At 58.5% G+C, this 69,456-nt stretch overlaps 2 protein-coding genes across 3 annotated transcripts; both read left to right on the forward strand.

Annotated features, from left to right (window-relative positions):
- The first annotated feature begins 14,442 nt into the window (after positions 1–14,442).
- On the forward strand, positions 14,443–28,009 carry APOC1 (apolipoprotein C1). The gene is made up of 4 exons (XM_075915953.2): positions 14,443–14,523; positions 17,678–17,752; positions 24,919–25,069; positions 27,800–28,009. Exons 2-4 carry the CDS (start codon positions 17,698–17,700, stop codon positions 27,873–27,875), a joined length of 282 nt encoding a protein of 93 aa, XP_075772068.2. The 5' UTR covers positions 14,443–14,523; positions 17,678–17,697; the 3' UTR covers positions 27,876–28,009.
- A 25,495-nt stretch (positions 28,010–53,504) lies between these two features.
- APOC2 (apolipoprotein C2) lies at positions 53,505–58,884 on the forward strand. 2 transcript variants are annotated; one of them, XM_014570861.3, is made up of 5 exons: positions 53,505–53,609; positions 53,898–53,948; positions 55,567–55,632; positions 56,976–57,105; positions 58,665–58,884. In XM_014570861.3, exons 3-5 carry the CDS (start codon positions 55,572–55,574, stop codon positions 58,753–58,755), a joined length of 282 nt encoding a protein of 93 aa, XP_014426347.1. In that variant the 5' UTR covers positions 53,505–53,609; positions 53,898–53,948; positions 55,567–55,571; the 3' UTR covers positions 58,756–58,884. The 2 variants fall into 2 exon arrangements, with proteins under 2 accessions (XP_014426347.1, XP_006117934.1); XM_006117872.5 differs by lacking the exon at positions 53,898–53,948 and having other exon boundaries at positions 53,545–53,609.
- The last annotated feature ends 10,572 nt before the right edge of the window (positions 58,885–69,456 follow it).

The raw sequence follows: 69,456 nt of genomic DNA on the forward strand, positions 1-69,456 counted from the left end.
ATTTCATGAGACACACTCAGGCTATGTCTACTCTATGGGGTTTTTCCGGGATACCAGAAGGTAACCCAAAAATTCTCTGCTGCGTCCAGGGAACGCATCTGCTCTTCCGCTTTTTCTTGCGGAAGAGAAGACGTGCTCTTTCGGAAGCCCTGTCTTCCTCCTTCCACAAGGAAGAATGGCTCTTCCAAAAGAGGGGTTTTCCGAAATTTGGTGCTGTGTAGACAGGCCAAATTTCAGAAAAGCCTCTTCCGAAAAAACTATTAGAAAAAGCCTTGCAAATTGTGGAGCACCATTTGCATACCTTTCTCCGCTAAAGCCCCATAGTGTAGACATAGGCTGCTGTAGCTCCTTTGGAGTCAGGGATCCTGGTCACCGGCCCTGGGCCACGGGTGCAAGTGTAACCAGCACAGGTGGATTTGAACCTGGGACCTTGGGAGCTTAGTGTAGGAGCCTCTGCCACTTCATCTAAAAGCCTGCTACCGCACAGCTTATGCTGAGGAGCTCCCTTGTTCTTGTCTCTCGCTATAAGTGGTCTGAGTGCCATGGGACACACTAGGGCTACAGCTAGACTGCAGGCTTCTTGCGCAAGAAGCTTTTTTCGGAAAAGATTGTCCACAAAAGCTTCTTGCACAAAAGTGCATCCATACTGCACAGCGCATCGAAGCAATGCGCTTTTGCACAAGAGAGTGTCCAGACTGCCTGGATGCGCTCTTGCAAGTAAGTAGTAATTGCTATGGACTGAATGGCCACCAGGGTACCTGTGTTTTTTCCTCTTCCCTTTTCTTGTGCAAAACCCCTTCTTCCCCGTCCACATGCACCTTTTTTCACAAGAGCTCTTGCGCCTCGTAGAATGAGGATTACCAATTGTGCAAAACCCCTCTTCCCCGTCCACACACTCCTTTTGCACAAGAGCTCTTGCACCTCGTAAAATGAGGATTACCAATTGTGCGAAAACCCCCTCTTCCTCGTCCACACGCTCCTTTTTGCACAAGGATTACCAATTGTGCGAAAACCCCCTCTTCCTCGTCCACACACTCCTTTTTGCACAAGGATTACCAATTGTGCGAAAACCCCCTCTTCCTCGTCCACGCACTCCTTTTTGCACAAGAGCTCTTGCACCCCGTAGAATGAGGATTACCAATTGTGCAAAACTCCTCTTTCCTGTCCACACACTCCTTTTTGCACAAGGATTACCAATTGTGCGAAAACCCCCTCTTCCTCGTCCACACACTCCTTTTTGCACAAGGATTACCAATTGTGTGAAAACCCCCTCTTCCTCGTCCACACATTCCTTTTTTCACAAGAGCTCTTGCACCCCGTAGAATGAGGATTACCAATTGTGCAAAAAACCCCTCTTCCTCGTCCACACACTCCTTTTGCACAAGAGCTCTTGTGCCCTGTAGAATGAGGATTACCAATTGTGCAAAACCCCTCTTCCCTGTCCACACACTCCTTTTTGCACAAGAGCTCTTGCACCCCGTAGAATGAGGATTACCAATTGTGCAAAACCCCTCTTCCCTGTCCACACACTCCTTTTTGCACAAGAGCTCTTGCACCCCGTAGAATGAGGATTACCAATTGTGCAAAACCCCTCTTCCTCGTCCACACACTCCTTTTTGCACAAGAGCTCTTGCACCCCGTAGAATGAGGATTACCAATTGTGCAAAACCCCTCTTCCTCGTCCACACACTCCTTTTTGCACAAGAGCTCTTGCACCCCGTAGAATGAGGATTACCAATTGTGCAAAACCCCTCTTCCTCGTCCACACACTCCTTTTTGCACAAGAGCTCTTGCACCTCGTAGAATGAGGATTACCAATTGTGCAAAACCCCCTCTGATCTTTTGATTTACCTGCACAAAAATGTGCTTGAGCTGTGGATGCGCTCGAGTTTTTCCGAAAAGCCCTGTAGTGTAGACGACCCTGGTGTGAGGGTTCCACAAGCAGCCCCCACTGCTCTCCCATCCTGCACTGCTCTGGGCAGATCTGCCCCTTTCTGCCCCCCTCTCTGGGCAGCACACGGGCCCCCTGCTGGCGCCCCGGGGCAGTGAGCTGGCGAGGGGCAGAGAAGGGTTAACCCTGCCGTGTAGCGCTAGAGCACCGCGCTCACGCCAACTGGCGTAACAGGGCCCGGGAGCCCGGTCTGCAGGGACATGGAACCTCTCGCCCCACGGGCGGGCAGCTGGTGCTGGGTCTGGTCACGCTGGGGGGTTGCTGCTGACAGAACTAACCCTCTGGAGCTGCAGGTGGAGGGGCACCCCCCTGGCCTGCGCTTTGCACGGTCCGGTCACCAGCCAGGCCTATGAGTCTGCAGGAAACACGGTCTCAGTTCAAGTCCTGCACAGGGCACCACCGATACTGGTGCTGAGCAGGGCCTGCCAAGCCCCTGCACCCGCTCCCCCGAAGCCCCCGCCACAGCCCTCAGCGTGGGGCCCTTGCCCCAGATGCTTCTCTTCCAGCACCGCCGGGGGAACCGCCTGGGCAGCCCCGCCCCAGCACCCCGCCAGGGCTGTTGGATACGGGCCCTTGCCCCAGACGCTTCTCTTCCAGCACCGCCGGGGGAACCGCCTGGGCAGCCCCGCCCCAGCACCCCGCCAGGGCTGTTGGATACGGGCCCTTGCCCCAGATGCTTCTCTTCCAGCGCTGCCGGGGGAACCGCCTGGGCAGCCCCGCCCCAGCACCCCGCCAGGGCTGTTGGATACGGGCCCTTGCCCCAGATGCTTCTCTTCCAGCACCGCTGGGGGAACCGCCTGGGCAGCCCCGCCCCAGCACCCCGCCAGGGCTGTTGGATACGGGCCCTTGCCCCAGACGCTTCTCTTCCAGCACCGCCGGGGGAACCGCCTGGGCAGCCCCGCCCCAGCAACCCGCCAGGGCTGTTGGATACGGGCCCTTGCCCCAGATGCTTCTCTTCCAGCACCGCCGGGGGAACCGCCTGGGCAGCCCCGCCCCAGCACCCCGCCAGGGCTGTTGGATACGGGCCCTTGCCCCAGATGCTTCTCTTCCAGCACCGCCGGGGGAACCGCCTGGGCAGCCCCGCCCCAGCACCCCGCCAGGGCTGTTGGATACGGGCCCTTGCCCCAGATGCTTCTCTTCCAGCACCACCGGGGGAACCGCCTGGGCAGCCCCGCCCCAGCACCCCGCCAGGGCTGTTGGATACGGGCCCTTGCCCCAGATGCTTCTCTTCCAGCACCGCTGGGGGAACCGCCTGGGCAGCCCCGCCCCAGCACCCCGCCAGGGCTGTTGGATACGGGCCCTTGCCCCAGATGCTTCTCTTCCAGCACCGCCGGGGGAACCGCCTGGGCAGCCCCGCCCCAGCACCCCGCCAGGGCTGTTGGATACGGGCCCTTGCCCCAGATGCTTCTCTTCCAGCACCGCCGGGGGAACCGCCTGGGCAGCCCCGTCCCAGCACCCCGCCAGGGCTGTTGGATACGGGCCCTTGCCCCAGATGCTTCTCTTCCAGCACCGCCCGGGGGAACCGCCTGGGCAGCCCCGCCCCAGCACCCCGCCAGGGCTGTTGGATACGGGCCCTTGCCCCAGATGCTTCTCTTCCAGCACCGCCGGGGGAACCGCCTGGGCAGCCCCGCCCCAGCACCCCGCCAGGGCTGTTGGATACGGGCCCTTGCCCCAGATGCTTCTCTTCCAGCACCGCCGGGGGAACTGCCTGGGCAGCCCCGCCCCAGCACCCCGCCAGGGCTGTTGGATACGGGCCCTTGCCCCAGACGCTTCTCTTCCAGCACCGCCGGGGGAACCGCCTGGGCAGCCCCGCCCCAGCACCCCGCCAGGGCTGTTGGATACGGGCCCTTGCCCCAGATGCTTCTCTTCCAGCACCGCCGGGGGAACCGCCTGGGCAGCCCCGTCCCAGCACCCCGCCAGGGCTGTTGGATACGGGCCCTTGCTCTTGGCCCCAGGGCAGTTACATCAGCAGGAAATTTGGCCTGTTGCATTTCAAACCCCGTCCCCAGGTTGCTCCAGCTCTCGGAGAACACCTGGCGAGCGCCCTGTCCGCTGGGCCACGCTGGACCCCCCACTGCACCGTCAGGGTGCCCCTCACACCGCGCAGAGAGTGAGGCTGCTGCCTGGGTGGTTTCTTTGGGCCCTGAGGCAGCCGGAAAAGGGCTCCCCCCCTTGCTGTAGCCACAAACAAACGGGCTGATTTTGTGAAGCCAGAGAGGCCCAGGGAAGGGGCACGTGCGGGTCACACACACCCAGGAGCAGGGACCTCAGCCCGAGCTGAGTGTGTCACACACATTTCTACTGGCTTCGCAGTAGGGGAGCGTTCTGCCCCCACCCCGGCTGCCAGCTCCCCGCTCCAGGCCAGCTTTTCTCCTTGTTATTCCTGCTCCACTCCTCTTGCTTGGGCAGGCATGCTGGGCTGGGGCGGGGGGTGCAGAGTGCCTTTGGCAGCTGGTCCCACGCAGCAATTCCCTTCCGCCGCCACATTCAGCTGGGTTTCAGTGCAACTTTTCCCAAGAGCTGGTGTTCTAGCCCGTTCAACAGCCCGCGGCAGCTGCAGCGCAGGGCAAGGAGAGCCTGGATAGACCCTGCCCCCGCCCCTCACCAGAGACAGCTGCATAGAACACTAGGGCTGTGTCTACACTGGCATGAATTTCCGGAACTGCTTAAAACGGAATACTATTCCCTTTTCAGTTTTTCCGGAAAAGGAGCATCTACATTGGCAGGCTGCTTTTCCGGAAAAGCCCTTTTTCCGGAAAAGCGTCTGTGGCCAATGTAGACGCGCTTTTCCGGAAAAGAGCCCTGATCACCATTTTTGCGATTGGGGCTTTTTTCTGGAAAAGATGACTGGGCTGTCTACACTGGCCCTTTTCCGCAACAGTGTTCCAGAATAAGGACTTATGCCTGAGCAGGAGCAGAATAGTTTTTCCGGAATAGCGGCTGATTTTGTACAGTAGAGCATCGTTGCTTTCCGGAAATTCAAGGGCCAGTGTAGACAGCTCGCAGCTTATTCTGGAAAAGCGGCTGATTTTCCGGAATAAGTGGCCCAGTGTAGACACAGACTAGGACTGGCAGGGACCTCGAGAGCCAGCGAGTCCAGTCCCCTGCTCCCATTGCAGGACCCAGCACTGACTAGACCAGCCCTGATAGACATTTATCCAACCTGCTCCTGAACATCCCCAGAGACGGGGATTCCACAGCCTCCCTGGGCAATTTATTCCAGTGTTTGGCTACCCTGACAGTTAGGGTATGTCTACACTAGCTCAGTAATTCGAGATAGGTAGGCAAATGAGGGCAACCGGAGTTCCAAATAAAGCCCGGGATTTAAATATCGCAGCCTTCATTTGCAACTCCGGTTGCCCTCATTTGCCTACCTAGCTTGAACTACCGAGCTAGTACAGACATACCCTTAGGAACTTTTTCCTAATGTCCAACTTAAACCTCCCTTGCTGCAGTTTAAGCCCATTGCTTCTTGTTCTAGCCCCAGAGGCCAAGGTGAACAAGTTTTCTCCCTCCTCCTTATGACACCCTTTTAGATACCTGAAAACGGCTCATGTCCCCCCTCAATCTTCTCTTTTCTAAACTAAACAAGCCCAATTCCTTCAGCCTTCCCTCATAGGTCATGTTCTCCAGACCTTTAATCATTCTCATTGCTCTTCTCTGGACCCTCTACAATTTCTCCACGTCTTTCTTGAAATGCGGTGCCCAGAACAGGACACAACACTCCAACTGAGGCGTAACCAGCACAGAGTAGAGCGGACGAATGACTTCTCGTGTCTTGCTCACAACACACCTGTTCATGCAGCCCAGAATCATGTTTGCTTTCTTTGCAACGGCATCACACTGCTGACTCATTCAACTTGTGGTCCACTCTAAGCCCTAGATCCCTTTCTGCCGTACTCCTTCCTAGACAGTCGCTTCCCATTCTGTGTGTGTGAAACTGATTGTTCCTTCCTAAGTGGAGCACTTCGCCTTTGTCTTTATTAAACTTCATCCTCTTTACCTCAGACCATTTCTCCAGTTTGTCCAGGTCATTTTGAATTCTGACCCATCCTCCAGACCAGTCGCAACCCCTCCCAGCTTGGTATCATCTGCAAACTTAATAAACGTACTTTCTATGCCAATATCTAAATCGTTGATGCAGATATTGAACAGAGCCGGTCCCATAACAGACCCCTGCGGAACCCCACTAGTTATACCTTTCCAGCAGGACTGTGAACCATTAATAACTACTCTGAGTACAGTTACCCAGCCAGTTATGCACCCACCTTATAGTAGCCCCATCTACGTTGTATTTGCCTAGTTTATTAATAAGAATAAACTGCATCTGAAGTGGCAGAAGAGGAGAGCCTGGCTAACCCCCCCCCCTCCCATGCCCTCAGGGCTGCCCCCTCACTGCTGGGCTCCACACAGGAGTTGTACTGAGATGACTGCTGGCTCTCGCCTGACCGCCCCCTCCCACCCTAGGCTGTACCAGGCAGCAGTGGCTCCATGCAGACTGCTCAGTGGAGCAGGGTACAATCCTGCCCATGCCTTTCCTGCCACCCCATGCTCCCCGGCTGGGCTTTGCACTCCCTGCTCTGCCACAGGCGCCTGGGCCTGGGCTAGTGCGGCAGCATTGGTGAGAAGTAGTCGCCTTTCCTTTCTCTGGTGAGAGCAAGCAGCCAGTAGGGCTGGGGGCCGAGCGCAGGCCTTCCTTACCGTGCCCTGTTCTCAGCAGCTGCAAAGCTACTTCTCACCCATCTACTCACAGGGGTTATTGCTGAAGCAGAGGCATTCCTGGGGCTGCTGTCACACACAGACAGACAGACACACACACGGACACACAGCCCAGTTCTTAGGGCGAGAGCAAGTTTTGATGCTTTGGGAGATATGCCATGTGGCTCTTAGTCTGGGACCATGCAAAGTTCTGCATACAGGCAGCTTGGGCACCTGGAGAAGGGCTTTCCCCGTTTGTTGTGTGCTCACCACTGTTCCAAGGCTAGGTGCTGGAAGGTAAATCAAGCCCTAGTTCGAACTACCTGTGAAACCTCATTCCAGGAGGAATAACAGGGAGTTGAACGAGGGCTTTAGTTTGAACTACCGGGTCCCTGCCGTGTGTAGACACGGGCCGTTAGTCCGGACTTGTACATTTCAAAATGGCGCCCGGCCGGGAAGATGCAAATCAAGCGCGGGATATTTAAATCCTGGGCTTGATTTGCAACTTCGAATGCCGACATTAGCCTCCCTAGTTCGAACTATCTAGCCCGTGCCGCATGTAGCCGCGCGGCACGGGGTTCGCACTAGCCGGCTTTTAAAAATGGCAGCGCCAGCTTTATGCTAATGAAGCCCAGGAAATTCAAATCCCGGGCTTCATTACAAGTGCGGTATGCATACATTACCCCGCTAGTTCGAACTAGGGGGCTAGTGTAGACAGACCCTATCAGATTTATTGGAGCACAAGCTTTTGTGGACAAAGACCCACTTTGTCAAATAATAAAGCGCCGTGAAACTAAACCAAACATTCAGTTTTCTCCAAATGTCAGCTGTGTTGACGTGCCCCCCAGACTTCCCTCGAGAACCCCTCAGGGGCCTCGTCCCCCTGGTTGAGAAACACTGGCCTGCGCGCTAGCCAGGGTCCATGCTCGCTCCACTCTGACACACGGGGCCTGGGACTCCCGTGCCCATTGCCTGGCAGTGATGGAAGACCGGGGGGGGGGGGGGGGGGGAGTGGAAGCAGGTGGCCTGTACTAGACTGGAGGTCCCATAGATGACTGAGGGGCCTAAGCCATCTGGGCTTAAACTTGGGCTTCTGCCGCGGCCCAGGGCTGTGGGTTTTCTTAGGAACACGGGGCTCAGGGCCCTGTGAAGCACTTCCCAGCGTCCGGAAAGTGCTGGGGCCAGGATTTTGCAACCAGCACTGGGGCTTGGCTTGTGGACGATTCAGCCCTGGCCCCGGGTTTCACAATGCGAGACCTGGCACGGCACGGCGCTGCGCTGCAGAGAGAAAGCAGCAGGGAGGGGCGAGCGGAGCTGGGTTTCTCAGCAACAACAAAGCATTGCTCAGTGTGGGCTGAAGGGAAGGAGCTGGCGGACACAGGGGTTACTCGCGGGCAGAGCCCAAGCCTCTGGGGCAGGGGACGAATGGAGCTTCAGGACAGTGAACTCACGTAACCCCCGGCCCAAGTGGGGCGCCATAGGGACTCCTTTGTGCTGCTGCCCGGCTGGACAATGGAGCCGGCACCTCCCAGGGCAGGGAACTGGCTGACTCCGCTGCAGAGGAGACGATGCCTTAGCCAAGGGCTGGGTGCTCAGGTGGGAGGAGCTGTGGGGTGGGTGGCCTGAGGGTCGCTACATCAGCTTGGACAAATCCCTGCCAATTTCCTCCAACACTGGAAAAAGGAATCCAGGGGCATCTTGGAGACTTACATATGCAGGGTCATGAGCTTCGGGGGTAAAACCCACTTCCGCAGATGTGTGGGTGGGTGACCCTGATCCCAGTGGTATTTGTTAGTCTCAGAGGGTCTGGCTACACTACAAAGTGAATTCCAACTCACAGCCGCTAGTTCAATGAACTTTCCTAGGCGCCACACAGGCAACCGCTAGATCAAACTGAATTGGAACGAGCGGAGCGCTTAATTGGAACGAGCAGAGCGCTTAATTGGAACGAGCGGAGCGCTTAATTGGAACCAGGGAAACCTCATCCCACGAGGACTAAGCCAAGTTCCAATTAACTAGTTCGAATTAAGGGGTGTATAGCCCCTTAATTCGAACTAGTGGGAGGCTAGCCCTCCCCAGCTTGCCCTGGTGGCCACTCTGGGCACCACCAGGGAAATTCTTCTGCCCCCTCCCGTCCCCGGAGCCCTTAAAGGGGCACGGGCTGGCTACGGTGCCCGTGCCAGGTGCAAGCCTGCCAGCACCCAGCCAGCAGACCCTGCACCTGGCACGGCACGAGCCAGCCACCCACTACCACCCAGCCCTCTGCCTCTTCCCGGGACCAGGCTGGCAGCTCCCAGGAGCCTGCCCGGGGCCGCAAGAGGCGGGCGCCCGCCTGGTCAGTGCAGAGATCGTGGACCTCGTCCAGGTTTGGGGGGAGGCCTCCAATGTCCACAACCTCCGCACTAGGCACAGGAAGACGGCCATCTAGGGCAGGAGAGCTGCCAGCCTGGCCACCAAAGGCCACATGCGAACCCAGGAGCAGGTTTGCATGAAAATCAAGGTGGTCCACTGAGACCCCCGACCCTGAGCTTAGAACATAAGAGCATAAGAACGGCCATACTGGGTCAGACCAAAGGTCCATCTAGCCCAGTAGCCTGTCTGCCGACAGCGGGCAACACCAGGTACCCCTGAGGGGATGGACCGAAGACAATGACCAAGCCATTTGTCTCGTGCCATCCATCTCCAGCCTTCCACAAACAGAGCCAGGGACACCATTTCTACCCCCTGGCTAATACCACTCCTTGGACCCAACCTCCATGAATTTATCTAACTTCTCTTTAAACTCTGTTATAGTTCTAGCCTTCACAGCCTCCTGCGGCAAGGAGTTCCACAGGTTGACTCTTTGCTTTGTGAAGAAGAACTTTCTTTTATTAGTTTGAAGCCTGCTACCCATTCATTTCATTTGGTGTCCTCTAGTCCTTATATTATGGGAACTAATGAAGAACTTTTCTTTATGCACCCTCTCCACACCACTCATGATTTTATAGACCTCTATCAAAACCCCCTCAGTCTCGTCTTTTCTAAGCTGAAAAGTCCCAGTCTCTTTAGCCTCTCTTCATATGGGACCTGTTCCAAACCCCTAATCATTGTAGTTGCCCTTTTCGGAACCCTTTCCAAGGCCAAAACCTCTTTTCTGGGGTGAGGAGATCACAGCTGTACACAGTACTGAAGATATGGCATACCATAGTTTTATACTTCCCCTCCTCCTTCTTCCCCTGGCTTCCCCCTTCCAGCTCCCTCCTCCCAGGTTTCCCACTTCTCTCTTCCACCCTCTCTCTTCCCATCTCCCACCTCCTTTTCCCAGTCTCCCCAGAGGTTAATCCCCCCCCCCCGAGTTTTGTTAGCTAAAGAGAGTTTCTAGTTTTGACCACACGTGTCCTTTTTTTTATACATCAGGAAGGGGGGCTAGGGAGGGGTAAGTGGAAGGAGGTGAGGGAGGAATGGGGTACGAGCCCCTGATGGGGAGGACTGGGGTGGCTCTGCGGGCTCCTCAGGGTGGAAGCTCTCCTGCAGCCCCCCAATTAACCCCCCCGGATGGCAGCCTGCGGCAAGTGCAGCCGGGCTGATGGGCGAGTGCTGTGATGTGCCGAGTGTGGGCACTCAGGGCACTCCAAGTCAGAACTGCTTTGCTGTCCCTCATTGAGGTAGACAACAAGCGGGGAACCCTAAGAACTGTCTGTCCGGGGTGGGGGTTGGGTCCCTTTAAGCACAGCCCTTGGCTAGCCTGAGACAGCAGCTCCACGCTCTAAGTCCTAACCTGATGCCCTGCCGGCACTGCTTCCGGCCAGCCTTAACCTCGGTTCAGGGTCCACTCGATGTGGACATGCTAGTTCGAATTAGCAAAACGCTAATTTGAACTAGTTTTTAGGTCTAGATGCACTAGTTCCAATTAGCTTAGTTCCAATTAACTAATTCGAATTAAGTTAGTTCGAATTAGTGCTGTAGTGTAGACAGACCCAAAGGTGTGTCTGGACTACAGGGTTTTGTCAACAAAAGGGGACTTTTGTTGACAAAACTAGACCTGTGTCTACACTGCCGCTGCGTTCCGTCGACATAACGTGAACAGAACTCAGCAGTTTTGTCGATGGCGGTAACCCTCATTCTGCAAGGAGTAACGCCTTTTGTCGACAGAGCTCTGGCGCCCACCGGCGTTACTGCGTCTGCTCTGTCCTTTGCGTCCACACTCTCATGTCCACAAAGCGGCTGGCTTTGGCGACAGAACTGGATGTCGTCTAGACGCTCTTTGTCCACAGTATCTGTCCACAAAGCCTGTCGTCTAGACGCTCTTTGTCCACAGTATCTGTCCACAAAGCCTGTCGTCTAGACGCTCTTTGTCCACAGTATCTGTCGACAAAGCCTGCCGTCTAGACGCTCTTTGTCCACAGTATCTGTCCACAAAGCCTGTCGTCTAGACGCTCTTTGTCCACAGTATCTGTCCACAAAGCCTGTCGTCTAGACGCTCTTTGTCCACAGTATCTGTCCACAAAGCCTGCCGTCTAGACGCTCTTTGTCCACAGTATCTGTCCACAAAGCCTGTCGTCTAGACGCACCCGGAGGTGCCACTGGACTCTTCGTTGTTTGCTAGTGACATGACTCCCCCAGAGACTTTTAAGATTAAACTGCAGTTGCTGGAGCCTCCAGTCCAGTTCCTGGAGGGTTGGCAATGCTAACGGCTCCCCTGGGAAGAGGGGGGCAGGGAGAGAAAAAACCTCCCCTCCCCCGGTCTGTGAGCACAGGAGTCACCAGCCTGGGGGACGCGGATGGAGCTTTGCTGTTTCCCAGCTTGTGGAAAAGTGCGGGGCTCCTGCCGATGGACTTTTCCAGCAGCCGCATCCTCCCCTAAGCCAGGCTGCCCAGAGCTGGCACAGGTGGAGCCAGCAGGAGCCTGGCTCAGTTCCCAGCAGGCACCCGATGGAGCTCTGTCAAATGTGGGGGGGGGGGAAGTGGGGCGCAGCCAACTGGGTCCCTGTGTCCCTGGAGGCGGGGGGAGAAGATGAGGGGGTTGACTGTCATAAGAGCCCCCCTCCAGGCATGCATTTCGGGAAGAACAGCCCATCCCAACCCCTCCTCTGGAGCCCCTGTCCCTGTCCCAACTCCGCGTGGCTGCTTGCTCACGGAAACGAGTCCTGGAGTCTAGAACTCGCCCCTCTGGAGTGCTTTCTTACCTCCCCGGCCCTTGGCTGGGCATCCTTGGCTTAACTGGCTCCAATCCGGCACATTTCTGGCCTTGGAGAGAAACGGGAACGTGCTGCCGCACCTCGTTCAGACATCACAAGGCAAAGCAGGGGCAAGGCTGAGGGGCGGTCTGGGGGCTTATGGCCACCCCAAAGTCACTTGACATCTCCCCCCACTGCAGCCATCTCCAGCCCCCCAGTTCTGGAGACACAGCAGCCAAGGCAGCGGCTGCTGGCGGGGGGCCAGTTGTAGCACCCATGGAGAGGTAAGCGGGGGGTGGGGAGAGCCTGCGCCCATCCCCCGGCCTGTGTCCCCACTTGCAGCTTGCACCGCCTTGAGTGACCTGCCCCCCTCCGGGGCTCCGCCTGGCTCCAGGGCAGCTCCTAGTCGTGTCCCAGGCTGCAGGCGCCAGCTTCCGGCTTCCAAACTGGCCAGGGTGTGGTGGTGAGGAGGGCACAGCCCCCGGTTTTGGGTCTGGCCCCCTCAGCACTTGCCCCAGGATGCGGCTGGTGCAGCCCACGGGGCAGGAGCCCAGGGTAGCATGGCCCCCACCGAGCGCCCTCACAGCACAGAGCAGAGCCCAGCACGCGCCAGTTTTCCAGCTGCCCCATTTCCGTGTGGGGCAAGGGGGATGGGCATCAGTGTAGCACCCCAAGCTAAATGGGCACAGACACTGGGTGTGGCCCCCCACCCTGCTGCACCTGGGGGGCAGCTGGGGCCCGCAACCCAAAGCAGGCACGGGAGGGGCCAGCGGCCTTTGCTTGCCCCATGTCCATTGTCTGTGTGGGCCCCTGTAACTTCATCATCCCACCCTGCGCCTGCCCCTCCCGAGCCCAGCCAGAGCCGGACCAGCACCAGCGCCTGTGGCCAGGGCACGGGTCAGGGGCTGCTGTGCCCCGCGGTGTGTGCAGCACCCGGCCCCATGGGGCCCTGCTCTGGGGTCTCAGGCATGGCCCTGCCCTGCTGGGAGCTCCTGGCCCCAGGCACAGGGCCGGGAAGGCGGGTGGGAGGGCAGTCTCCAGGCAGTGGGCTGCTGTGCCCCGCGGTGTGTGCAGCACCCGGCCCCATGGGGCCCTGGTCTGGGGTCTCAGGCATGGCCCTGCCCTGCTGGGAGCTCCTGGCCCCAGGCACAGGGCCGGGAAGGCGGGTGGGAGGGCAGTCTCCAGGCAGGGGGCTGCTGTGCCCCGCGGTGTGTGCAGCACCCGGCCCCATGGGGCCCTGGTCTGGGGTCTCAGGCATGGCCCTGCCCTGCTGGGAGCTCCTGGCCCCAGGCACAGGGCCGGGAAGGCGGGTGGGAGGGCAGTCTCCAGGCAGGGGGCTGCTGTGCCCCGCGGTGTGTGCAGCACCCGGCCCCATGGGGCCCTGGTCTGGGGTCTCAGGCATGGCCATGCCCTGCTGGGAGCTCCTGGCCCCAGGCACAGGGCCGGGAAGGCGGGTGGGAGGGCAGTCTCCAGGCAGGGGGCTGCTGTGCCCCGCGGTGTGTGCAGCACCCGGCCCCATGGGGCCCTGCTCTGGGGTCTCAGGCATGGCCCTGCCCTGCTGGGAGCTCCTGGCCCCAGGCACAGGGCCGGGAAGGCGGGTGGGAGGGCAGTCTCCAGGCAGGGGGCTGCTGTGCCCCGCGGTGTGTGCAGCACCCGGCCCCATGGGGCCCTGCTCTGGGGTCTCAGGCATGGCCCTGCCCTGCTGGGAGCTCCTGGCCCCAGGCACAGGGCCGGGAAGGCGGGTGGGAGGGCAGTCTCCAGGCAGGGGGCTGCTGTGCCCCGCGGTGTGTGCAGCACCCGGCCCCATGGGGCCCTGGTCTGGGGTCTCAGGCATGGCCCTGCCCTGCTGGGAGCTCCTGGCCCCAGGCACAGGGCCGGGAAGGCGGGTGGGAGGGCAGTCTCCAGGCAGGGGGCTGCTGTGCCCCGCGGTGTGTGCAGCACCCGGCCCCATGGGGCCCTGGTCTGGGGTCTCAGGCATGGCCCTGCCCTGCTGGGAGCTCCTGGCCCCAGGCACAGGGCCGGGAAGGCGGGTGGGAGGGCAGTCTCCAGGCAGGGGGCTGCTGTGCCCCGCGGTGTGTGCAGCACCCGGCCCCATGGGGCCCTGCTCTGGGGTCTCAGGCATGGCCCTGCCCTGCTGGGAGCTCCTGGCCCCAGGCACAGGGCCGGGAAGGCGGGTGGGAGGGCAGTCTCCAGGCAGGGGGCTGCTGTGCCCCGCGGTGTGTGCAGCACCCGGCCCCATGGGGCCCTGGTCTGGGGTCTCAGGCATGGCCCTGCCCTGCTGGGAGCTCCTGGCCCCAGGCACAGGGCCGGGAAGGCGGGTGGGAGGGCAGTCTCCAGGCAGGGGGCTGCTGTGCCCCGCGGTGTGTGCAGCACCCGGCCCCATGGGGCCCTGGTCTGGGGTCTCAGGCATGGCCCTGCCCTGCTGGGAGCTCCTGGCCCCAGGCACAGGGCCGGGAAGGCGGGTGGGAGGGCAGTCTCCAGGCAGGGGGCTGCTGTGCCCCGCGGTGTGTGCAGCACCCGGCCCCATGGGGCCCTGCTCTGGGGTCTCAGGCATGGCCCTGCCCTGCTGGGAGCTCCTGGCCCCAGGCACAGGGCCGGGAAGGCGGGTGGGAGGGCAGTCTCCAGGCAGGGGGCGGATGACGAGGCAGGATGCTTTATAGGCAGGAGCTGGCAGGGACCTTGCAGTCCCAGCTGTGCTCAGGGCTTGCTCCAGTTGCAGTGAGTGGCGCTACCCAGCGGGGGCTGGGGGGCTGGGACTGTAGATGTGGGCAAGGAGGCGACTGGGGCTCCAGGGGAGGGGGAGGGAACTGGGGGCTGCATTGGAGCAGATTCCAGGCTTGGGTCTGTAACTCCCTGAGTGGGGGGCACCCGCTAACGGGCCCCCAGCCAGAGGCGTGCGGCAGACGGGCCCTGTGCAGCTTATGAGAAAGTCTGGGGGGGAGGGAGGGACGTGGGGAGAGAGCCAGAGCGTGTCTGTGGGGAAAAGCATGCACTGTGCAGGGAGGCCCAAGGGGGCAGGAGAGGGGGTTTGTGGGGGGGGATATGTTGAGGGAATGAAGTGGGGGTGACAGTAGAGTCCATGTAGGGGTTTTGGGGTGTGTATGAGGAGGGATGGGGGCCAGTGCAGAATCAGGGCAGACAGTGAAGCCTTGGGGGGGAAGTAGGGTCCATCTGGGGATGCCCGTGGGGGGGGGAGGAGAGAGGCAGATTGGGGGGCAGTGGGAGGGGGGTCAGTGTGGTCCATGTGGGATTTCCATACTGGGATGCACTGCAGGATGGGGAGGCAGTGGGGTACATGTGGGGTGGGGGTGTCCATGCTGGCGGGGGGGCAGCGGGTACATGTGGGGTGGGGGTGTCCATGCTGGCGGGGGGGCAGTGGGTACATGTGGGGTGGGGGTGTCCACGCTGGGGGGAGAGGCAGTGGGTACATGTGGGGAGGGGGTGTCCACGCTGGAGGGAGAGGCAGTGGGTACATGAGGGGTGGGGGTGTCCACGCTGGGGGGAGGGGCAGTGGGTACGTGTGGGGTGGGGGTGTCCATGCTGGGGGGAGAGGCAGTGGGGTACATGTGGGGTGGGGGTGTCCACGCTGGGGGGAGGGGCAGTGGGTACATGTGGGGTTGGGGTGTCCACGCTGGGGGAGGCACTGCGGGATGGGGAGGCAGTGGGAGGGAGAGGCACTGGGGTACATGTGGGGTGGGGGTGTCCACGCTGGGGGGAGAGGCAGTGGGTACATGTGAGGTGGGGGTGTCCACGCTGGAGGGAGAGGCAGTGGGTACATGTGGGGTTGGGGTGTCCACGCTGGGGGGAGAGGCAGTGGGTACATGTGGGGTTGGGGTGTCCACGCTGGGGGGAGAGGCAGTGGGTACATGTGGGGTTGGGGTGTCCACGCTGGGGGGAGAGGCAGTGGGTACATGTGGGGTGGGGGTGTCCACGCTGGGGGGAGAGGCAGTGGGTACATGTGGGGTGGGGGTGTCCACGCTGGAGGGAGAGGCAGTGGGTACATGTGGGGTTGGAGTGTCCACGCTGGAGGGAGAGGCAGTGGGGTACATGTGGGGTTGGGGTGTCCATGCTGGAGGGAGAGGCAGTGGGATACATGTGGGGTGGGGGTGTCCACGCTGGGGGGAGGGGCAGTGGGTACGTGTGGGGTGGGGGTGTCCACGCTGGGGGGAGGGGCAGTGGGTACATGTGGGGTGGGGGTGTCCACGCTGGAGGGAGAGGCAGTGGGTATGTGTGGGGAGGGGGTGTCCACGCTGGGGGGAGGGGCAGTGGGTACGTGTGGGGTGGGGGTGTCCACGCTGGAGGGAGAGGCAGTGGGTACGTGTGGGGTGGGGGTATCCACGCTGGGGGGAGGGGCAGTGGGTACGTGTGGGGTGGGGGTGTCCACGCTGGGGGGAGGGGCGGTGGGTACGTGTGGGGTAGGGGTATCCACGCTGGGGGGAGGGGCAGTGGGTACGTGTGGGGTGGGGGTGTCCACGCTGGGGGGAGGGGCAGTGGGTACGTGTGGGGTGGGGGTGTCCACGCTGGAGGGAGAGGCAGTGGGTACGTGTGGGGTGGGGGTATCCACGCTGGGGGGAGGGGCAGTGGGTACGTGTGGGGTGGGGGTATCCACGCTGGGGGGAGGGGCAGTGGGTACGTGTGGGGTGGGGGTGTCCACGCTGGGGGGAGGGGCGGTGGGTACGTGTGGGGTGGGGGTATCCACGCTGGGGGGAGGGGCAGTGGGTACGTGTGGGGTGGGGGTGCCCACGCTGGGGGGAGGGGCAGTGGGTACGTGTGGGGTAGGGGTATCCACGCTGGGGGGAGGGGCGGTGGGTACGTGTGGGGTGGGGGTGTCCACGCTGGGGGGAGGGGCAGTGGGTACGTGTGGGGTGGGGGTGTCCACGCTGGGGGGAGGGGCGGTGGGTACGTGTGGGGTGGGGGTATCCACGCTGGGGGGAGGGGCGGTGGGTACGTGTGGGGTGGGGGTATCCACGCTGGGGGGAGGGGCAGTGGGTACGTGTGGGGTAGGGATATCCACGCTGGGGGGAGGGGCGGTGGGTACGTGTGGGGTGGGGGTGTCCACGCTGGGGGGAGGGGCGGTGGGTACGTGTGGGGTGGGGGTGTCCACGCTGGGGGGAGGGGCGGTGGGTACGTGTGGGGTGGGGGTATCCACGCTGGGGGGAGGGGCGGTGGGTACGTGTGGGGTGGGGGTATCCACGCTGGGGGGAGGGGCAGTGGGTACGTGTGGGGTAGGGGTGTCCACGCTGGGGGGAGGGGCGGTGGGTACGTGTGGGGTGGGGGTATCCACGCTGGGGGGAGGGGCAGTGGGTACGTGTGGGGTGGGGGTGCCCACGCTGGGGGGAGGGGCAGTGGGTACGTGTGGGGTGGGGGTATCCACGCTGGGGGGAGGGGCAGTGGGTACGTGTGGGGTGGGGGTATCCACGCTGGGGGGAGGGGCGGTGGGTACGTGTGGGGTAGGGGTGTCCACGCTGGGGGGAGGGGCGGTGGGTACGTGTGGGGTGGGGGTGCCCACGCTGGGGGGAGGGGCAGTGGGTACGTGTGGGGTGGGGGTGCCCACGCTGGGGGGAGGGGCAGTGGGTACGTGTGGGGTGGGGGTGCCCACGCTGGGGGGAGGGGCAGTGGGTACATGTGGGGTGGGGGTGCCCACGCTGGGGGGAGGGGCAGTGGGTACGTGTGGGGTGGGGGTGCCCACGCTGGGGGGAGGGGCAGTGGGTACATGTGGGGTGGGGGTGCCCACGCTGGGGGGAGGGGCGGTGGGGTGTCTTGGCAAGGGCTGTGTAACCCCACCAGAGGCAGGGGCAGGAGCCCTCCCCGGGGAGGTGGGTGCAGATGGGACCCGTCTCCAAGTCACCCCCCCCCCCCCCCCCGTGCACAGGGACGTGCCAAGCAAGGACCATGTGGCCCGCGGTGCCCATCGCGCTCATCCTGGGGGCTCTGGCTGTGCTGCCAGGTAAGAGCTACAGCGCCTCAGGGACACAGGGGGGGCTGGCAGGGCACGGGGGGGGGGGAGGCTGGGCTGGGCATGGGGGGGGCTGGGCTGGGCGCGGGAGGGGGGGCTGGGCTGGGCGCGGGGGGCTGGGCTGGGCGTGGGGGGGGGGCTGGGCTGGGCGCGGGAGGGGGGGGCTGGGCAGGGCAGGGCGCGGGAGGGGGGGGCTGGGCTGGGCTGGGCGCGGGGGGGCTGGGCTGGGCGTGGGGGGGGCTGGGCCGGGCGCGGGAGGGAGGGGGCTGGGCTGGGCGGGGGGGGGGGGGGCTGGGCAGGCCAGGGCGTGGGGGGGGGCCGGGCTGGGTGCGGGGGGGCTGGGCCGGGCGCGGAGGGGGAGGGCGGCGGCAGGGGATGCGGGTGAGAGGGGAGCAGGGAGCAGTCACACTAGTCTGCGCTGTCTCTGTCTCTGCCTCTGCGGGCTGCAGACTGGCCCTGGCTGGGAGCGTTCTGCACCCAGCACCCGGGGACAAACCCACATGTGGCTCAGAGGGTCTGTCTACACTACCCCGCTAGTTCAAACTAGGAGGGTAATGTATGCATACCGCACTTGCTAATGAAGCCCGGGATTTGAATTTCCCGGGCTTCATTAGCATAAGCGGGGAGCCGCCATTTTTAAATCCCCGCTGCTTCGAACCCCGTGTAGCGCGGCTACACGGGGCTCGAACTAGGTACACCTCGAACTAGGTACTACCGGTACAGCTCGAACTAGGTACACCTCGAACTAGGTACTACCGGTACACCTCGAACTAGGTACACCTCGAACTAGGTACTACCGGTACACCTCGAACTAGGTACACCTCGAACTAGGTACTACCGGTACACCTCGAACTAGGTACACCTCGAACTAGGTACTACCGGTACACCTCGAACTAGGTACACCTCGAACTAGGTACTACCGGTACACCTCGTTCCACGTTTCACGAGATACCTGGCTCTTGTCAGCAACAGCTGGGCTTGTAGACAGCAGGGCCATGCATTTTGCCCCCGCTGTGTATTCATGCAGCATGCCAGGGTGTGTGTGTGGGGGGGGGGGGAGGGACGTGGGGACAGAGCCAGAGCGTGTCTGTGGGGAAAAGCATGCACTGTGCAGAGAGGCCCAAGGGGGCAGGAGAGGGGGTTTGTGGGGGGGATATGTTGAGGGAATGAAGTGGGGGTGACAGTAGGGTCCATGTAGGGGTTTTGGGGTGTGTATGAGGAGGGATGGGGGCCAGTGCAGAATCAGGGCAGACAGTGGAGCCTTGGGGGGGAAGTAGGGTCCATCTGGGGATGCCCATGTGGGGGGGGGGGAGGAGAGAGGCAGATTGGGGGGCAGTGGGAGGGGGGTCAGTGTGGTCCATGTGGGATGTCCATACTGTGTGTTCTGTGTGTGTGCATGCATGTATGCCGTGTGCTGTGTGTGCATGCATGTGTGCAAAATGCCATGTGTGTGCGTGTGCAATGTGTTGTGTGTACAATATGCCGTGTGTGTGTGCATGTGTGCAAAATGCCGTGTGTGTGCCTGTGTGCAATGTGTTGTTTGTGCATTCATTCATGTGTACAATGTGCTGTGTGCGTGTGCATGCATGTGTGCAATGTGCCATGTGTGTCTGTATGCATGTATGCAATGTGCAATTTTGTATCTGTATACACGTGTACAACGTGCTGTGTGCGTGCATGCAGTAGCCCAGGGTGTGTGTGGATGTTCAGAGTGTGAATGCATGTGCATTCATGTGTGCAATGTGCTGTGTGTGTGCGCGTGCAATGTGCCATGAGTCTACATGCATGTGTGCAATGTGCCATGTGCATACATGTTTGCAAGGTGCCATTTGTGTTTATGCACGTGTGCAATGTGGCGTATACATAAATGTGTGCAATGTGCTGTGTATGCATGTGTGCAATGTGTTGTGTGTGTGCATGTGTGTAATGTGCCATGAGTCAACATGCACGTGTGCAATGTGCCGGGTGCATACATATGTGAAATGTGCCGTGTGCATGCATGTGTGCAATGTGCTCTTTGTTTCTGCATGCACGTGTGCAATGCGCTGTGTGCATGCATGTGCAATGTGCCATTTGTGTCTGTATGCATGAGTGCAATGTGCTATTTGTTTCTGCATGCACGTGTGCAATGCGCTGTGTGCATGCATGTGCAATGTGCCATTTGTGTCTGTATGCATGTGTGCAATGTGCTGTTTGTTTCTGAATGCCCATGTGCAATGTGTCATGTGCATACATATGTGCAATATGCTGTGTGCATGCATGTGTGCAATGTGCTGTTTGTTTCTGCATGCACATGTGCAATGCGCTGTGTGCATGCATGTGCAATGTGCTGTTTGTGTCTGTATGCATGTGTGCAATGTGCTGTTTGTGTCTGTATGCATGTATGCTGTGTGTGTGTAAAACCACAGCTCGGAGAAGCTCCACATCTGAAGCAGATTATATCGCTGAGCTGTCACAGCAGACACTAGCCCTGAGACCTCTGGGAGCATACCCGCCTGTAGGGGCTCTGGAGGGTGGTTCAGCATCGAAACGGGGTGGAGGGTGATCGAGCCCATGTGACACAACCTCCCGCAGCAGCTCCAGAGGCGGGCCCTGCAGCAGAGACGGTCACTGTGACAAGGGCCAAGCCTTCGTCCCTGTGGGTGGCAAACGTGTTTCAGAGACTGTGGAACCATCTGCAGGCCCAAGTGCTGGGCACTGCGCTGACATAGACACTCCCTGCCCCGCAGGGCAGAGCGTGTGCATGCAGGCCCCCGCCACCCAGCACAGTACCCATGCATGTGCCCATCCTCCGCGCATTGTACATGCAGGCACACAAACACTCCCACCCCACCCCACCCCAGCACATGCACACTCCAGCATAACGCACATGTGCACACACACAGAGCACAGTGCATGTGCTCACACACTAACCCCCCTGGGACATTGCACACGTGCACATACAAACAGCACAGTGATTTGCTTAAACAATAACCCCTCGGTACACTGCACATGTGCACACACACACACACACACACATACACACACAGAGCACAGTGCATGTGCTCACACACTAACCCCCTGGTACATTGCACACGTGCACACACACACTCAGAGCACAGTGCATGTGCTCACACACTAACCCCCTGGCACATTGCACACGTGCACACACACAGAGCACAGTGCATGTGCTCACACACTAACCCCCTGGTACATTGCACACGTGCGCACACACAGAGCACAGTGCATGTGCTCACACACTAACCCCCTGGTACATTGCACACGTGCACACACACACTCAGAGCACAGTGCATGTGCTCACACACTAACCCCCTGACACATTGCACACGTGCACACACACAGAGCACAGTGCATGTGCTCACACACTAACCCCCTGGTACATTGCACACGTGCACACACACACACTCAGAGCACAGTCCATGTGCTCACACACTAACCCCCTGACACATTGCACACGTGCACACACACAGAGCACAGTGCATGTGCTCACACACTAACCCCCTGACACATTGCACACGTGCACACACTCAGAGCACAGTGCATGTGCTCACACACTAACCCCCTGACACATTGCACACGTGCACACACACAGAGTACAGTGCATGTGCTCACACACTAACCCCCTGGTACATTGCACACGTGCACACACACAGAGTACAGTGCATGTGCTCACACACTAACCCTCTGGTACATTGCACACGTGCACACACACACTCAGAGCACAGTGCATGTGCTCACACACTAGTTAGTTCGAACTAGCGCTGTAGTGTAGACGTACCCTCAGAGCACAGTGCATGTGCTCACACACTAACCCCCTGGTACATTGCACACGTGCACACACACACACACTCAGAGCACAGTGCATGTGCTCACACACTAACCCCCTGACACATTGCACACGTGCACACACACAGAGCACAGTGCATGTGCTCGTACACTAACCTTCTGACACATTGCACACGTGCACACACTCAGAGCACAGTGCATGTGCTCACACACTAACCCCCTGACACATTGCACACGTGCACACACACAGAGCACAGTGCATGTGCTCACACACTAACCCCCTGGTACACTGCACACGTGCACACACACAGAGTACAGTGCATGTGCTCACACACTAACCCCCTGGTACATTGCACACGTGCACACACACAGAGCACAGTGCATGTGCTCACACACTAACCCCCTGACACATTGCACACGTGCACACACACAGAGCACAGTGCATGTGCTCACACACTAACCCCCTGGTACATTGCACACGTGCACACACACAGAGTACAGTGCATGTGCTCACACACTAACCCCCTGACACATTGCACACGTGCACACACACAGAGCACAGTGCATGTGCTCACACACTAACCCCCGGTACATTGCACACGTGCACACACACAGAGCACAGTGCATGTGCTCACACACTAACCCCCTGGCACATTGCACACGTGCACACACACAGAGCACAGTGCATGTGCTCGTACACTAACCCTCTGACACATTGCACACGTGCACACACACAGAGCACAGTGCATGTGCTCACACACTAACCCCTTGGTACATTGCACACGTGCACACACACAGAGCACAGTGCATGTGCTCACACACTAACCCCCTGACACATTGCACACGTGCACACACACAGAGCACAGTGCATGTGCTCACACACTAACCCCCTGGTACATTGCACACGTGCACACACACAGAGCACAGTGCATGTGCTCACACACTAACCCCCTGGTACATTGCACACGTGCACACACACAGAGTACAGTGCATGTGCTCACACACTAACCCCCTGGTACATTGCACACGTGCACACACACAGAGCACAGTGCATGTGCTCACACACTAACCCCCTGGTACATTGCACACGTGCACACACACAGAGCACAGTGCATGTGCTCACACACTAACCCCCTGGTACATTGCACACGTGCACACACACAGAGCACAGTGCATGTGCTCACACACTAACCCCCTGACACATTGCACACGTGCACACACACAGAGCACAGTGCATGTGCTCACACACTAACCCCCGGTACATTGCACACGTGCACACACATAGAGCACAGTGCATGTGCTCACACACTAACCCCCTGGCACATTGCACACGTGCACACACACAGAGCACAGTGCATGTGCTCACACACTAACCCCCTGGTACATTGCCCACGTGCACACACACAGAGTACAGTGCATGTGCTCACACACTAACCCCCTGGTACATTGCACACGTGCACACACACAGAGCACAGTGCATGTGCTCACACACTAACCCCCTGGCACATTGCACACGTGCACACACACAGAGTACAGTGCATGTGCTCACACACTAACCCCCTGGCACATTGCACACGTGCACACACACAGAGCACAGTGCATGTGCTCACACACTAACCCCCTGACACATTGCACACGTGCACACACACAGAGCACAGTGCATGTGCTCACACACTAACCCCCTGACACATTGCACACGTGCACACACACAGAGCACAGTGCATGTGCTCACACACTAACCCCCTGGTACATTGCACACGTGCACACACACAGAGTACAGTGCATGTGCTCACACACTAACCCCCTGACACATTGCACACGTGCACACACACAGAGCACAGTGCATGTGCTCACACACTAACCCCCTGGTACATTGCACACGTGCACACACACACACTCAGAGCACAGTCCATGTGCTCACACACTAACCCCCTGACACATTGCATACGTGCACACACACAGAGCACAGTGCATGTGCTCACACACTAACCCCCTGACACATTGCACACGTGCACACACTCAGAGCACAGTGCATGTGCTCACACACTAACCCCCTGACACATTGCACACGTGCACACACACAGAGTACAGTGCATGTGCTCACACACTAACCCCCTGGTACATTGCACACGTGCACACACACAGAGTACAGTGCATGTGCTCACACACTAACCCCCTGGTACATTGCACACGTGCACACACTCAGAGCACAGTGCATGTGCTCACACACTAACCCCCTGACACATTGCACACGTGCACACACACAGAGTACAGTGCATGTGCTCACACACTAACCCCCTGGTACATTGCACACGTGCACACACACAGAGTACAGTGCATGTGCTCACACACTAACCCCCTGGTACATTGCACACATGCACACACTCAGAGCACAGTCCATGTGCTCACACACTAACCCCCTGACACATTGCACACGTGCACACACACAGAGTACAGTGCATGTGCTCACACACTAACCCCCTGGCACATTGCACACGTGCACACACACAGAGCACAGTGCATGTGCTCACACACTAACCCCCTGACACATTGCACACGTGCACACACACAGAGTACAGTGCATGTGCTCACACACTAACCCCCTGGCACATTGCACACGTGCACACACACACACTCAGAGCACAGTGCATGTGCTCACACACTAACCCCCTGGCACATTGCACACGTGCACACACACACACAGAGCACAGTGCACGTGCTCACACACTAACCCCCTGGCACATTGCACACGTGCACACACACAGAGCACAGTGCATGTGCTCACACACTAACCCCCTGGTACATTGCACACGTGCACACACACAGAGCACAGTGCATGTGCTCACACACTAACCCCCTGACACATTGCACACGTGCACACACACAGAGTACAGTGCATGTGCTCACACACTAACCCCCTGGCACATTGCACACGTGCACACACACAGAGCACAGTGCATGTGCTCACACACTAACCCCCTGACACATTGCACACGTGCACACACACAGAGTACAGTGCATGTGCTCACACACTAACCCCCTGGCACATTGCACACGTGCACACACACACACTCAGAGCACAGTGCATGTGCTCACACACTAACCCCCTGGCACATTGCACACGTGCACACACACACACAGAGCACAGTGCACGTGCTCACACACTAACCCCCTGGCACATTGCACACGTGCACACACACAGAGCACAGTGCATGTGCTCACACACTAACCCCCTGGTACATTGCACACGTGCACACACACAGAGCACAGTGCATGTGCTCACACACTAGCACCCGCAGAGCCCAGCACATTGCATTAGTGCGATGAGTCAAGTCTAGACGGGCGTCATCCGTTCGCCATCTCACTTCCAGACTCTGCTCAGGCTGAAGTGACCGAGCCAACCCTGACCCGAAAGTTTGAGACGTTCCAGAACAAGCTGCAGGCCTTTGCTGACCGCGTGGCGGATAAAACCAAAGCCGCCTTCCACGACCTGCACCACAGCGAGTTCAACGTGAAGACCCGGTGAGTCGCAAGGCGAGACTGGGACGGCCCTGGGAGCTAAGCGGAGGAGGGCTCTGTTCCCGGCTGGGGCCCACCGGGGGAGGGGGGGCTGCCGGAGATGCCCTTGGCAGTCCCCCGCCACGTTGTGCAGGGTTACCGCCCCCTCTGGCAGGGCAGGTGCCGTTCATGGGACTGACATTAACGAGCTCTGGCGTGAACTCTGCAGAAAGATGCTGTATTGCTCGTGCTTGGGAGCGGAGGCGGGGCGGGGCGGGGGGTTCTCTGGCGTGAACTCTGCAGAAAGATGCTGTATTGCTCGTGCTTGGGAGCGGAGGCGGGGCGGGGCGGGGGGTTCTCTGGTGTGAACTCTGCAGAAAGATGCTGTATTGCTCGTGCTTGGGAGCGGAGGGGGGGGCGGGGCGGGGGGTTCTCTGGCGTGAACTCTGCAGAAAGATGCTGTATTGCTCGTGCTTGGGAGCGGAGGCGGGGCGGGGCGGGGGGTTCTCTGGTGTGAACTCTGCAGAAAGATGCTGTATTGCTCGTGCTTGGGAGCGGAGGCGGGGCGGGGCGGGGGGTTCTCTGGCGTGAACTCTGCAGAAAGATGCTGTATTGCTCGTGCTTGGGAGCGGAGGCGGGGCGGGGGGGGTTCTCTGGCGTGAACTCTGCAGAAAGATGCTGTATTGCTCGTGCTTGGGAGCGGAGGGGGGGCGGGGCGGGGGGTTCTCTGGCATGAACTCTGCAGAAAGATGCTGTATTGCTCGTGCTTGGGAGCGGAGGCGGGGCGGGGCGGGGGGTTCTCTGGCATGAACTCTGCAGAAAGATGCTGTATTGCTCGTGCTTGGGAGCGGAGGCGGGGCGGGGCGGGGGGTTCTCTGGTGTGAACTCTGCAGAAAGATGCTGTATTGCTCGTGCTTGGGAGCGGAGGGGGGGCGGGGCGGGGGGTTCTCTGGCATGAACTCTGCAGAAAGATGCTGTATTGCTCGTGCTTGGGAGCGGAGGCGGGGCGGGGCTGGGGGGTTCTCTGGTGTGAACTCTGCAGAAAGATGCTGTATTGCTCGTGCTTGGGAGCGGAGGCGGGGCGGGGCGGGGGGTTCTCTGGTGTGAACTCTGCAGAAAGATGCTGTATTGCTCGTGCTTGGGAGCGGAGGCGGGGCGGGGCGGGGGGTTCTCTGGCGTGAACTCTGCAGAAAGATGCTGTATTGCTCGTGCTTGGGAGCGGAGGCGGGGCGGGGCGGGGGGTTCTCTGGCGTGAACTCTGCAGAAAGATGCTGTATTGCTCGTGCTTGGGAGCGGAGGCGGGGCGGGGCGGGGGGTTCTCTGGTGTGAACTCTGCAGAAAGATGCTGTATTGCTCGTGCTTGGGAGCGGAGGCGGGGCGGGGCTGGGGGGTTCTCTGGTGTGAACTCTGCAGAAAGATGCTGTATTGCTCGTGCTTGGGAGCGGAGGCGGGGCGGGGCGGGGGGTTCTCTGGCGTGAACTCTGCAGAAAGATGCTGTATTGCTCGTGCTTGGGAGCGGAGGCGGGGCGGGGCGGGGGGTTCTCTGGTGTGAACTCTGCAGAAAGATGCTGTATTGCTCGTGCTTGGGAGCGGAGGGGGGGCGGGGCGGGGGGTTCTCTGGTGTGAACTCTGCAGAAAGATGCTGTATTGCTCGTGCTTGGGAGCGGAGGCGGGGCGGGGCTGGGGGGTTCTCTGGTGTGAACTCTGCAGAAAGATGCTGTATTGCTCGTGCTTGGGAGCGGAGGCGGGGCGGGGCGGGGGGTTCTCTGGTGTGAACTCTGCAGAAAGATGCTGTATTGCTCGTGCTTGGGAGCGGAGGGGGGGCGGGGCGGGGGGTTCTCTGGTGTGAACTCTGCAGAAAGATGCTGTATTGCTCGTGCTTGGGAGCGGAGGCGGGGCGGGGCGGGGGGTTCTCTGGCGTGAACTCTGCAGAAAGATGCTGTATTGCTCGTGCTTGGGAGCGGAGGCGGGGCGGGGCGGGGGGTTCTCTGGTGTGAACTCTGCAGAAAGATGCTGTATTGCTCGTGCTTGGGAGCGGAGGCGGGGCGGGGCGGGGGGTTCTCTGGCGTGAACTCTGCAGAAAGATGCTGTATTGCTCGTGCTTGGGAGCGGGGGGGGGGCGGGGCGGGGGGTTCTCTGGCGTGAACTCTGCAGAAAGATGCTGTATTGCTCGTGCTTGGGAGCGGAGGCGGGGCGGGGCGGGGGGTTCTCTGGCGTGAACTCTGCAGAAAGATGCTGTATTGCTCGTGCTTGGGAGCGGAGGCGGGGCGGGGCGGGGGTTCTCTGGTGTGAACTCTGCAGAAAGATGCTGTATTGCTCGTGCTTGGGAGCGGGGGCGGGGCGGGGCGGGGGGTTCTCTGGGCGTGCAGTCCCCAGCACAGCAGAGCACCTGATCTCAGCGGGGCCCGACCTTTGTCAGGGTCTGTGCAGCGCATGGTAGTGCGAGGGCCCTGGGCTCCGTCCCCGCCGGGCTGTGAAGTGCCATTGCCAGCGGGAAGGCGCAGCAGATAGACCGGTGTGATGTAACTCGCAGCTGGGGCCGAGCCTGCCTCATCACGCTCAGCGTGCCCAGGGAGCGGCTGCATCCCTTCCTTGGCCATGCATGAGCCCGGAGGGGTACTGCTCCTTAGCCCCCTCGACCGGGGTGTTTGCACTGGTCACAAAGGCCCACCCGCGGCCTTTACAAAGCCCACAGGGGTGAGGACGTGCTGCCCTGACACTCACTGATGCTGAGGCTGCGTCCCCATCTTACAGGAGCTGGATCTCGGAGCAATTCCAGAGGCTGAAGGAGAAGTTCAATGAGAAGCTTTCCAGGGACCAGTCTGACTGAGCAGAGATGCTTTTCTGCAGAGCGATTCCTGGGGTACTGGTCCGGTGGAGAGGGGAGCCCAGGGGTGACCCTCAGTTTCCTGTTTTCTATTGCTTTGTTGTAGCCATGAATAAATGCTCGTTGCTTTAGTTGTATCCAGGGGCTGCTCGGGCAGAACCAGCTCCCCCAAGTCACAGAATCAGAGAATCAAAGAAGCTGAGGGTGGAAGAGACCCCAGGACTGGAGGCATCGAGTCCAACCCCCTGCTCAGCGCAGGACCAACCCCAAATAAACCACCCTTGCCAGGGCGTTATCAAGCCAGGATATAACAACCTCTGGGGGTGGAGATTCCCCCCTCCCTAGGGAACCCAGCCCCGTGCTTCCCCACCCTCCTAGGGAAATCGGTTTTCCTAATCTCCAACCTAGACCTGGCCCACTGAGAACAGCCTCTCTGGAACCCCCTGTGCAGGTAGAATCTAGAATCCCAGGGTTGGAAGAGCTCTCTGGAGTCACTGAGTCCAACCCCCCTTCAGGGAGTCGCAGGCCGCTCTCAAATCCCCCCTCACGCTGCTCTGCTGCAGACTGAACAAGCCCAAACCCCTCAGCCTCTCCTCACAGGCCATGTGCTCCAGCCCTGAATCATTTCTGTTGCCCTCCGCTGGACCCTCTCTAATGCGTCCACTTCCTTCTCGGGGGGAGGAGGGAGAGGGCATAACTGGAGCAGTGCGTGGGATTCTTCCAGCCCGAGTGCAGGGCTGGGAACGTCCTTGTTCAACCTCATCACATTTCTTTGGCCCAACCCTCAGGACAGGAGGCATCACGTCCAATGATTCCTTAATTACTTGCTCCATTATCTTCCCTGGCACAGCAGTTAAACTGACTGGTCTGTAGTTTCCTGGGTTGTTCTTATTTCCCTTTTTATAGATGGGCACTAGATTTGCCCTTTTCCAGTCCTCTGGAATCTCTCCCATCTCCCATGATTTTCCAAAGGTGATAGCTAGAGGCTCAGATACCTCCTCTATCAGCTCCTTGAGTATTCTAGGTGCATTTCACCAGGCCCTAGTGACTTGCAGGCATCTAACTTTTCTAAGTAATTTTTAATTTGTTCTTTTTTTATTTTATCTTCCAAACCTTCCCCCTTCCCACTAGCATTCACTGTGCTAGGCATTCCTACAGACTTCTCGGTGAAGACCGAAACAAAAAAGAAATCATCTGCAAACACTTGGAAGTGTAAAGAACAAATCACGTCAAACCAATCTGATAGCTTTCTTTGATAGGATAGCGAGTCTTGTGGATATGTTGGATGTGGTTACCTAGACTTTAGTAAGGCGTTTGATACGGTGTCGCATGATATTCTTATCAATAAACTAGGTAAATACAACTCAGATAGGGCTAAGATGGGTGCATAACTGGCTGGGTAACCGTACGCAGAGAGTAGTTATTAATGGTTCACAATCCTGCTGGAAAGGTATAACAAGTGGGGTTCCGCAGGGATCTGTTGTGGGACCGGCTCTGTTCAATATCTGCATCAACCATTTAGATATTGGCATAGAAAGTTCGCTTATTAAGTTTGCAGATGATACCAAGCTGGGAGGGGTTGCGACTGCTCTGGAGGATGGGTCAGAATTCAAAATGACCTGGACAAACTGGAGAAATGGTCAGAGGTAAACAGGATGAGGTTTAATAAAGACAAATGCAAAGTGCTCCACTTAGGAAGGAACCATCAGTTCACGCATACAGAATGGGAAGGGGCTGTCTAGGAAGGAGTACGGCAGAAAGGGATCTAGGGCTTAGAGTGGACCACAAGCTACATATGAGTCAGCAGTGTGACGCTGTTGCAAAGAAAGCAAACATGATTCTGGGCTGCATGAACAGGTGTGTTGTGAGCAAGACACGAGGAGTCATTCGTCCGCTCTGCTCTGTGCTGGTTAGGCCTCAGGTGGAGTGTTGTGTCCAGTTGTGGGCACCGCATTTCAAGAAAGATGTGGAGAAATTGGAGAGGGTCCAGAGAAGAGCAAGAAGAATGATGAAAGGTCTAGAGAACATGAGCTATGTGGGAAGGCTGAAAGAATTGGGCTTGTTTAGGTTAGAAAAGAGAAGATTGAGGGGGGACGTGTGGCGGCGCGTCGGGCCTCCTGCACCCCGAAATGGCACGAACAGACTCCGCCAGCCAGTGGAACAGAGGGAGTTTATTGCTTCTCCAAGATACAGCCCAGCACAGATGTAATCCGGTTCCAGGCCAGGCCTAAGATGCCTCAGCCCCCCTTGAGATGGGGGAGCCTGGGCCCCTAAACCCCAGCCCATTGCTTAGGCTGCTTCCTCCATGATACCAGACAGAAACTGCCCAACTTCCAGCCCTGCCCCCAGCCAGGGCTGCCCTCTGCCTTCCTCCCATTGTTCCTCTCTCTGGGTGGTACCCGGTTGAACAGGTCACCTCCCTGTCCCATCAGCTACTCTGCTGGGCCGTGGTACAGACAGCAGCCAGTGGGGTCACCCACTGTGACGTAGTGGGGGTACCTGGCTGGTTTCTATGCTGCTGGCTCTGGGGGAACCCCCACTGGCTGCCGTGGGTACCACGACCCAGCAAAACAGGATGAGTCACTATGCAAACCAGTGGCCAGACACCCCCCATGGAGAGGAACAAAGGAAGGTGGAATGCTGCCTTGGCTGGGGGGCAGGGCTGGAAGTGAGGGAGTTGGTTGCTGGCTGTCGGAGGGCATGGATGAGACAGCCTAGGGAGAGGAGCTGGAGTTTAGGGGCCCAGTCTCCCCCATCTCAAGGGGGCCTGAGGCATCCTAGCCCAGTTCCTGTGACCAGATTACATCTGTGCTGCGCTGTGCTGGAGGAGCAATAAACCACCCTCAATTCCACTGGCTGGTGCAGTCTGTTTGTGCCATTTCGGGGTGCAGGAGACGGGGAACCCCCAACGTGCCGTCACACTGGTGTCAGGAGTGGGATGCACTGCACCCCGTGGATGAAGCTCCCAGCGGCAAGCGACAAGGCGCAGTAGAAGCAAGAGCCCTGGAGCCAGGCGTGCTGGAGACAGAGCGAAGCGGTTCCTGGGAATCGGGCGCTGCAGCACTAGACTGGTGAGTCTGCACCGAGGGGCCCAGCGGGCAGATGGCCTACGCCCGACTCTTGAAGGCAGAGCTGGTGGGGCTGTGCAGAGAGAGGGGCTTGCCTGTGCGGAAAGCAACCAAGGCCCAGCTGATTACCCAGCTGGAAGAGAATGACCAGCCACAGGGCCAGGATCTTGTCCCCAGGGGAAGCAGCCAGACCCCCCCTGAGAGTGTGTCAGGCTCAGAGAGGGGGAGGAGCGCTGGAACCCAACGGAGAGATGAGACAGCGTCTCCCGGGAGGCCTGCAAGCCGTAGCCCATCTAGGGCAGGGGCCAGCCCAGCGGAGCTGCGGCGGCTGGAGATCCAGCTGCGGATCAGGGAATTGGAAGTAGAGGACCGAGAGAAGGAGCGCCAAGATCGAGAGAGGCAGCGACAGCATGAGCTGGCCATGGCAGAGCGGAGAACCGGCGGGGCACCGGCTGCGCCAAGTGCGGATGGGCCCCAAGGTCCCAGGGCTGCCAGCCACTTGGAGAGGCTCGTGGTGGCCCAATTGAAGGACATGGGTGACATAGACGGGTTCCTCAGTGCCTTTGAGAGGGCCTGTGGACTGCAACGGGTTCCCCCAGCTGACTGGCTGCAGGAGCTCATCCCCGCACTGAGCCAGGAGGCGGCCGGAGTGCTCAGTCAGCTGGAGGACCTACAGCCAGGGGATTACAACCGAGTCAAGGAGGCCCTGCTGCACAAGTTCGGGCTGACCCCCGAGATATACAGGAAGAAGTTCCGGGGGGTACAGAAAGGGCCACGGGAGACCTATGTGGACCTGGCCTCCCGCCTGGCGCAATACTGCCGCAAGTGGGTGTCTGGAGTTGGAGCCCAGACCGCAGAGGAGCTGCTCAAGCTGGTCATGATGGAGCAGTTCTATGAAGCGTGCCCACCCAAACTGAGGCTGTGGCTCAAGGACCGGAGACCAGAGAACCCCCAGGAGGCCGGGAGACTGGCGGATGAGTTCACGGAGAGCCGGTCTGGGTGTGAACGGGAGTCCCGGAGAGAAAGGGAACCGCGCAGAGACCGGATCTCGGCTGAGCGACGGAGGGAGTCAACTACGGGGCGAGACCAAGGAACAGGTCGTCTGCGCCCCAGAGAACCAGCCAGGGCCTGGACAGAGACAGCCCAAAGCCTAACTTGCCATCGCTGTGGGCAAAAAGGCCACAAGAGGGCTCAGTGCACCAGGTCCCAGGACCTGGGACTGTCCAGGGTTAACTGGCTGGGGCGGGAGGAAGGGCAGGCTGCCCCAGAGGCAGGGGCTGGCAGGCAAACCTCAGCTCAGAGAGAGGGGAAGGATGCTCAGTGCACCTCCCCTGGGAGGTCTGATTCTCAGGAGGCGGATTCCTCCGTGTACCGGGTGGGGGCAGGACGGCCCCTGCGGAGCGAGTGCCTCATACCCCTGGAGGTGGATGGTAGGAAGGTGACGGGCTTCTGGGACACGGGGGCGGAGGTGACTCTGGCCCGATCTGACATAGTGGCCCAGGAGCGGATACTACCCCACGCGCAGCTGACCCTGAAGGGCATAGACGGGTCCCCGTTTAAGGTGCCTGTAGCCAGGGTGCATCTGAAATGGGGGGCGAAGGAAGGCCTCAAGGAAGTGGGGGTGCACCCGCACTTGCCCACCGAGGTGCTGATGGGGAACGACCTAGAGGAGTGGCCCCATGAATCCCAGCGGGCTCTAGTCACTACCCGGAGCCAGAGCCAGCGGGGGGCTGACAACGTGGGTCCAGGGAAGGACTCCTGGCAGCGTCCTCAGGGTCCCATCCCAGTGGACACGGGGTCCAGCCAGGCTGGGACTCCGGACCTAGGCAGAGGTGGGGGACAGGTCCCGATCCCTGCCTCAGCAGCTGAATTCCAGGCTGAGGTGCAGGCAGACCCCTCCTTGCAGAGGCTGAGGGACCAGGCTGGCCTCCATGCAGCTCGGCCCCGGGGGAGAGGTGGCCAGGAGAGATTCCTGCGGGAGCGTGGGCTCCTGTTCCGTGAGTGGCTCCCCCCCAGGAAGGCGAGGGCATGGGGTGTCCAGCGGCAGCTGGTCGTCCCCCGAAAGTATCGCCTCAAGCTGCTGTATTTGGCCCACGATGTCCCCGTTGGGGGCCACCGGGGGATCCGGAGCACCCGGCTGAGGCTGCTCCAGCACTTCTATTGGCCGGGAATCTTTACAGCCGTGCAGCGGTACTGCCGGTCCTGTGACTCCTGCCAGAGGGGCGGGAAGGCCCAAGACAGTAGGAAAGCGGCTTGGGGGTCTCTACCCCAGATAGAGGACCCTCTGGGCTTGCTGAGAGAGCTATGGGAGGGGAAGTCCTCCCTGGATGGAGCATCGGGGGTGGAAGCCGCCCTGGCTGTCCAGAGAAGGCTCACTGGGCTCATGGCCCCAGCCCGAGAGACCCTGGCCAGAGATCAAGGCCAGCGGAAGGGTGGGTGTGACCCCCGAGGACAGGCCTGGGCCAGTCACCCTGGAGCGGGGCGGCGAGTGGACAGAGGGAAGCCAATTCATGTGGGGCCTCGCCACGGCCGGCCCGAGTCAAGGGGAGCACCCATGTCCCCAGGGCGGGTTCCCACGCAGAGGACCCGAACTTCCCTAGGTCACGAGCGGAGTGACCCTGCTCAGTTCGCTCTCGGAGGGGGGAGAACTGTGACGTAGTGGGGGTACCTGGCTGGTTTCTATGCTGCTGGCTCTGGGGGAACCCCCACTGGCTGCCGTGGGTACCACGACCCAGCAAAACAGGATGAGTCACTATGCAAACCAGTGGCCAGACACCCCCCATGGAGAGGAACAAAGGAAGGTGGAATGCTGCCTTGGCTGGGGGGCAGGGCTGGAAGTGAGGGAGTTGGTTGCTGGCTGTCGGAGGGCATGGATGAGACAGCCTAGGGAGAGGAGCTGGAGTTTAGGGGCCCAGTCTCCCCCATCTCAAGGGGGCCTGAGGCATCCTAGCCCAGTTCCTGTGACCAGATTACATCTGTGCTGCGCTGTGCTGGAGGAGCAATAAACCACCCTCAATTCCACTGGCTGGTGCAGTCTGTTTGTGCCATTTCGGGGTGCAGGAGACGGGGAACCCCCAACGTGCCGTCACACCCACAGCCCCAGCCCAGCACCCAGCAAGGTACCCGCACGACATCACAACGTGATAGCAGTTTTCAGGTATCTAAAAGGGTGTGTGACCAGGCCCTGAGGGGGCGTTCACTGTCAGCCTCAACCAGTGCGCTAGCCGGTCCGTCGCCCTGGCCACTTCTGTCCCTTTTCTAAAGTCTTTGTAGCGACTTCCCCCCGTAGATTCGCTTTATCTCCAATTGCCGTTGGGAATGTCAGTCCCAAATTCCCAGTCGCCAGTATCGGTAGTTTCTGGCGATGGGGAGAAGGGGTCCGGGCCCGCTCTCACTCACAGGCCCCAGCCCAGGGCCCTAAGGACAGAGAGGGTCTGTCTACACTACAAAGTTAATTCGAACTAACAGACGTTAGTTCGAATTAACTTTGCTAGGCGCTACGCATACAAACTGCTAGTTCGAACTTAATTCAAACTAGCGGAGCGCTTAATTCGAACTAGGGAAACCTCATTCCACGAGGACTAAGCCTAGTTCCAATTAACTAGTTCGAATTAAGGGCTGCGTAGCCCTCCCCAGCTTGCCCTGGTGGCCACTCTTCCGGAAGGGGCATGGTAATTTTTGAAATTGCAATAGGGAAATCCGCGGGGGATTTAAATATCCCCCGCAGCATTTAAATAAAAATGTCCGCCGTTTTTTTCCGGCTTTTAGAAAAGCCGGAAAAGAGCGTCTACACTGGGCCCGATCCTCCGGAAAAAGCACCCTTTTCCGGAGGATCTTATTCCTACTTTGAAGTAGGGCCTCATCCTCCCTGATTGGATCCACCTCGTCATCTCCAGCCTGATCCTGGCCTGCATATTTATACCTGCCCCTGGAAATTTCCACTACATGCATCTGACGAAGTGGGTCTTTGCCCACGAAAGCTTCTGCTCCAACACTTCAGTTAGTCTATAAGGTGCCACAGGATCCTCGCCGCTTTTGCAGATTCAGACTAACACGGCTCCCCCTCTGATACTTGACATCATTAGTGAAGATGTTGAACTAAACTAGCCCCAGGATCAACCTCCGGGGCACTCCGCTTGGTACCAGCCTCCAGCCAGACACTGAGCTGTTGAGCACAACTCGTTGAGTCTGACAATCTAGCCAGCTTTTTCTCCTCCTTACAGTCCACGTAGCCAATCCAGACGTCCTTAACTTACTGGCAAGAGCACCGTGGGAGAACGTATTAAAGCTTTGCGAAAGTCGAGGGAAAGTCGCCTACCACTTTCGCCACGTCCACTGGCCCAGTTATCTCGTCACAGAAGGCAATCAGGTTGGTCAGGCAGGACTTGCCCTGGGTGACTCTGTTGACTGTTCTTGATCACTTTCCTCTCCTGCAAGTGTTTCAAAATGGACTTCTTGAGGACCTGCTCCGTGATTTTCCGGGGACTGAGGTGAGGCCGACTGGTCTGTAGTTCCCTGGATCGTCCTTCTTCCCTTTTGTAAGGGAGGGGGTGGCCTCAAAAGTCTGTCTCCGACCTACTTTGCTTCACCCTGTTATTCTCAGTACCTCTTCCACTGTCCCATGGAGCACCTGAAGCCTCCCTGGGATGCCTGGTGTTCAGGTAGTTCACATGGCCTCTCCATCAGCTCCCCTGCCCCTGAGCTGTTCCCGATCTACGTGGAGCAGGTTTTGCCTTCTCAGTGTCTCCTGACAGCCCAGCCCCGATGGTTCCTCTGCCACTGCTCCCTCAGTTGTCACCTCGCTGGGCCTGAGGCAGGAGGGTTTGGGACATTTCTTGCACACCTCTCTCAGCGCTACCATCCTGCACCGCTGCAGTTCTGGTCTGGAGAGCATAGGTCCATGCACATCTGTGGTCACTGCTCAGCACTGGTAGCCACATGTTACAAAGGGGGAAGAAAACTATAGAGGGGCAGAAACTAGCTGCAGAAATTATCCCCGAACACAGAACTGTCCCTGGAAAACAGGGCTGGCGACAGACTTGGCCAGGCCTTGGGCGAGGTGGGTGATGTCTTGGTTCCGGGGTACCCGGAAGGGACACAGCCTCACAGGGAAGGGGTGGGGCTCGGGACTAGCCTCCCCGACCCAGCCCTCAGCACGACTCGGACCACACGATTTAAAGCACTCAGGCCAGCTGCCGCCTTTGCCCCTCACGTCAACAGCCCAGCTAGAAAGAAATGCCGCACAGGGAGCCACTGATGGGACCCGCTCCCCTGTCTAAAGGGACTGGACTGAATATCAAAGCCTGTTCAGAGAGGCTGAAAAACTGGCCGGCACTAAAGGGCCCTTTTCTCTGCAGAAAGGCAAACCAACAGGCAGCAGCTGTAAGCTACAGGAAGACACATGCAGATTGCAAGCCGGGCGGATGTGAACAGTGGCGAGGGCTACTCTTTGGCACAAAGGGTGGGTTCTCCGTTCCTGCAAGAGGCTTTCGTCCAGCCTGAGGTCTGGGGCTCAGCGCAGGAGTAGCTGGGGGCTGGCTTCTCAGGAAGTCGGACTAGATCGAATAGTCCCTCTGGGCTCAGTACTGGCTCCTGCAGCCAGAGGGTTAATTGTTACTGACTGGCATTTCAGTAGAAGGAGTGAGGGTTGGGATGTGTCAGGCTGACAGGGAGATACAGGTGGCACCAATCAAATCCGGGATTCTCTGGTCCAGCAACATCCGTGGTCTGGCATGACCTTGGCTATTCCAGTACCAGAGAGTCCCAATGCGATACAGGGCAGCGGGGGCTCAGGAGCTGGCCGGCGGCTCAGCTGGGGTACAAAGGGGGGGACAGTGAGCAGGACCATGGGGCTCATCTGGGGTGCAAAGGGGGAACAGTGAGCAGGCGCAGGGCTCATCTGGGATGCAAAGGGGGAACAGTGAGCAGGCGTGTGGGGCCCAGCTGGGGTGCAAAGGGGGGAACAGTGAGCAGGCGTGTGGGGCTCAGCTGGGGTGCAAAGGGGGAACAGTGAGCAGGCGCAGGGCTCATCTGGGATGCAAAGGGGGAACAGTGAGCAGGCGCAAGGCTCAGCTGGGGTGCAAAGGGGGAACAGTGAGCAGGCGCAAGGCTCAGCTGGGGTGCAAAGGGGGGAACAGTGAGCAGGCGTGTGGGGCCCAGCTGGGGTGCAAAGGGGGGAACAGTGAGCAGGCGTGTGGGGCCCAGCTGGGGTGCAAAGGGGGGAATAGTGAGCAGGCGTGTGGGGCCCAGCTGGGGTGCAAAGGGGGGAACAGTGAGCAGGCGCAGGGCTCATCTGGGGTGCAAAGGGGGGAACAGTGAGCAGGCGCAAGGCTCAGCTGGGGTGCAAAGGGGGAACAGTGAGCAGGCGCAAGGCTCAGCTGGGATGCAAAGGGGGAACAGTGAGCAGGCGCAGGGCTCATCTGGGATGCAAAGGGGGGAACAGTGAGCAGGCGCAAGGCTCAGCTGGGGTGCAAAGGGGGGAATAGTGAGCAGGCGTGTGGGGCCCAGCTGGGGTGCAAAGGGGGGAACAGTGAGCAGGCATGTGGGGCCCAGCTGGGCTGCAAAGGGGGGAACAGTGAGCAGGCATGTGGGGCCCAGCTGGGGTGCAAAGGGGGAACAGTGAGCAGGCATGTGGGGCCCAGCTGGGCTGCAAAGGGGGAACAGTGAGCAGGCGCAAGGCTCAGCTGGGGTGCAAAGGGGGAACAGTGAGCAGGTGCAAGGCTCAGCTGGGGTGCAAAGGGGGAACAGTGAGCAGGCGCAAGGCTCAGCTGGGGTGCAAAGGGGGAACAGTGAGCAGGCGCAGGGCTCATCTGGGATGCAAAGGGGGGAACAGTGAGCAGGCGCAAGGCTCAGCTGGGGTGCAAAGGGGGAACAGTGAGCAGGCGCAGGGCTCAGCTGGGGTGCAAAGGGGGAACAGTGAGCAGGCGCAAGGCTCAGCTGGGGTGCAAAGGGGGAACAGTGAGCAGGCGCAAGGCTCAGCTGGGGTGCAAAGGGGGAACAGTGAGCAGGCGCAGGGCTCATCTGGGATGCAAAGGGGGGAACAGTGAGCAGGCGCAAGGCTCAGCTGGGGTGCAAAGGGGGAACAGTGAGCAGGCATGTGGGGCCCAGCTGGGGTGCAAAGGGGGGAATAGTGAGCAGGCGTGTGGGGCCCAGCTGGGGTGCAAAGGGGGGAACAGTGAGCAGGCATGTGGGGCCCAGCTGGGCTGCAAAGGGGGGAACAGTGAGCAGGCATGTGGGGCCCAGCTGGGGTGCAAAGGGGGAACAGTGAGCAGGCATGTGGGGCCCAGCTGGGCTGCAAAGGGGGAACAGTGAGCAGGCGCAAGGCTCAGCTGGGGTGCAAAGGGGGAACAGTGAGCAGGCGCAAGGCTCAGCTGGGCTGCAAAGGGGGAACAGTGAGCAGGCGCAGGGCTCATCTGGGATGCAAAGGGGGAACAGTGAGCAGGCGCAAGGCTCAGCTGGGGTGCAAAGGGGGAACAGTGAGCAGGCGCAAGGCTCAGCTGGGGTGCAAAGGGGGGAACAGTGAGCAGGCATGTGGGGCCCAGCTGGGGTGCAAAGGGGGAACAGTGAGCAGGCATGTGGGGCCCAGCTGGGGTGCAAAGGGGGAACAGTGAGCAGGCATGTGGGGCCCAGCTGGGCTGCAAAGGGGGAACAGTGAGCAGGCATGTGGGGCCCTGCTGGGGTTCAAAGGGGGGAATAGTGAGCAGGCGTGTGGGGCCCAGCTGGGGTGCAAAGGGGGAACAGTGAGCAAGCATGTGGGGCCCAGCTGGGGTGCAAAGGGGGAACAGTGAGCAGGCGCATGGGGCTCAGCTGGGGTGCAAAGGGGGAACAGTGAGCAGGCGTGTGGGGCCCAGCTGGGTTGCAAAGGGGGGAACAGTGAGCAGGCATGTGGGGCCCAGCTGGGGTGCAAAGGGGGAACAGTGAGCAGGCATGTGGGGCCCAGCTGGGCTGCAAAGGGGGGAACAGTGAGCAGGCGTGTGGGGCCCAGCTGGGGTGCAAAGGGGGGAACAGTGAGCAGGCGTGTGGGGCCCAGCTGGGGTGCAAAGGGGGGAACAGTGAGCAGGCGTGTGGGGCCCAGCTGGGGTGCAAAGGGGGGGAATAGTGAGCAGGCGTGTGGGGCCCAGCTGGGGTGCAAAGGGGGGGAATAGTGAGCCGGTGTGTGGGGCCCAGCTGGGGTGCAAAGGGGGGAACAGTGAGCAGGCGTGTGGGGCCCAGCTGGGGTGCAAAGGGGGGGAATAGTGAGCAGGCGTGTGGGGCCCAGCTGGGGTGCAAAGGGGGGAACAGTGAGCAGGCGTGTGGGGCCCAGCTGGGATGCAAAGGGGGGAATAGTGAGCAGGCATGTGGGGCCCAGCTGGGGTGCAAAGGGGGGAACAGTGAGCAGGCGCATGGGGCTCAGCTGGGCTGCAAAGGGGGGGAATAGTGAGCAGGCGTGTGGGGCTCAGCTGGGGTGCAAAGGGGGGAATAGTGAGCAGGCGTGTGGGGCTCAGCTGGGGTGCAAAGGGGGGAACAGTGAGCAGGCGTGTGGGGCCCAGCTGGGGTGCAAAGGGGGAACAGTGAGCAGGCATGTGGGGCCCAGCTGGGGTGCAAAGGGGGGAACAGTGAGCAGGCGTGTGGGGCCCAGCTGGGATGCAAAGGGGGGAATAGTGAGCAGGCGTGTGGGGCCCAGCTGGGGTGCAAAGGGGGGGAATAGTGAGCCGGTGTGTGGGGCCCAGCTGGGGTGCAAAGGGGGGAACAGTGAGCAGGCGTGTGGGGCCCAGCTGGGATGCAAAGGGGGGAATAGTGAGCAGGCGTGTGGGGCCCAGCTGGGGTGCAAAGGGGGGGAATAGTGAGCAGGCGTGTGGGGCCCAGCTGGGGTGCAAAGGGGGGGAATAGTGAGCCGGTGTGTGGGGCCCAGCTGGGGTGCAAAGGGGGGGAATAGTGAGCAGGCGTGTGGGGCCCAGCTGGGGTGCAAAGGGGGGGAATAGTGAGCAGGCGTGTGGGGCCCAGCTGGGGTGCAAAGGGGGGAATAGTGAGCCGGTGTGTGGGGCCCAGCTGGGGTGCAAAGGGGGGGAATAGTGAGCCGGTGTGTGGGGCCCAGCTGGGGTGCAAAAGGGGGGAATAGTGAGCCGGTGTGTGGGGCCCAGCTGGGGTGCAAAAGGGGGGAATAGTGAGCCGGTGTGTGGGGCCCAGCTGGGGTGCAAAAGGGGGGAATAGTGAGCCGGTGTGTGGGGCCCAGCTGGGGTGCAAAAGGGGAGAACAGTGAACAGGCGTGTGTCTCAGCTGGCTTCCAGAAGATGGTGTGCAGCTCAGCTGGCTGCAGGGGAGCACCAGGAGCCAGGTAGCTGGGCTGCGGTGAGGGGCGTCGCGAGGGGGGCAGTTGCCCCCGGACTCCACGTTCGGGCGAGCTCAGGGAGAACGGTGTAGGCGGCTCTGACATGGCCGCTGTGCTGCGGTGGGGCTTGGCATTCCCAGATCCGCTCCGGCTGTTCTCCCTGCGCTCACCCTAGCGTGGCACCCAGGGGCATCTGTCCCTCCACCCCACCCCACCCTCCCTTGCTACTGCCCTGGCTGTGGGAGGGAGCCAGGAAGCGAGGAGAGGAGTGACGGGGGGCCCTGAAAAGACCTCCCTGGTCCAGAAAAATCCCTCATCCGGGAGCAGTCAGTTCCCGAGGATGTTGGACCAGGGAGGTCCCACCTGTAGTTCCCGTAGCTGGCCCAATGGATATTGACGCAAAGGGCGAGCGCAGGGCCGCCAGGGGGCCCTCTAACCTCACCGCTGGCGGCAGGGAATTCAAGTGACACCAATTCCCGGAGGGGGGTTTGCAGCCCAGCCAGGGGTCACCTGTAATCCAGACAGTGGCAGGGGAGAGTCTCTCTTAGCCAGCCCTGCCAGGATTAGCCAGGGGTCACCTGCAATCCAGACAGTGGCAGGGGAGAGTCTCTCTTAGCCAGCCCTGCCAGGATTAGCCAGGGGTCACCTGCAATCCAGACAGTGGCAGGGGAGAGTCTCTCTTAGCCAGCCCTGCCAGGATTAGCCAGGGGTCACCTGCAATCCAGACAGTGGCAGGGGAGAGTCTCTCTTAGCCAGCCCTGCCAGGATTAGCCAGGGGTCACCTGCAATCCAGACAGTGGCAGGGGAGAGTCTCTCTTAGCCAGCCCTGCCAGGATTAGCCAGGGGTCACCTGCAATCCAGGCAGTGGCAGGGGAGAGTCTCTCTTAGCCAGCCCTGCCGGGATTAGCCAGGGGTCACCTGCAATCCAGACAGTGGCAGGGGAGAGTCTCTCTTAGCCAGCCCTGCCGGGATTAGCCAGGGGTCACCTGCAATCCAGACAGTGGCAGGGGAGAGTCTCTCTTAGCCAGCCCTGCCGGGATTAGCCAGGGGTCACCTGCAATCCAGACAGTGGCAGGGGAGAGTCTCTCTTAGCCAGCCCTGCCAGGATTAGCCAGGGGTCACCTGCAATCCAGACAGTGGCAGGGGAGAGTCTCTCTTAGCCAGCCCTGCCGGGATTAGCCAGGGGTCACCTGCAATCCAGACAGTGGCAGGGGAGAGTCTCTCTTAGCCAGCCCTGCCAGGATTAGCCAGGGGTCACCTGCAATCCAGACAGTGGCAGGGGAGAGTCTCTCTTAGCCAGCCCTGCCAGGATTAGCCAGGGGTCACCTGCAATCCAGGCAGTGGCAGGGGAGAGTCTCTCTTAGCCAGCCCTGCCGGGATTAGCCAGGGGTCACCTGCAATCCAGACAGTGGCAGGGGAGAGTCTCTCTTAGCCAGCCCTGCCGGGATTAGCCAGGGGTCACCTGCAATCCAGACAGTGGCAGGGGAGAGTCTCTCTTAGCCAGCCCTGCCGGGATTAGCCAGGGGTCACCTGCAATCCAGACAGTGGCAGGGGAGAGTCTCTCTTAGCCAGCCCTGCCAGGATTAGCCAGGGGTCACCTGCAATCCAGACAGTGGCAGGGGAGAGTCTCTCTTAGCCAGCCCTGCCGGGATTAGCCAGGGGTCACCTGCAATCCAGACAGTGGCAGGGGAGAGTCTCTCTTAGCCAGCCCTGCCGGGATTAGCCAGGGGTCACCTGCAATCCAGACAGTGACGCGGGAGAGTCTCTCTTAGCCAGCCCTGCCGGGATTAGCCAGGGGTCACCTGCAATCCAGACAGTGGCAGGGGAGAGTCTCTCTTAGCCAGCCCTGCCAGGATTAGCCAGGGGTCACCTGCAATCCAGACAGTGGCAGGGGAGAGTCTCTCTTAGCCAGCCCTGCCGGGATTAGCCAGGGGTCACCTGCAATCCAGACAGTGGCAGGGGAGAGTCTCTCTTAGCCAGCCCTGCCAGGATTAGCCAGGGGTCACCTGCAATCCAGACAGTGGCAGGGGAGAGTCTCTCTTAGCCAGCCCTGCCGGGATTAGCCAGGGGTCACCTGCAATCCAGACAGTGGCAGGGGAGAGTCTCTCTTAGCCAGCCCTGCCGGGATTAGCCAGGGGTCACCTGCAATCCAGACAGTGGCAGGGGAGAGTCTCTCTTAGCCAGCCCTGCCGGGATTAGCCAGGGGTCACCTGCAATCCAGACAGTGACACGGGAGAGTCTCTCTTAGCCAGCCCTGCCAGGATTAGCCAGGGGTCACCTGCAATCCAGACAGTGGCAGGGGAGAGTCTCTCTTAGCCAGCCCTGCCAGGATTAGCCAGGGGTCACCTGCAATCCAGACAGTGGCAGGGGAGAGTCTCTCTTAGCCATCCCTGCCGGGATTAGCCAGGGGTCACCTGCAATCCAGACAGTGACGCGGGAGAGTCTCTCTTAGCCAGCCCTGCCGGGATTAGCCAGGGGTCACCTGCAATCCAGACAGTGACGCGGGAGAGTCTCTCTTAGCCAGCCCTGCCAGGATTAGCCAGGGGTCACCTGCAATCCAGACAGTGACGCGGGAGAGTCTCTCTTAGCCAGCCCTGCCAGGATTAGCCAGGGGTCACCTGCAATCCAGACAGTGGCAGGGGAGAGTCTCTCTTAGCCAGCCCTGCCACGATTAGCCAGGGGTCACCTGCAGTCCAGACAGTGGCGCGGGAGAGTCTCTCTTAGCCAGCCCTGGACTACACGTGGAGGAGCCGTGTCACCCCGTCACCGTGGCCCCACTCCCAGGCTAGATGCTGTGTGGAGGGAAGCGCTTCTGCCTTCCTGGGTGGCAGACACGTGCTGCCAGGACCAGCCCTTAGGGACCCACCACGGGACGGTCTCGTGGCCCTGCTGCATGCAGGAACTGCAGGGTGGTGAGGCTGGGTTTGCGGCAGCCAATGCTCCTGCATTGCAAGGGACGTCCCTTCGTCTTCATGTCTGTCCAGGAGATGCTGGGTGCGGTGAGGCCCCTGGCAAGTGGAGGCGAGTGCTGCTCGTGATGATTGTTAATGAGGGTGATGCGATCCCAAGGAGCAGGGGAGGGGCTAGGAAAACAGTGTCAGTCCCTAACCACAAGTGACTGGAGAGGCCTGGCGCTAAGCAGGCTGGGGCATGGTCACGCAGCTTCTCCACTGCTATAAATCACTGAGCATCTGTGAAGTCCTTGGCCCTCCTGCATTGGCCCAGCAGTGACCCGCACTCCTGTTTTAAACGGCTTTAAAGCTGGTTAATAAATGACCAGGAGCAAATATTGCAAAAGTCCCGATCACAGTGACCTTGGGGGCAGGAGTTTGGCTCCCAGCAACTTGCCTGTTCATCCCTTTGCTACTTAAATCAATAGCCCTTTGGACCCCCGTGGTGGGCAGCCTACAGGGACTGCCCAGGAAGCTTTAATTCCATGAGAAAGGCCTTGTCTTCACCCGCAAGCTCTGCCTGTTTCATTAAAGCCCTGATGCCGTGTGTCCACACTGTGCTCCTTGTGATAGTGGAGCATGTGACGGCGCCTTGGGGAGCCCCCGACCCTGCACCCCGTCCGCAGCCAGAGGGGACCCTCAGCCGGCCAGTCGAGTGGAAGGTTTGATTGGTTCTCAGGGACACGGCGCAGCACAGGAGCGATGTCAGCACAGGCACTGAGAGAAGACAGGCTTACTCCTCTGGGGGGTTCCCAGGCCCTGCACCCTGCTTCCTGCTCCCAGTCTCCTCTCATCCGTGCCAATGTAGACGCGCTTTTCCGCAAAAAAGCCCCGGTCGTCATTTTCGCGATTGGGGCTTTTTTGCGGAAAAGAAATCTGGGCTGTCGACACTGGCCCTTTTCCGGAACAGGACTTTTGCCCGAATGAAAGCAGCATAGTTTTTCCGGAAAAGCACTGATGATTTTACATGAGATGGTCAGTGCTTTTCCGGAAATTCAAGGGCCAGTGTAGACAGCTGGCAAGTTATTCCGGAAAAGCGGCTGATTTTCCGGAATAAGTGGCCAGTGTAGACACAGCCTGTCTCTCTCTGGGGACAGGGCTGTCTCAGGCTGGCCCTCAGGTGTCTGCAGCCAACACACCTGGGTGAGTCATCGGGGATCCCACATCACATCACACAGCCAGGCAGAAACACAAGGTACAAAGCAGACAGCTCCCCTATACCACAGAGCACGTCCACATTAGCAGCTCTTGCAACGGCACAGAGAGCAGTGCATTGTGGGTAGCTATCCCACTGGGCAACTGGCTGCTGGGGACTTTGGGCCAGGCAGCACCACGGTCCAGGTTCCCACGGTCCATCGTATTGCATTGACAGCGGCTTTGCGGGGGTGGGACTGTGTGCTTCGGGGAGCGTCCGCATGCGCTGTCTTGTACATTCAGACAGCAGCAGGAAACAACCCGCCTCGAGGGTGGGGAAGGAGACACCCCGACATCAGCCCTTCCTGCCCAGCACATTCTCTCCCTGGCGGGTTTGCCTGCGCAGCCTGAAGAGAGCTCCGGAAGGGGACAGGCACATGCCTGCAGGGAGCCAGTCTTGCTTTAAAGAAGGACGAAGCCGCCACTTGAGCGATTATGGGCATTTGGAAAGCCGCTTACCAGGCAGAGAGCAATGGAAGGGTTGGCACTGGCAGGGAGGGGGCTGACAGAATTGCGGGTCCCCAGCTCTATGCGTCTCGAAAGAGCGGGGCCTTGGGTGCAAGGGGCAGGGTCTGGCCTTCCCCCACCAGCCCTTTAGCGCCACTCAGGGAGCTCCAGCAGCAATTTAAAGGGTCTGCAGCTCTGGACAGGAATTGCCAGGCCCTGGGGCAGCTGCCAGCCTGACACTGGCACCCTAGCCTTGCCCCCTCCCGACGCAAGAAGCCTGTATCCTGGAAGGGGGAGGGGGATTAAACTCGGCGGGGCAGCCTGAGGGACGCCTCTCCTCCCCCCCCAGCAGGAAGCCAGAGCTAGTGCTCCAGCGTGTAGCTGCGTGGCTAAGGCTGGAGCGGCAGCTGCGAGGGAGGCTGAGCTCCTGCCCTGCATGCCACCGGAAATTGGCTCGTGGCCACTTGTGGCACGCGTGCTGGGGGTTGCCGACGTGTGTTCTAAAGGAATATACACGGGCAGTGCCTCCACTGGGCTGGCCCTGTACACACTCAATGGTGCGCCCTGGGAGCCTCCAGGAATAAACTGCTTCCAGTAATAATCTGGCTCTAACTCCAAACCAACAATTATGCATAAGATGCATCTAATTGATTAAACGAGGATTAACACACCTTTACTTAAGCACTTAAAGAAACAGGGTTTAACAGACTAACACTGCACGAAACCCGTTAGCAAAGTGCACAGAAATAAATGACACGTGTCTAACGGGCATTTACCCCGAGTGTGCATTCCTCTGGCGCCAGAGTCCTGGACGCCTGCTTGCCGGGCTGCAGCTGGAGTGGAGACAGTGCCTGGCAGGTTGTGTGTGTCAGTCCCAGCAGGCAGCCAGCAGCACAATCCCTCTGGCACTGGAGCAGGGCCCCACCAAATGCCAGCAGCTCTGGTGCCCTGGGCTGGTCACTCGGCCTGTCAGTCTGTTTGCTGGGCTCTGTCCCAGGCAGCACTCCCCCAAACAGCCAGTTACTCACAGTACCTTCTATGCAGAGTTCTGCAGGCCCTTCCTGGCCACTGGCACTGCCTTCCAGGGACAATCACCAGCACCCCCTGGAGCAGCCTGCTAGAGCCAAGCCTCAGCAGGCTCTAGGTTCCAGCAGCAGCTCCTGGCCTGGAAAAGGCTCCACATCAGGAATCTGGCTCCTCTAACCAACCTAGAGCCCTCCTCCCCCTACTCTCCCTCCACTGCTTGGAAGAGAGCAACAGTTCCCTCCTTTTTCCCAAGGCATCCTGGGAGATGTAGTCTCTAGGGTTAGATTGCAGCATGCAGGAACCTCCCAGTAAAAGTCAGAGGCTCCATTAGTAAAGGGAGCCTAATGAGCGTTGCCTTTTGGATACAGGTGGGAGCTCTAGGGAAAGGGTGTGTGAATGGGGATGGTGTTTGCACGAGGTGTGCAGCACAGGACACGTGTGTCTGCTGAGCAAGAGCCCCAGGCATGCTGAAGAGCTGTGCAGGGGACACCTCCCTGCTGGGTGTTGCTTTCACCAGTAAATTCCTCCATGCATGTGCAGGAGCTCAGTAGGATTGTCCCCCCGCATCTGCTGGGGCCAAGCCGATGGCGGCGGCGATGGAGCAGTGCCCACTGACACAATGGCCCTGCGCTGCTGGAGAAGAGGCACAAACAGGCAGGCACTGGAGGGTCCCAGCAATGTGCCTGGGACCCAGCAGGGAGATGTAGCTCTGCCTGTCACCCTCCCTAGGACTCCACTGCGCTGCAGCTTTGCATGTGGCCAGCCGAGCAGGGCGCAGCAAAAGGAAGAAGAATTACACAGGTGCACAGCAGCTCCTCGGGACACCCGCCAGTCTGAAAAGGGAGAAGAATTACACAGGTGCACAGCAGCTCCTCGGGACACCTGCCAGTCTCAAAAGGGAGAAGAATTACACAGGTGCACAGCAGCCCCTCGGGACACCCGCCAGTCTCAAAAGGGAGAAGAATTACACAGGTGCACAGCAGCTCCTCGGGACACCTGCCAGTCTCAAAAGGGAGAAGAATTACACAGGTGCACAGCAGCTCCTCGGGACACCTGCCAGTCTCAAAAGGGAGAAGAATTACACAGGTGCACAGCAGCTCCTCGGGGCACCTGCCAGTCTCAAAAGGGAGAAGAATTACACAGGTGCACAGCAGCTCCTTGGGACACCTGCCAGTCTCAAAAGGGAGAATTACACAGGTGCACAGCAGCTCCTCGGGACACCCGCCAGTCTCAAAAGGGAGAAGAATTACACAGGTGCACAGCAGCTCCTCGGGGCACCTGCCAGTCTCAAAAGGGGGAAGAATTACACAGGTGCACAGCAGCTCCTCGGGACACCCGCCAGTCTCAAAAGGGAGAAGAATTACACAGGTGCACAGCAGCTCCTCGGGACACCCGCCAGTCTCAAAAGGGAGAAGAATTACACAGGTGCACAGCAGCTCCTCGGGACACCCGCCAGTCTCAAAAGGGAGAAGAATTACACAGGTGCACAGCAGCTCCTCGGGACACCCGCCAGTCTCAAAAGGGAGAAGAATTACACAGGTGCACAGCAGCTCCTCGGGACACACGCCAGTCTCAAAAGGGAGAAGAATTACACAGGTGCACAGCAGCTCCTCGGGACACCCGCCAGTCTCAAAAGGGAGAAGAATTACACAGGTGCACAGCAGCTCCTCGGGACACACGCCAGTCTCAAAAGGGAGAAGAATTACACAGGTGCACAGCAGCTCTTTGGGACACACGCCAGTCTCAAAAGGGAGAAGAATTACACAGGTGCACAGCAGCTCCTCGGGACACCCGCCAGTCTCAAAAGGGAGAAGAATTACACAGGTGCACAGCAGCTCCTTGGGACACCTGCCAGTCTCAAAAGGGAGAAGAATTACACAGGTGCACAGCAGCTCCTCGGGACACCTGCCAGTCTCAAAAGGGAGAAGAATTACACAGGTGCACAGCAGCTCCTCGGGACACCCGCCAGTCTCAAAAGGGAGAAGAATTACACAGGTGCACAGCAGCTCCTCGGGACACCCGCCAGTCTCAAAAGGGAGAAGAATTACACAGGTGCACAGCAGCTCTTCGGGACACCTGCCAGTCTCAAAAGGGAGAAGAATTACACAGGTGCACAGCAGCTCCTCGGGACACCTGCCAGTCTCAAAAGGGAGAAGAATTACACAGGTGCACAGCAGCTCCTCGGGACACACGCCAGTCTCAAAAGGGAGAAGAATTACACAGGTGCACAGCAGCTCCTCGGGACACCCGCCAGTCTCAAAAGGGCGGGCAGACTCAATGGGGGGACAAAGCCCCTTCCCTGGGCAGGTAGCTGATAGTGTGGTGCAGGGCGCTAGTGAGAAGGATGGATAGTTGGTGAGTGCGTATGGAGATGGGTGGAGGGGAAGTGGGGAGATGTGCGAGTGGACGGATCAGTCCCTTTAACCTGCACCCTTCCATCACTGAGCCGTGCCCCGCCTCCCCCAGCTGGTGTTGGCCGCTGTCGGCAGACAGGCCACTGGGCTAGATCAGTGGTCCCCAACGTGGTGCCCGCGGGTGCCATGGCACCCGCCGGGGCATTTGTGCGTGCCCACCGACAACCTGAACCGGCCCCGCCCCCAGCGCGTGGCGCACGGGAGACGCTGGCCCCAGGTGCATGACATGCACCGGCGCCGGGTGCGCGGCGCTCACCAGCCCCAGCCCCGGGGCACATGCGGGCACTCAGCGCTCGAGCAGCGCGGTGCCGGCCCCAGGCACGTGGCTCGGGCGGCGGCCCCGGGCCCACGGCACAAGGCGCTCAGGTGGCCTCAGCCCCGGCCCTGGGGCACATGCCAGCACCGGCGCCGGATGCAAGGGCATCCCCGTCCCCTGGCATGCCCCCGGACGCGCGGCCCCACCCCCCGGGCGCCCGGGAGCCTCTAAAGGTTGGGGACCACTTGGCTAGATGGACCTTTAGTCTGACCCAGTGCTGCCGTTCTTATGTTCTTATGTTCTAAGCTCAGGGCTCAGGGTCGGGGTCTCACTGGACCACCTTGATTTTCCTGCAAACCTGCTCCTGGGTTCGCATGTGGCCTTTGGTGGCCAGGCTGGCAGCTCTCCTGCCCTAGACGGCCGCTTTCCTGTGCCTAGTGTGGAGGTCGTGGATGTTGGAGGCCTCCCCCAAACCTTGATGAGGTCCACGATCTCCGCACTAGACCAGGCGGGCGCCCGCCTCTTGCAGCCCCGGGCAGGCTCCTGGGAGCCGCCAGCCTGGTCCCGGGAAGAGGGGGAGGGCTGGGTGGCAGCGGGTGGCTGGCTCGTGCCGTGCCAGGTGCAGGGTCTGCTGGCTGGGTGCTGGCAGGCTTGCACCTGGCACGGGCACCGTAGCCAGCCCGTGCCCCTTTAAGGGCTCCGGGGCCGGGAGGGGGGCAGAAGAGGGCTAGCTGGGAAGCTGGGGAGGGCTAGCCTCCCACTAGTTCGAATTACGTGGCTACACAGCCCTTAATTCAAACTAGTTAATTGGAACTAGGCGTTAGTCCTCGTAGAATGAGGTTTCCCTGGTTCGAATTAAGCGCTCCGCTCGTAGGAATGAAGTTGGAAGTAGCGGGTTGCCTGTGTCGCGCCTAGGAAAGTTAATTTGAACTAACGGCTGTTAGTTCGAATTCACTTTGTAGTGTAGACGTCCCCCCCGAGACAAGAGAAGCTGGAATGACTCACCCAGCTGCTCTGGCCATACTGGTCCAGGGAAGGGGCTTTTATTGGCCCCTCATCTCTTGGGCTACGTCCACACTGCAAGGTTTTTGCATAAAACCCCTTGGAGCGTCCACACCTCAAATGCACTTTTATGCAAGGAAATCAGGGGTGTGTCTAGACGACACGGCTCCGTCGACGGAGCCATGTGGATGAGTTTACTAGACATAGCAAAATGAAGCGGCGATTTACATAGGGTCTGTCTACACTACAGCGCTAATTCGAACTAACGCATCCAGACTAAAAAACTAGTTTGAATTAGCGTTTTGCTAATTCGAACTAGCAAGTCCACACAGAGTGGACCCTGAACCGGGGTTAAGGCTGGCCGGAAGCAGTGCCAGCAGGGCATCAGAGGAGGACTTAGAGCATGGAGCTGCTGTCTCAGGCTAGCCGAGGGCTGTGCTTAAAGGGACCCGACCCCCACCCCGGACAGACAGTTCTCAGGGGTGCCCCGCTTGCAAAGCAGTCCTGGCTTGGATTGCCTGGAGTACCCACACTGGGCACATCACACCACTCGGCCATCAGACCGGCTGCACTTGCCGCAGGCTGCCATCTGAGGAGAGGGGGCAATTGGGGGGCTGCAGGAGAGGTTCCACCCCCAGAAGCCGACAGAGCCAGCCTAGTCCTCCCCATCGGGGGCTCGTACCCCATTCCTCCCTCACCTCCTTCCACTTACCCCTCCCTAGCCCCCCTTCCTGATGTACAAAATAAAGGACAATTGTGTTCAAAAACAGAATCTCTCTTTATTGAAAAAACTGGGGGAGACTGGGAAAAGGAGGTGGGAGAGGGGAAGAGAGAGGGTGGGAGAGGGGAGGGCAACTACAATGATGAGGGGTTTGGAACAGGTCCCATATGAAGACAGGCTAAAGAGACTGGGACTTTTCAGCTTAGAAAAGAGGAGATGGAGGGGGGATATGATAAGGGTCTATAAAAGCATGAGTGGGGTGGAGCGGGTGCATACAGAAAAGTTCTTCATTAGTTCCCATAATAGAAGGACTAGAGGACACCAAAGGAAAGGAATGGGTAGCAGGCTTCAAACTAATAAGAGAAAGTTCTTCTTCACAAAGCAAATAGTCAACCTGTGGAACTCCTTGCTGCAGGAGGCTGTGAAGGCTACAACTAGAACAGAGTTTAAAGAGAAGTGAGATAAAGTGATGGAGGTTGGGTCCATGGAGTGGTATTAGCCAGGGGGTAGGAGTGGTGTCCCTGCCCGAAGTTTGTGGAAGGCTGGAGATGGATGGCACGAGACAAATGGCTTGGTCACTGTCTTCGGTCCATCCCCTCCAGGGTCCCTAGGGTTGGCCGCTGTCGGCAGACAGGCTACTGGGCTAGATGGACCTTTGGTCTGACCCAGTACGGCCATTCTAAGCTCAGGGCTCAGGGTCGGGGGTCTCAGTGGACCACCTTGATTTTCATGCAAACCTGCTCCTGTGTGGCCAGGCTGGCAGCTCTCCTGCCCTGGACGGCCGCTTTCCTGTGCCTAGTACGGAGGTTGTGGACGAGGTCCACGATGTCTGCACTGGACCAGGCGGGTGCCCGCCTCTTGCGGTCCTGGGCAAGCTCCCGAGAGCTGCCAGCCTGGTCCTGGGAAGAGGGGGAGGGCTGGGGGGCATCAGGTGGGTGGCTCGATCCGTGCCAGGTGCAGGGTCTGCTGGCTGGGTGCTGGCAGGCTTGCACCTGGCACGGGCACCATAGCCAGCCCGTGCCCCTTTAAGGGGTCCGGGGCCGGGAGGGGGGCAGACGAGTTTCCCTGGTGTTGGACAGAGTGGCCACCAGGGAAAGCTGGGGAGGGCTAGCCTCCCACTAGTTCGAATTAAGGGGCTACACACCCCTTAATTCGAACTAGTAAGTTCGAACTAGGCTTAGTCCTTGTACAATGAGGTTTACCTAGTTCAAACTAAGCGCTCCGCTAGTTCGAATTAAGTTTGAACTAGCGGTTTGCTAGTGTAGCGCCTATCAAAGTTAATTTGAACTAACGTCTGTTAGTTCAAATTAACTTTGTAGTGTAGACAGACCCATAATCGCCGCTTCATTTACATCAAATGGCCGCCGCGCTGTGTCATTCAGCTGATTGTCGGCACAGCGCAGTCATCTAGACGGGGATCAGCTGACCCCAGAACCCTTTGTTGTCAGGCCCTGTAAGCCTCGTTTCATGAGGCGTAACTCCCTTCGGTGCAAGAGTTCTTGTGCGGAAGGCAAGTGTGGAGAAAGCACAGGTGGTCGGGTGGCCGGTCTGTGAATGGCCATCAGTGCGTGTGCGAGAGCACCCATGCAGCGTGGACGCTCCAGAGGACAAAGCACAGGTGGTCGGGTGGCCGGTCTGTGAATGGCCATCAGTGCGTGTGCAAGAGCACCCATGCAGCGTGGACGCTCCAGAGGACAAAGCACAGGTGGTCGGGTGGCCGGTCTGTGAATGGCCATCAGTGCGTGTGCAAGAGCACCCATGCAGTGTGGACGCTCCAGAGGAGAAAGCACAGGTGGTCGGGTGGCCGGTCTGTGAATGGCCATCAGTGCGTGTGCAAGAGCACCCATGCAGCGTGGACGCTCCAGAGGAGAAAGCACAGGTGGTCGGGTGGCCGGTCTGTGAATGGCCATCAGTGCGTGTGCAAGAGCACCCATGCAGCGTGGACGCTCCAGAGGAGAAAGCACAGGTGGTCGGGTGGCCGGTCTGTGAATGGCCATCAGTGCGTGTGCAAGAGCACCCATGCAGTGTGGACGCTTGCTAGCGCAGAAGCACATCGCTGTTGCCAAGTGCTTTGAGGTGTGGACGTGCTCCTGCGCAGAAGGCATGTAGTGTAGCCGTAGCCTTTTTGCGCTTGCACAGACCTCTGGGCGGGTGTGTACAAGTTAGCACTAAGGCGTCCTGGCCCATGACCCAGCCACCCGTCTCTCTGGTTACACAGGGGGCCAGCAGCACAGCTGGAAAAGGAAGCCAGGGTTTCCCCCCAACCCCCAGCCCCTACTGCCCTCCCGGAGCTGGGAGAGAAGCCAGGAGTCCTGGCCCCTGCTCCTGCTCTAACCACCAGTCCCTACTGCCCTCCCAGAGCTGGGAGAGAAGCCAGGAGTCCTGGCCCCTGCTCCTGCTCTAACCACCAGCCCCTACTGCCCTCCCGGAGCTGGGAGAGAAGCCAGGAGTCCTGGCCCCTGCTCCTGCTCTAACCACCAGCCCCTACTGCCCTCCCAGAGCTGGGAGAGAAGCCAGGAGTCCTGGCCCCTGCTCCTGCTCTAACCACCAGCCCCTACTGCCCTCCCGGAGCTGGGAGAGAACCCAGGAGTCCTGGCTCCCTTCCTATGCCTTGAAGAGAGATGCCTTGCTAATAAAAGTCACCAAGAGCAGTGTGCCTGTTCGGCCTGACCCATCCACACACCTCACCTCCCATCAAGGGGCATCGGCAGTCATGAGGGCCTTGCCAGGGAAATCCCCTCCTAGGGGCACGGTGGGGCAGCCAATAGCCTCAGACCACTCAGCTAGAGGGGATGGGGCTATGCCCCAGGGCAGAGGCCCAGCACATGGGCTGAAGTGGGATGTGGCCTAGGCTGCCCTGGCACCATGGGTCATCCTTGGGCCGCGCTCCCTGAGCTGAGCCGAGCTGGCAGTGGGACCGGATCTGGACCACACCCGGGGCAGTGCTGAGGGGCCAGGGAGAAGCAGCTGAGGTGAACAGGACTGGGGGGCTCTTTTGCTCTGCTGAGAGGTGGGGGAGTGGCCTGGGGGGAAGGACAGGCTCGGGGGTGAGGGATTAAGGGGATGATTTTGCGGGGGAGGAGCCGGTCCCACAGGGTCTGAAGGGCTCGGTGGTGGGGTTCTGAAGGGCTCGGTCCCACCCGGCGGCAGTGGGAGGGGGTTGTGTGGAGCTGGTCGATCAGTCGCCAGGCCAGAGTGGCTGTGTTTGCCTGGACTTTGAGCTGGGACGGTGAGGTTGTGTCATTGATGGAGCTGCTTTTGGGAAAGGAGGGCTCAGCGCTTCAACAAGCACGCTATAAATTAGCTGGCCCCCGCCCTGGAGCCAGAGCGAGCAGCAACCTCCAGCCAAGGGTGAGTACCTCTCCCACGGGCCACATGGTCCACCTGCCTCTCCTCCTGGGCTGCCATGCCTGGGCTTGGAGAGGGACCAGGCGCTGGGCTGGCAGGCTGACCCCTCTGGATTGATGCTCCCTGGCCTGGAAAAGCCACAAGGGAAGCAGCTGCCTCGCAGGGCGGGTCCCAGCAGGGGTTTGGCTAGGAACATGCCCCCCACCCCTCGGGTTTGCTGGGGTTCCCTGGCCTGCAAACGCCAGGTTCTGTGTCTCCGTTACCAGCTGGGCATGTTTCATTGGCTTGTAGGTTTCCCTGCCTGGCTTGAGTCTCAGGAAGGAGCCACGCTCTGTAGAACAGGTATGGTCCCTTGTGGCCCCGGGCCTGGCTCCCAGGCAGCTCCATGGAAAGGAAGCTAGGGTATGTCTACACTACCCCCTAGTTCGAACTAGGGGGTAATGTATGCATTCCCCTAGATACTTCCAGGCCAGCTTCCATCCCTAGTTAGCGGGGTTCCCAGCCAGTGCAAGTGGCAGCAGACACTCAGCTCTCAGGAAGATGCTGGCACCTTGGTGTCTGCTGGTCGCTGCCGAGAAGACTGGAATGCGCTGCTGTAACAGCCCCGGGGCTCAGCAGAGGAGTGCCTGGGTTGCACTGGCTGGCCTGGGGTGCAGAGAAGGTCAGACTGGATTCTCTAGTGGTTTCTTCTGGCCTTAAACTCCATGGCTGCATCTAGACTGGCAGCTGCTTTTGCAGAAAAACTTGCCAGCTGTCTACACTGGCCACTTGATTTTCTGCAAGAACCCTGACGATCTCATGTAAGAAATCAGTGCTTCTTGCGGAAATACTATGCTCAAGAGGGCCAGCGTAGACAGCTCAGATTTGTTTTGCACAAAAAAGCCCCAATGGTGAAAATGGTGATTGGGGCTTTTTTTGCACAAAAGCGCGTCTAGATTGGCATGGACGCTTTTCCACAAAAAGTGCTTTTGCAGAAAAGTGTCCGTGCCAATCTAGATGCTTTTTTCTGCAAATGCTTTTAACGGAAAACTTTTCCATTAAAAGCATTTGCGGAAAATCATGCCAGTCTAGACACAGCCCAGGAGACTGGGAAATAGCAGGTGCCCGATTGGCCTGTGGAACCCCCTGACACAAGAGGGCGCTGAGGACAAGCACTCGGCAGGAATCTGGAAGGAAGGGATGCGCCTAAGCAGAATGTGGCTACCCAGAGCTGTCAGAAGGGTTTAAACCTGGGAAGCTTGGTACTGTTGCTATGGGCATGAGGCATCCCCTCTCAGACTCGGGGGGTGATGCCCACGGAGTGTGGCAGGGGGCCAGGCTGGAGGGGCGTGACATGGGTGGGGAATCCCAACTCTGCTGGGCCAGCTTTGTGCAACTGGTGTGTGCGCTAGAGGGGAGCAGCCACACTCCCCCCCCCCCCCCCCCCCCCGATACTAGGGATGTGAACGTGTTCCAAGTACAGCACGGGCTCACTGATTAACCCTTCCCCGCCCCCCTCCTCTCAGCGCATGCCAGCTCCCACAGAACCACTGCCCTCTCCCCCACCGCTGCATCCCACTGTGGGGAGGAGGCTGTATGCACGGGCTGCAGGCTTTCATGCTGGCTCCCTGTGTGTGCCAGCCCCACGGAGCTGCACGCCCCCCCACTGTGCCTGTGGGTGCTGATACAGAGGCAGCAGCAGGGAGGTGGGGAGGGGAGGTGGGAACCATGTAAGTCAGCTCCCTGTGAGCTTCAGCTTCCGCCTGCCCTCCCCCCGCCCCTGTCCAGCATGTAAACGTGTAACTGGTGAAAATTTCAGTGGTTACACACTTAGAAAAATGCATTTGAACATCCCTCGTGTGAGCAGGGCCCCAGTGCAAGACGTGCAGGCGAGAGGAAGGCTCAGCGCAGCCTGATCGGCTGCATGCAAACCCAGTGCAGAGGGAGAAAGCTGAATTAATCTCAGGGCTTCATTTTCCAGCAAGCATGAGGCGAATGGAGCTGAGAATGGCAGTGGTCTTTGTCCTGTTGCTGCTGTCCTGTGCTGGTAAGAGCTGCCGGCGAGGGGAAAGTCCCTGAAACCGGAGACGCGGATTAAACTCCTGACGATGTCTCCTCTGGTTCCCCTATTCCAGAGCATGTGATTCTTCCCCCTCCCCTTTTCCCCAGGCCCAGCACAGTCCAGAGGCCCCAACCTAATATTTGCCAAAAGGGCTACTGATTGTGGGGCCTGATTTTCAGTGTTTGAGGTGCTGGCATCCCCGCCTCGCCACCACCACTTTCCCTGGAGTTGGGGGCCGCTCAGCCCTAGACTCCTTCACGCCGATTTCTTCCAAAAAATCCCCAACATGCTTTTGTCCCCAAAACAGACATTTTCAAAGAAAAGTCCCGTTTCAAGTACATCTCTTGGGCTTTGGCCCAAAATGGAGAATTTTTGGTCTCTGGCAACTGGAGTTAAAAAAGATAACAGGGTTAAGCTTGTCGAATACAACGGCTACATTTGACCTTCACTTGGCAAAGATTTTGGTCACCAGGAAGTTACTCGGGAAATGCTTTTTTAAAATTAATGTTTGGCTTTAGTATAGTGATATTACTGTATAGTACTACAGTATAATTTAGAACTGTAATACGAGTGTCCCACACTACAACACGTTAGACTTGTAATACGATTGTACTGTACTACAACACGTTAGACTTGTAAGGCAGTTGTACCGCACTACAACACGTTAGAATTGTAATACGATTGTACCGCACTACAACACACGTTAGAATTGTTATACGATTGTACCGCACTACAACACACGTTAGAATTGTAATACGATTGTACCGCACTACAACACACGTTAGACTTGTAATACGATTGTACCGCACTACAACACACGTTAGACTTGTAATACGATTGTACCGCACTACAACACACGTTAGAATTGTTATACGATTGTACCGCACTACAACACACGTTAGAATTGTAATATGATTTGTTTAATTGCTTTTCAAGACCCTTCTGGGGCTCGCCACCCACCCTTTGATAAACACCGAGTTAGATTCCATGGTGCATTTCAGCAATAATTGCCTCTCCTGGCTTGTGCTTAGCATGTCACTTACCCCCTGGGGGAAGTGGGGAGAGGAAGCATTCACCTGTCCAGCTGGAAACAGGCCAATTTCCGTTCTGCATGAAGCACAACCCCCCTGCTGGCCCCTGTGGTTTTGCATCTTGTGCAGCACAGAGGCCTGTGGGGCAAGGATGGGGCTTTATAGACCAGAACATCATGAGGATTCAGCATTGCCAGTTTGTCTCTGCCCTCCCAATCCCAGTGTATCAGCAGCTGTCCCCTGGGTGTGGCCCCTCCTCCGCCAGAGAGACCTCAGCACCGTTTTCTGTCTCCGCAGAGGCTGCCAGTTACCGACTGCAGAAGCGTGAGGCTCAGGACTCATTCTCTCAGATCCAGGAAGTTGCCAAGAATTACTGGGAGCAGCTGAATTCAGTGGTGCAGGGCTGGCTGGACAGGGTCAGATCCTGGTAAGGGGTAGCCAGTGGAAGCTGCCGGTGCTTCCTGGCGGCGTTACCTAGAGCTGAGATACCCCGAGGAGTGAGTGGCCTGGGAGGTGGGAGTGCCAGGCGGGTTACTGTCCTCCAGACAGTTAAATCCCAAGCAGACTGAAGAGCTTCCAAAGGATCTCGCCAAACTAAGTGATTGGGCAACAAAAAGGCTGATGAATTGTAATGTTGATACATGGAAAGTAATGCCCACTGGAAAACATAATCCCAACTAGACGTATGAAATACTGGGGACTAATTTAGATGTTACCACTTAGGAGAGAGCTCTTGGAGTCACTGTGGACAGTTCTCTGAAAACATCCACTCAGTGTGCAGCAGCCGTCAGAAAAAGCAAACAGCCATGCTAGGGATCATTGAGAAAGAGATGGATATTAAGACAGAAACATCACGTTGCCCCTCTATAAATCTGTGTTACACCCACTGCTTGAATACTGCATGCAGATGTGGTTGCCTCATGTCAAAAAAGATAGATTGGACTAGGAAAAGGTTCAGAAAATAACAGAATGATTAGGAGTTTGGCATTCCTGCTGTATGGGGAGAGATTAAGAAGACTGGGACAAGAGACAACTAGGAAGGATATGACTGAGGTCTATAAAATCATGATGGGTGTGAGGAAAATAAATAAGGAAGAATAACAAGGAATTGGGTGGCACTTTAGTAAGGAAGTGTTGTTTACTCCTCATTACACAAGAACTAGGGGTCACCAAATGAAATAGGTATAAAACAAACCAAAGGAAGTTTTTCTTCACACAGTGCACAGTCAACCTGTGGAACTCCTTGCCAGAGGATGTTGTAAAGGTCAAGACTATATAAGGGTTTCAAAAAGAGCTAGACAAACTCATGGAGGACAAGTCTATTAACTTCAGAGGGGTAGCTGAGTTAGTCTGTAACTGGAAAAACTTAAAAAACAATGAATAGTCTAGCAGCACCTTAAAGACGAACAAAACACGTAGCTGGTATCATGAGCTTTTGTGGGTACAATCCACTTCATCATCTGAAGAAGTGAGTTGACCCCACAAAGGCTCGTGATACCATCCACGTGTTTTGTTAGTCTTCAGTGTGCTGCTTGGCTAGTTGGTGTTTTTAAGTTTGTTTAGGCCCATCAATGGCCGTTAGCCAGGCTGGGCAGGGAGGGTGTCCCTGGCCTGTGTGTGTCAGAAGCTGGATCCCTTGGTGATTGGCTCTGGGGCACCTGGCATTGGCCACGGTCAGCAGACAGGACACTGGGCTAGGTGGAGCTCTGTGGCGGGTCTCATGTTCTCACGCTCTGGAAAGCGGAGATGGAGGCCACAGGCCAGCACGGCGTCGGCCCCCTGAGCAGAGGGCACTGGGGAGTGGCTGAAGCTCCTCTGTGCTGCCCGATGGCACGAAGGGCCCTAGAACGGCCATGGGTCAGTGGTTTGGTGCTGGCTGCAGGCGAACCACAGACTATTGGATAATGATGTGAACAGTGCAGACAATCCCGCAGGGACCAGCTCGCTCACATGGGAGTGGCTCATTCCCTCTGTTTTCCTTCCCAGGGACATCTATGACAAAACCACGTCGGCTGCGGGGACCTACACAGACATCCTGAAGGACCAGTTTTACCACTGGTGGCAGGGGGAGCAGTGACAAGTCTCATGGCCATGCCTCCAGTGAGCCACCAGCACAGAGAGCCAGCGGGGCCTGCGGGTTCATACTTGGTCACACGCTGGCACCTTTCTGCTTACAGAGTCAATAAAGCAAATCCCCTTGCCCGGCTCCATGCTCTGCTGTACACATGGGTCTGGGAGTGCACAGGGATCACAGTCTGACTGTTACTGCACCCCACCCTGCCTTCCCTGGCTACAGATATTGGAAGGAAACTGAAGCCTGGTGAGCCAAGTGACTCACTGTGCAACACCAGAGAAGGCGTAAGGTACCGTATAGGGAGAGAAACAAAGGCCAGAAGTCTCGACTTCCCACCGCATTCTCCAATGAGTAGAGCCGCGGATGTGAATGCAGATATCCACGGCTCCTTTGCACACATCCGGGTTTTGTACCTAGACCATATCTCTGGGGTATCCGTATGCGTGCAGGTCCGCACAGACCACAGCTCACGTTTGCAGAGACAGATGCGGATACAGGTTTTGTATCTGTGCAGGGCTCTACCAACAGGCCCTGACTCCCAGCCTCCTTCCCTCCCGGCCCTTAGCACAGAACCCAGATCTCCAGCCCTCTAGCGCCTTCCCGTTCTGACTCACTGGACCACCTGCTAGGAGCTGACGGGGAAAGGCCAGCAGAGCCGACCTAGCCATAAGTCCGGGGCACCCCTCGCCCTCATGTCCACCTACCAACCTGTTCCTCAGGGCCGGATTCGGGGGGGTTAGCTGGGCAGCTGCCCAGGACGCCAACCTATGGGGGGTGCCGGATGGCAGCTGTAAGGGGCCACAGCGCCCCCTATTGCTGCCACAGGCGCTGTGTGCCCGGCTCCTGGATCGCGGGCTACAGCAGCTCCCAGCAGCCATCCTGGAGCAGCCGCCCGGGGCAGGGGCCGCATTAACCCCCGCAGTGCCGGCCAGCAGTGCCCTTCCCCCCCCCTGCAGCCACAGGGGCCTGCATAGCGAGGCTCGGTCTGCCCCGGGTTGCGTGCCAGCTAATAGCCTGGCCGGGCCAGGCCGGGCACATGTGTCCTGCCGCCGCCAGCTCCATGCACCCTGCCCCACGTGCCGGGTGGGGACGGGCCTGCGCATGTGCCCTCCTCCAACCCGGGGGGCACTTAAACTGTCTTCCCGGGGCGCCGGAACGGCTCAGTCTGGCCCTGCTTTTCCTACCCTGATCTGTGGCTCTGCTTCGTTGGGAGACGGGCCAGTCAGCCGAAAGTGACAGAGCATGCCAGAGCTCTGAGCAGAACATCCACGCTGCGCCGGTCCCGGGGGAACGAAACGTTCTCAGGCATTTGCCAACCCCAGGGATATGCTGGCAAAAATGTGCTGTGTAGTCTACAGGGTCTCAGTTTGGTTTAAAGTGCTTCATTAGCATGGCGCTGAAGATTGAAAAATCACATCTCTAAAAACATCCCCTCCCCTGTTAGTCCCGGGCTGCCATGGACCACGGGGCCACCAGTTTAATACTACTGCCTAGGGCCCCATAGACCCTAACGATGGTCCCGAAGGCCATCCTGCAAACTCTTGTTCTAGCTCTGAGTTTCCTCCCTCTTTGACACTAACTTGGGGTGGGCCCATTAACTGTTGGGTGATGAGTGCTAACACTGCAAATGCACACGAGTGCTCATTGGCCACACAATCCCCTGCTTCTCAACCCCACCCATCCCCAGGCTCTCAGGGGGCTGATGTCACCTGCATGGCCCTGCAGAAGTTTCCGAGTTACACCAAGGAGATGAATTGTATGCATTCATTTCACTTCTAGAAGTTCCCTCTCTCTCTGTCTGTGGGGTCTGGTAGCACTTTATAGACTCACAAAACATGGAGATGGAGATGAGATCATGAGCTTTCGTGGGCACAGCCCACCTCTTCAGATGACCGGAGTGATGAATAGGGGCTATGAAGACTCGAAATAAATAGGAGAGGGGAAGGAGAGGCAGGAGAAAAAGAAAAATTTGCTCCGACCCCACAGACAGAGACAATCACCTACAGGATCTTTACAGAGCATCCCTAAAACTGAGATACCCACCTGGGGAAGTGAAGAAACAAATGGACAGAGCCAAAAAAAAAACACCCCACCCCAGACATGAACTACTTCAAGACAGATCCAAAAGAGAAAACAGAACTCCTCTTGTCGTTACCTCCAGGCCACAAGTCAGACCCCTCCAACGCACTATGCACAATCTACAACCCTTCTTGGAAAATGATCCCTCGCTCTCATAGGCCTTGGGAGAAAAACCTTTTGTTGCTTACAGACAACCCCCCAACCTGAAATGTGTTATTTCTGATAACCATGCCACACAACCACATCATAACCCTCCAGGAACCCGGGCCTGCAACCAAAAAGATGCCAACTTTGCCCACATATCTACACTGACAAATTCATCACTGGAACAAACAACATAAGCCACAAAATCAAAGGGTCATTTGACTGCACATCTAGTAATTTGATCTATGCCATCAAACGCCGGCAGTGCCCCACTGCCATAGATATTGGACAAACTGGACGGTCTCTGCGGGAAAGAACCAATGGACACAAATCAGATATACGTAAAGGAAACACACAAAAGCCAGTTGGTGAACACTTCTGCTTACCTAAACATACTTTAGCAGACCTACAGGTAGCTATCTTGTCACAGGCCAGCTCCACAAGCCAAATACATAGGGAAGGATTAGAATCTCAGGTCATCCACAAATTCAATTCACATACTAATGAACTCAGCCCTGATATGGGCTGGCTAGGACACGACCTGCTTCATAACCACTGAAGGTGCTAACAGCTCCCTGAGTGGTGTCCTTCCTGTCTTAGCATCTAGCTATTTACTTCCATCTACTTAGGTTTAAGTACTCACTCGCCAGATACTTAATGATGCTGTCTCACACCCCCCTCCCTTTTTTCTTTTTTTCTTTTTCTCCCTCCTCTCTTTCCTCTCTCCTATTTATTTCGAGTTTTCATATCCCCTATTTACAACTCCGGTCATCTGAAGAAGTGGTCTGTGCCCACGAAAGCTCATGATCCCATCTACATGTTTTGTTAGTCTATAAAGTGCTACCAGACCATTTATTGTTTTTTTCTGTAAGGGTATGTCTACACTACAGCGAAATTTTGAAATATCTTAGTTCAAAATAGTTAATTTGAAATAAGATATTTTGAAATAACACATTTACGCACAAAAAGCATTTTGAAATAGCGTTTTGTTATTTCAAAATAGCGCATCCACACTGATTGGATGCTGAATTGCATTTAAAAGCAACTGAAACTGGTTCCAGCAGGGCATCAGGGCAGTAGTTGCTTTGTGTGGCTGCGGCCTGAGGCTATCTGAGGCTTGTGCTCAAAGGGACCCCCCTGGACAGCTGGTTCTCAGCTTTCCCTGCTTGTTTGCCTACCTTACTGAGGGACAGCAAAGAATTTTTTTCTCTGCTTGCTTTGGTTCCCCTGACTCAGGACACCACAGCACTCGGCACCATGGAGCCGGAGCTGCCCCTGGGCACTCTGGTGCTAATTTTGGATGTCTTGCTGCAAGCCTGGCAGCAATTGCTGGAGACTACCTGGCAGCATCTGCTGCACCCCAACCCCTAGGCCCTCTTCCGGACCCGTGGAGGAGCAGCAGCAGTGCCCAGATACCAGCGTGCCCCGCTGCATCTGGCGTCTGGACATCAGCAGCGACTGGTGGGACCGCATCGTCCTGGAGCGCTGGGGAGACCAACAATGGACCCAGAACTTCAGGATGAAGGAGGACACCTTCCTGGAGCTCTGCGAGTGGCTCGCCCCTGCCCTGCAGCGACAGGACATGCACACGAGACCCGCAATTCTCCTCCACAAGCAGGTGGCCATTGCCCTATGGAAGCTTTCCACGCCGGACAGCTACCAATCCATGGCAAACCAGTTTGGCATGGGGAGATCCACCGTCGGAGCAGTGCTCATGCAGGTACGGCAATCTCCGGTCACTGTGCCAGGAGGGACCATCCTTAGTAATTAGTGGTCTTACTTCTTTTTTTGTTTTTTTTCCTATTTATATGGCTATAAAACCTTTTACTATTGGTTTTAATTCCCTTTGCAAGGTCCAACTCTGCCTGACTTTTGGCTGACTGGCCCTTCTCCCAAGGAAGCAGAGCCACAGATGAGGTTGTCGAAGATGGTTTGGCCCGGGACAGTGTAGGTCTGGTCTGGATGAACCACATCCACCAGCACGGACTTCAGCCTTAGGGAAATGGCTTTGGCAACGATTTTATAGTCTGTGCTGAGGAGCGAGATGGGACGCCAATTCCTCAGATCGCAGAGATCCCTCTTCTTGGGCAGCAAGGCGAGCACAGCTCGCCTGCACAATAAAGGGAGAACTCCGCTCTCCAAGGACTTGGCCCAGACGCTAGCAAGGTCCAGGCTGAGGACGTCCCAGAACACACGGTAGAACACCACAGTCCACCTGTCCATGCCCGGGGATTTATTGGTGGGCATGAGATGGAGGACGTCCGAGAACTCGGCCAGGGAGAGGCAGCTCTAGCTGGTCCCGGTCACCCGCGCTGACTGTCGGGAGTTTGTTCCAGAGAACCCTGCAGGCGTCAGCATAGGGCGCATCCGGGGAGAAGAGAGAGGCGTAGCAGGCACGAGCCCTCTCGCACATCTCCACCGGATCCATGAGGTGGGCATCATCCTCTGCCAGAATGCAGACGATGTGCTTTTTAGCCCCCCTCTTTTTCTCCAGGGCATAGAGAATGCAAGACCGAACAAAGGCACCCCGGGCTCGAAGGTCCTCAAGGGCCTGGAGTTCCTCCCGCTTCTCCTGGTACGTTCTGCAGAGGGCGGATCCTCGGGGCTGGTGGCCAGCCACCTCTCTAGCTCTAAAACCTCCCGTTCCAACTGCTCTATCGCCGCATCCCTCCACTGGCTGGCCTCCCGGGCGTAGTCACGGCAGAAGAGCCAGTGCGCACCTTCCCAACATCCCACCACCACCGCGCCGAGGGAAAGGCGCACCGCTGCCCACGCCAGGCCAGCCAGAACTCCCGGAAGGACGCTCTGAAGCCCACGTCCTCCAGCAGGCTGTTATTGAAATGCCAGTAGGCTGGCCCCAGCCTCTCCAAGGAAAGAGAGGCCTTCATGGCCACTAAATGGTGGTCCGAGAATGGAGCCAGCCGAATGCTGGAGGAATGGGCCCAGAAAAGATGATGATGAGACAGATAAATGCGGTCCAACCTGGAGTGGAAGACCAATGACCCACCACCTGGACATAAGTAAACACCGTTTCCTCGCCCAGGTGGAGGTCTCACCAGATGTCCACCAGGGAGTGATGATCTATTATCTCCCTGAGGACGTCCGCGGTGGCCGGGCACTGCTCGGGCCCCGTACGGTCCCGGTCCTCGAGGGTGCAATTGAAGTCCCTGCCTAGGACCAGGCACTCGCGAGGATCCAGAGAGCCGAGGAAGGCAGACGCCCGCTGATAGAAGCGGAGCCTCTCCGGGACGGACGTCGGGGCGTAGATGTTGACAAGATTTAGCATCAGCCGAACCCGGAGGTGCAGCAGGCAGCCCTGCACGACCTCGGCGGTCCCCAGCACCTCAGGCTGCAGGCTCGGGGAGAACAGGGTAACCACCCCGGCTTGACAGGCCGACAGGTGGCTGAAATAAACCCTGTCCCCCCACTCCAGCCGCCAGCTAGCCTCGGCGGCTGGAGCTGTGTGGGTGTCCTGGAGGAATACAACAGAGTACTCCCCTTCTGGAGGAAGGAGAGTACCTGACACCTATGGAGACCCGACCCACAGCCCCGGGTGTTCAAAGTGGTAAAGATGGGCGGCAACATCGAGAGGGCTGGGGAACATCCTCGCTGGCAGGAGTGCCAGCGGCCCCCATTGGGCCTCACAGCAACTGTGACCATGCCCAAAAGTGAGCGGAGCGTCACAGAAGCTGCAGACCCGCTGGTAAGCCGTGGCATCCCGCCGCCTGGTCCCTTTACGCTCCCCTAAGAGGGCCCTTACTGTTGGTAGGATGAGATGAAAATCTCCCCGGCGCTGAAGGGTGAGAGCGACTTTGTTCTTGGAAACACGGATGTCTTCCAAGAAAGCACGCTTCTCACACCTCATCTGGTGTCGGGGCCTCGGGCCCTCGAACACCTTGGGGCCAAACCCCTCCGTGAGCCCTGCGACCCATCGACACGGGGATGCAGAGCATCTGAGGTCCCTGCTGGGAGGACAGTGGCGGAGAACCAGCCCCTGGTTGGCTCACTCAGCTCCCCAGCAGCCTGGCCAGCAATCCTTTGGCTAGGCAGGCACTCTGGGATAGGCAGGCACTCTGGCTCGGGGTGCTGGCTGGAGGTGTGTGACCTGCCTGGGGAAGTCTCTCTGTCCCTCCACTAAGATCTGGAGTGGTGGGGTGGGGAGTGAGTTCATCCTATTCACACCCCAAACCTGCAAGCTTCATAGCTGCCCTCAGGGCAGGGCCTCGTTAGGACTGAAACTTTTATTCTTCTTATATTTCTTATCTTAGGTTTAGTAATGTAAGGTAATATATATCATCATATTGAATATTGTAGTAGGTCAAATTCTTTTAGTTAAGTATACATCTCCTCTAGCTCCTTGTTCTAAAGTTTTAGTAAGTAAGTAAAGAGACAGGATCTCATATTGCGTCTATGTTCATGAGATTAGAAATATCGAAAGCCTGGGCCTTCGATGTGAATTGTTCTGCTTTTGCTTTTGCTTTTGCTTAATATAAAGCAGTATTGTTTACCTTTGAAGGACTCTGTGTGAGAGACTGTTTGTATGAAGGAGATACAGTGTGAAGGTCGTTGTTAGAGCCAGATGGTCAAGAGAGAAGGGGGAGAAAGTGGGGTGAAGACAAACTGGAAAAGGCAGACTGCGAAGAGCAGCGAAACCATCAGTGCAGACCCCCAGTCAAGAATGGATCAGATTGGCAGAATCGACGGCTCTAAAGGTGAAGGGCGGGCACCCCTAAAAACAACTGACAGGACAGGATGAGCCTTCAAGAGATGCTGGGAATGATTGACATCAGCAAGATAACACTCGGGTCACAGAATGACACAGCGGAATACGCTGATTTCAACAGAGAAAAGGGTGATAAAAGCAAGGTGCTTTGCTAGGGAACTTTGGGTTCATCTGCCACCATTCCCAGAGGCACGGTGGGGGACCTGCACCCTGACATTCAGTTACAGACTAACTTGGCTCCCCCTTTGAAGGGGGTGTTAGACACTGTTCCGTGTCAGCTAGGCATCTACGAGGCCATTCAGGATAAATGCTACTGCTGCCCAGATGATTAGGAGAGCACTCCAGGTAGGTTTTTTGTTTCTACTTGTAGTGCACATTTGCACACATCTTGGTGCACTTAAAAAAACCTTATTCTGCACAAGTCACCAAGGTGTGGGGAATCCCCAGATCCTACACCTCCCAGATGGAGCCAGATGTGACTCTCAGCTGGCAGGGAGAACAGAAGGATTATTGGGTCACAGGGACACAGCGCAGAACAGACTTGTCAGCACAATGCCTCTTTGGGAGAGGGGCCCTGGCCCTCCCCTGCATCCCAAACCAGCAGAGACTGATCTACTCCTGCTCTCAGCCCCCCCAGCCAGGCTCCTTCATGGGCCTTTGTCCTGCTTCCCCAGCAAATGGAGACACCTGGACACATGTTACAAAGGGCATTGGCCATTGTGTAGGTGCGGGAGACTATCATACTATAGTTCCTATTCCCATTTAGGTAGTAGTACAGTGTCCAGGGAAGCTGAGGCAGACAAACGGGTTTACTGTAGGATACTAGAACTCACATGCAACATAACAAGGGCTATGTCTAGACTGCAGGCTTCTTTCGAAAGAGGCTCTTTCGAAAGCATCTTTCGAAAGAGCCTCTTTCAAAAGATCGCGTCTAGACTGCAGGCGGATCTTTCGAAAGAGAAATCCGCTTTTTCGAAAGAGAGCACCCAGCGAGTCTGGATGCTCTCTTTCGAAGACGGTCTCTTTACATTGAAGAACGCCTTCCTTCGAAAGAGGAACTTTCGAAAGAAGGCGTTCTTCCTCGTGAAACGAGGTTTACCGCCATTGAAAGAAAAGCCGCGTTCTTTCGAAATAATTTCGAAAGAACGCGGCTTGAGTCTGGACGCAGGGGAAGTTTTTTCGGGAAAAGGCTACTTTTCCCGAAAAAACCCCTGAGTCTGGACACGGCCAAGGTGACTAAAATCCCCAGTTTGTCGCAGCACATGGAGAGAAACAATCCACACCTGGATAGAAAAGAGGGAACATTGATGTTAGAGCGTGTCCCAAGATGTGTGTGCTAGTGTACAGCTGTGTGTGTGTGTGTGTGTGTGTGTGTGCGCTAGTGTACGGCTGTGTGTGTGTGTGTGCGCTAGTGTACGGCTGTGTGTGTGTGTGTGTGTGTGTGTGTGCGCTAGTGTACGGCTGTGTGTGTGTGTGTGCGCGCTAGTGTACGGCTGTGTGTGTGTGTGTGTGCTAGTGTACGGATGTGTGTGCGTGCTAATGTACAGATGTGTGTTATCAGCATCAGCAGAATGGTGCATTTGTGTATGTACTCAGAGTTGTGTATGCTTATGTATGTTTTATATTAGCATCTTCAGAAGGTGGTGCTAGTGTGTGCTAGTGCACAATAAGGTGCTGTTAGTGCGTGCCGTGTGTGTGTGTGTTAGTGCACAGTAAGATCCTGTTAGTGTGTGCCTGGAGGGGACAGGAGTGCTCAGGTTTGCTCTAAAGGACAGAGAAGGGTCCAAAGAGGAGACCTTACCTTAGAATCAGAGCACTGGAACTGGCAGGGACCTTGCAAGGTCATCGAGTCCAGTCCCCTGCCCTCACAGCAGGACCAGGGATGGTCTCTAGACCATCCCTGACAGGTGTCTATCTGACCTGCTCTTAAATCTCTCCAGAGATGGAGATTCCACAACTCCCCAGGCAACTTATTCCAGTGTTTGACCCCCCTGACAGGCAGGAACTTTTCCCCATTGCTTCTTGTCCTGTCCTCAGAGGCTAAGGAGAACAATTTTTCTCCCTCCTCCTTGTGACACTCTTTTAGATACCTGAAAGCCAGTCTGCAGAGCAAGGTGATTAGTGCTTGCTGGAATGAATGCAAGACAATAAATCCACACCAAGAATAGTGTGTGACCTACAGTTTCAAGGCAAATCCCAGAAATTCCACACCGGACCTGGCCTAGGTGCTAGTGAACTCCCACAGACTCCAGTGTACCTGTGAACTAGCCAAAGCTACTTTGACTGTGTTGACCCCAGTGATGTGGTCTGGCACTTCCCTGGTGCCAGCATGTGTGAAGGAGAAGAAAGGGGACCGGGAGGGGCAGGTCCTCCCGTTGTTCCCAGCATCACCTGGGCCTGGGTTAACAGATACATCCAGCCCTAGGACTCTGACTCCTCCTTGTTTGGGCACAGCCTTTTGTAAATATCCCTCCCGGTCCCAACGCAGCCCGGCCCTGTGTGCCGCAGCTCTGGCAGCATGCTCCGTGAGGGCCGATTTGGCTACGCTGCTGCGGTGGCTGCTGAGGGAGGGAGGAAACCTGAGGGCAGGGAGCCGCCGGGAAAGGGTACGGGCGGGCTGAGCGGGAGCCTGGCAGGCTGGGGAAGGGCTTTGACAGCCTCCTCCTCCTCACCCCGCAGGGCGGCGAGGGCAGGGCAGCCGGGCGGAGGCAGGGCTGAGATGAGGGGCTGGCAGGGCTGAGCTGGGGGGGGGGCAGCGGGCCGGCTGCCCGTCCTGTCCCTGCGGCTGGTGCTGTGGGCCGGCTGCCCGTCCTGTCCCTGCGGCTGGTGCTGCGGGCCGGCTGCCCGTCCTGTCCCTGTGGCTGGTGCTGCGGGCCGGCTGCCCGTCCTGTCCCTGCGGCTGGTGCTGCGGGCCGGCTGCCCGTCCTGTCCCTGTGGCTGGTGCTGCGGGCCGGCTGCCCGTCCTGTCCCTGCGGCTGGTGCTACGGGCCGGCTGCCCGTCCTGTCCCTGTGGCTGGTGCTGCGGGCCGGCTGCCCGTCCTGTCCCTGCGGCTGGTGCTGTGGGCCGGCTGCCCGTCCTGTCCCTGCGGCTGGTGCTGTGGGCCGGCTGCCCGTCCTGTCCCTGCGGCTGGTGCTGTGGGCCGGCTGCCCGTCCTGTCCCTGCGGCTGGTGCTGTGGGCCGGCTGCCCGTCCTGTCCCTGCGGCTGGTGCTGCGGGCCGGCTGCCCGTCCTGTCCCTGCGGCTGGTGCTGTGGGCCGGCTGCCCGTCCTGTCCCTGTGGCTGGTGCTGTGGGCCGGCTGCCCGTCCTGTCCCTGCGGCTGGTGCTGCGGGCCGGCTGCCCGTCCTGTCCCTGCGGCTGGTGCTGTGGGCCGGCTGCCCGTCCTGTCCCTGTGGCTGGTGCTGTGGGCCGGCTGCACGTCCTGTCCCTGCGGCTGGTGCTGTGGGCCGGCTGCCCGTCCTGTCCCTGTGGCTGGTGCTGCGGGCCGGCTGCCCGTCCTGTCCCTGTGGCTGGTGCTGCGGGCCGGCTGCCCGTCCTGTCCCTGTGGCTGGTGCTGTGGGCCGGCTGCCCGTCCTGTCCCTGCGGCTGGTGCTGTGGGCCGGCTGCCCGTCCTGTCCCTGCGGCTGGTGCTGCGGGCCGGCTGCCCGTCTTGTCCCTGTGGCTGGTGCTACGGGCCGGCTGCCCCCTTGCGCCCCTCCGAGGCCCGGGGTGGAGGGGCGGGAGGAGGAAGGAGGAGAGGAAGCAAACGGCGGCTCCAGGA

Source organism: Pelodiscus sinensis, chromosome 22 (genome assembly GCF_052426305.1).
Source record: "Pelodiscus sinensis isolate ZL-2025 chromosome 22, ASM5242630v1, whole genome shotgun sequence".
NCBI classification, from domain to species: Eukaryota; Metazoa; Chordata; order Testudines; family Trionychidae; genus Pelodiscus; species Pelodiscus sinensis.

Excerpts from the sequence above, each read along its gene's own strand:
- APOC1 (XM_075915953.2), top strand. The coding sequence starts at position 17,698 with ATGTGGCCCGCGGTGCCCATCGCGCTCATCCTGGGGGCTCTGGCTGTG. Across the intron at positions 17,753-24,918 it reads GGCTCTGGCTGTGCTGCCAG|ACTCTGCTCAGGCTGAAGTG; the intron begins GTAAGAGCTACA and ends TCTCACTTCCAG. Across the intron at positions 25,070-27,799 it reads GAGTTCAACGTGAAGACCCG|GAGCTGGATCTCGGAGCAAT; the intron begins GTGAGTCGCAAG and ends CCCATCTTACAG.
- APOC2 (XM_014570861.3), top strand. The coding sequence starts at position 55,572 with ATGAGGCGAATGGAGCTGAGAATGGCAGTGGTCTTTGTCCTGTTGCTG. Across the intron at positions 55,633-56,975 it reads GTTGCTGCTGTCCTGTGCTG|AGGCTGCCAGTTACCGACTG; the intron begins GTAAGAGCTGCC and ends CTGTCTCCGCAG. Across the intron at positions 57,106-58,664 it reads CTGGACAGGGTCAGATCCTG|GGACATCTATGACAAAACCA; the intron begins GTAAGGGGTAGC and ends TTTCCTTCCCAG.